Raw genomic sequence first — 72,089 nt, 5'->3', positions numbered from 1 at the left:
AAGCGAGTATATGTATGAGAAGAATACTTGGAAGACTAGAAGCCAGACTTGCTGATTGCTTGGCAAGGTGGAGGTTTCTGGGAACTTTTACTTTTGACTTAAGTACTGAATTTTGCAGTTTACTTTTGGAATAATTTATTTGACTTTTGTAATTAGAAAACCAATAAGACTTTAAAAGTTACATGAAATCATTTAAACTTTTAAGAGTCTTGTAAAGAATTGGCTGCCTTATTCTAAAGAGATTTAAAAACGAAAAACAAAACTGATATACGTTTTATTTTTTTATTTTTTATTTTTTTAAAGATTTATTTATTTAATTCCCCCCCTCCCCCAGTTGTCTGTTCTCTGTGTCTATTTGTTGCGTCTTGTTTCTTTGTCCGCTTCTGTTGTCGTCAGCAGCATGGGAAGTGTGGGCGGCGCCATTCCTGGGCAGGCTGCACTTTCTTTCGCTCTGGGGGCTCTCCTTAGGGGCGCACTCCTTGCTCGTGGGGCTCCCCTACGCGGGGGACACCCCTGCGTGGCACAGCACTCCTTGCAAGCATCAGCACTGCACATGGGCCAGCTCCACACGGGTCAAGGAGGCCCGGGGTTTGAACCGTGGACCTCCCATGTGGTAGACGGACGCCCTAACCACTGGGCCAAGTCCGTTTCCCGTGATATATGTTTTATAGATTGTTTTAGGAATCCTTACATGTAGAGTTTGAAATATAATAGGATGATGATTGAATAAAATTCTAACCTATTTTAAGTTCTGTAGCTATTTTTGCAAATAGCACAAACTCCTGGATTTTATAAATCTGATTCAATTTCATCCCTTTATTAATGACTTCTAATCTTTCAGAAATGTGCATAAGGCCTCATGAAAATGGGGTGAAGCAGCCAGGGCAGTGATTGCATGATCTAGAATCCAGGAGTGAAAGAGAAGGCAGGATTACGCGTGCACAGTGCAAGCAAGCTCGGGTGTGAGCGTGGGGACGATAACGGTGTGGGAACAGAGACAGAAAAGAGGAATTAGAAGAGATGAGGTTTAGAAAAAAGGTGAAGTGCATAATATCTGGCACATTTTTTCTGTCTCTCCCTTTGAATCTCTGCCTTAACATTGACCCAACCTAGCAAGATTAACGTTTGACGATCTTTTTTATCTCAGACATGTTTTCCATCCTTTTTTTCTTCTTTTTGTCACCTTAAAGAAACCCAACTCAGCAATAGCTGCCTTATTAAAATGATGACTTCAGAGATTCAATATGTTTTACTATGTCTTATGAAGTTCAAAGCAAGTTCAGGCTCTGACAGGGCTTAATCAGTACCTAATGTGGTACAGGAACAGCAGTCTGAACTTATTGTCCCAGAACTTGAGCTGGAAATGTTGAGTTTCTTTATTTAATTATTAAGACTGGAGAGGGAAATGGCAAGGCTATTGCTCGTAATAAAATATACAGTTCTGCCATTGGAAGGGAAAAAAGAAGAAGCTGTAGAGAGCATTAAAAATCCTTGCGTCATTTAGCAACATGCTCCATTCTGGCTTGGCTATTACCTCTTGTTTAAAGAAAGCACTTTGTTATATATTAATCGTAACATTAGGCTTAAAAGTTGTCAGTAAAGAAATATTTACACTGTAAACTGCCAACAATTTGAGGGACCAATTACATCTTAAGTATGAATGTCAGTGGTTACCACTTAGAAGTTGGGCTTTTTAAAGGAGTAGTAATGTCAAACCAGACCTTAAGAATGCTGTTGGCAATCTTGTATTAGATTTTTCAGCAGAACACGATTTCAGCCTTAACTGAAACAGGTTAAGATTCTCTGTAGCAGATAAGACACATGCTGTATATAAGAACCTTATATAACTCCCTTTTTATTCTTTTATCCAATGTTTCTCTGTTTGTCAAGGGGTCTTCCAAATATGTAATATATTTTCAAAGTTACATATTTTTAATGCTGCTTAATCAGCTCTTTCTTTTTAAAAGTGTTTTCTTCTGATGATGAAATAATATTAAGTTAAACTATATGAAATTGCCAATATTTGGCCATTCTGACTTGCAAAATGGCAACTTTATATGGTTGGTCCTATTACCTTTCATGATATAATATAAAATATAGTCAAGTAGAAATAAGGAAATGAAGAAACCTACTCCAATACTACCATTGATGTTTTGGTATGTGTCCGTTAGTGTTTTCCCTCCTCTGTGTGCATATGTATATGAATGAATTTGGAATCACACCGAATCTTGAATTTTGTATCAGTCTTTATTATTTAACATGATATTGTGAGTATTTCCCTGTACTACTATATATTTGGAAACATAACTGTCTACATATGTATATATATTATAGTCTGCCATCCAGATGCACCAGAATATTTAACCATCCCTTAAGTGGACACTCAGTATGACTTTCATACAAATAAATGAATCTTGGATGAGTTTCCTTGTATGAAAAAAAAAAAAATTCTGCGTAGGTCTGGACAAAGTTGTGTCCTGTTCAGCTGGAGGTGCCACCAGTTGGGACAAGACAAGTATGGGAGTTACTTGCAGGCTTCTGCTAGAACTCAAATTCTTCCTGTCTTGGCACTACCATTAAAAGAACTGACCTTCTCCCAGAACGTGGCCAATCTCAATTCGATCGCTCATCAAGGACACCTCATAGGCAGAATATAAATATGATGCAAACCTGTTTCAGTCCAATCTCCTCTCTTCACACCTCGTGAGAGTGTCTAGATCCTAGTTGGGTCTTAAGTGACAGAGGGAGCAGGACTCCTCCTTTCCCCAACCTCTCCTCCTCTTCCCAGCACTTCAAACCTTACTCCTCTGCCCCTGGCTAAGAGACTCCTGGCAGTATGTCAGGATGGATGGAGGGAAGCAGATAAGGCTCAAGTGATTGGGCTCCTGTCTACCATATGGGAGGTCCAGGGTTCATTTCCCAGGGCCTCCTGATGAAGACAAGCTGGCCCATGCAGCAGGGTGGCCTGAGTGGAGAGCTGGCCCACGTAGAGTGCTGGCTTGAACAGTGATGGCCTGAGCAGAATGCTAGCCTGCGTGGCAAGCTGGCCTGAGAGGAGAGCTGGTGCAGCAAGATGACACAACAAGAAGAGACACAGAGGAGACACAATAAGAGACACAGCAACCAAGGAGCTGAGGTGGCGCAAGAGAGTGAGCACCTCTCTCCCACTCCGGAAGATCCCAGGATCGGTTCCTGGTACTGCCTAAAGAGAAGACAGGCAGCCACAAAAGAACACACAGCAAATGAATGCAGAGAGCAGACAACAAGACAGGGGGAGAGAAATAAATAAATAAATCTTTAAAAAAAACACGGATGGATTATAAGCAGAAAAAAAGCCAAAGGATCAAGGCCAAGCTCCAAAGTCTGACCACTGGTATTGATGTCTCCAGTGGTGCACTGGGTGAAGAGCAGGAATTATCCAAGACAGAGAACTTAAGTGCCATCTAAAAGCTCCTGATCTAGCTATGGGTGGCATAACAGTTCCTGGCTTGTTGGAGTCAACCAGTGAGGAGCAGAGAAAAAGCTTTGAAACACAGTTTGAACAAAATGTTGAATGAATTCTAAATCTTGAGCTGACTTGAAAAATCACTGTTTTGAGCTGGGAGGAAATGAAATGAATTAGATTAAATTGTCTGCCCTAGCCACAGCAAAGAGCTTAGTGCTGGAAATTAATTTGGTTCTAAAATTTTTAAATGAAGAAAAACTTCAGTGTTGTGACCATGAGTGTCTCACAGACTGAAGGCACTATTAAATTTTTCATTCGTATTTATGCAAAATACCTGGAAACGTTTTCCCCTTCAGCTGGGCATGTTGTTCATGAGGATTCCTTGACCTTTGTCCATTTACTGGCTGGAATGATCACATGAAAGCACGGCCAGCTGAACCTTGGGTACACATACTTCAGTGGTTTTTAAATACAGGGATTGTATCAGGACATTACAAATGATAGATCTTGTTACCACACAGGTATAATTATAATCTTCAGGCCTTCTCAATTGAAGCAGAGGTAGGATAATGAAGTCAGCCTCATTCTACACCTTAATCAAATCCCCAGCCAATACAGAGCTTAGAGATAAACAGAGGGATCTAGAGTAGTGGGACTCAAAATTTGGTCTGGGGACCAACTAGTGGTCCAGGGCGAGATAAGTAGAGAAATTGAGAGTAAGCATTTTAAATTTTTATAAAAAGTTGGCAGTAATTGTATGCCTGTTGATGCTAATATAAAAAAGTGGGTTTCTATTTTGTTTGTATTTCATTTACTCACTGTTCTAGTATTTCACTTTTTTGTATTTTGCAAAAGTATTGGTCTGCAACAATTTGGAAAAAAATAATTGGTCCATCACCACAGACAGTAAAGCACAATTACCCAATTTAATGTCAAACTTTATATTTGATAACTTTGAAACTAAATAAGAAATTAATTATCAATCATCATGCTCATCAGATATAAGACTATTTAATACCACTTCTTTTGCCTGGTTCAGTGGTTTATAGGCTTCCATTAAGTCTATTTAATCAAATACCAATTGTATATTTGTTTCCTGTGATGCTTCATTCTACAGGAAATAAAAATGTTATCAAAAGTCAAGAGGGAAACAGATATGGCTCAAGCAATTGAGCTCCTGTCTACCATATGGAGTATCTCAGGTTCGATTCCCAAGGCCTCCTGGTGAAGGTGAGCTGGCCTGCATGGCACAGAGAGCTGGCTGGCCCATGAGATGTGGAGAGCTGACTGGCCCACATGGCGCAGAAAGCTGGCGCAACAAGGTGACACAACAACAAAAAGAGACACAGTGGAGAGACAGTGAGAGACACAACAAACCAGGGAGCTAAGGTGGCTCAAGAGACTGAGTGCCTCTCTTCCACGTCAGAAGGTCCCAGGTTTGGTTCCCAGTGCCTCCTAAAGAGAAGATGAGAAGAGAAGGCAAGAAGATACAGAAAAATGAACAGTAAATGGACACAGAGAGCAGATGGCGAGCCCAAGCAGTGGGGGTGGGGGGGTTAATAAATAAATAAATAAATCTTTTTTTAAAATGGCAAGAGAGGGAGCTGATGTGGCTCAAGTGGTTGAGTGCCAGGTTCATTTCCCAGTGCCTCCTGAAAAAAAAAAAAAAACAAGTGAAACAAACAACACAAACCAATTCGAGGATATCAATGAGGCTCAGTGGTTGACTGCCAGCCTCCTACACACAAGGTCCCAGATTTAATTCCCAGCCCCTGGTACCTCAAAAAAAAAAAAAGTTAAGAGCAATGACTCTAGTCTAGATGAATGCTACACCATTAAATTGGTATAATGTGGATCAGAAGGCATAACAAAAAAGTAATTTTTTCCTTTGGGTTTGTTCTATCTTTACAGTCCTCTGTAAATTTTTAGCATCCAATACAAACCTCAGAATGTTACTATTGAACATCACAGTTGAAAATGCTTGTTTACAAGTGTTTATCTTACCAAAGAGATAAACATTAAGGTGCTCTGTAATGGGTTTTTGTTTTGAGTTTATCCATTGATTTGTAAAATTCAGAGTGAGCAGATCCCCTGTGTTAGGCTTTTAAATTTGCAAGCAATGGAGTTAAATCAATTCCAATTGTTGGAATGGGACCAACATCCTTAGATGAAAGAAAACATTACCTGATAACTCCTTTTATCATCTTTAAGTTGAAAAAAGCAGCAGCCTCATTCAAATGCCAACTTCCCAAGGAGAAACACACACTTTCTACTTTATCTCCAACATAAGACAGAAGCAAAAAGGGGATTCAGCAAGCAGGAGAATATTACATTGTATCTGAACATCTGATAGCCATACACATCAGAAAGATATCTCAAGTCAAACGGTTTGCCCCTTGTTAATGGATACAACAGTTATTAAATGGACTTATTCCTTTAATCACAAAAACCAAGTCTTTGGTTCCCAAAGCAGTTATATTTTCTGTCTCACATTCTATGTGTTAAATATTTTATTACCTTTTTCCTGATTATAAAAGTAATGCACATACTTTATAGAAATGCATAAAAGAAGACAAAAATCATTTTTAGTCTCACCACATTTAGGGATAAACACCATTAATGTTTGTGTATACTACTTCCCTTTTATTCCGTGGCTATTTATTATTTTTCTGCAGAGATGAGATAATGTATATATAATGCATAACTTATTCTTTTGTTTACTATCATAATCTAAACATTTTCAAAAGTTAATAAAGTTATTTGGGAACATACTTTCCAAATGGCTGCATAATATTATATTGCATTGAGATAGTATTGCATGTGAGCATTCTCCTATTTAACTTTTTATGAAGGTTAAGAATTAAGAAGGTGGTTTCAGAGTCAAACAGACCTGGTTCAAATCCTGGCTGGCTTACCTTAATCACATAACTTAATCTCTCTTAATGGCAATTTCCTCATCTATAAAAATCAGAATAGTAATAGAAGCTACTTCATAGGATTGTTGTGATATTAAACAAGAGGATGCATATAAGTGTTTAGCACAGCATCTGGCAATTCTCAGTAAATGTTAATTATTTTGATGCAGTATGATGAACCTCTTTGTTCATAAAACTTTGGCCTAGTGTATATATATATATATGTATTATGTGTGTGTGTGTGTGTATATATATATATAATATTTATTTCTCTGTGTGTCTCCCGGGGATGTGCCTCCCTGGCACCAAGGGATTACTACCAAGTACCAGCTGATGATATAACTAGAAAATGACCTTGAATAAAAGGGTCAACTCGGACCAGCAGAATACCTCAATCTGCATATAATACCAGGAGTTAAAAATGCTTTTTGACCTGAATAAAAGGGGGAAATGGAAAGGACAAATGAGTTTATATGGCTATGAGTCTCCAAGAAGAGCTGGGAGGTTATCAGAGGGGTTGCCCTTATGCACACCTGAGCAGAGTCCCAGAGACAGATAAAGTAGATACAACCCCAGGTATTGGTTCTTCTGAGGGCTACAGAGACCCACAAGTTCTATGATCATGGCAGATGGAGTTCAGTGCCATGTCAGTTGGCCCTACTTTGGAGTTTGTGTTTCTGTGTGCTGGAGCTGGACTCAGATGTGATCTTTGTTCACGAGCCTCTCCTGTTACTTTTACTGGAACTGTAGTTGGTGCTGGGGTTTAATGTACACCCAGGGGACCTGAATCTCTGGACTGACTATGTGATAGCCAGGCCCTGAGCCTCAACAGACTTGCAACTCCTACACTCTGGTTTATTGGACTTACCCCACTCAGCTAACCTGGAGGTGAGGAGGGTCAACCACCACGCCGGGGGGCCGAGAGTGCTTACAACTGAAAGCAGGAAAATTGCATCCAGCATTCATGTGGAATCTGAGCCCCCTCTTGATATAGATATGGAGTGGACACACCATTCCAAGGTCCACAGGATGGAGGAATAGAGTATGGATTAGAGTGGACTTACTGATATTCTATTCATGAACTATTGTGATTGGTAATCGAGGAGGGTATGGCATTGGTGTGGACAAAGTGGCCATGGTGGCTGCTGGGGGTGGGAGTGGGGGGAGGAGATGAGATGTGGGGGTATTTTTGGGACTTGGAGTTGTCCTGTGTGGTGCTGCAGGGAGTTGCTGGACATTGTATGTCCTCCCATGGCCCACTGGGTGGACTGTGGGAGAGTGTGGGCTATGATGTGGACTGTTGACCATGGGGTGCAGCAGTGCTCAGAGATGTATTCACCAAATGCAATGAATGTCTAATGATGATGGAGGAGATTGTTGTTATGGGGGGAGGAGGAGAGTGGGGGGTATATGGGGACCTCATATTTTTTTAATGTAATATTTTTTAAAAAAGACAAAAAAAAAGAAGAATCCACCACCTAAAAAAAAAAAAAAAAAAACTCTAATCAGAGGATGGAAACCCAATCTGAGTTACACACTAGCATAGTCCAATCAAAAGGGCCCCATACCCACAAGAATGGATTAGTTCAAGAACATAATCTTTTTTTTTTCACCAAATTCACAGCCACAGAATGTAATATAATTCGATGAACAAGGTCTAATTTTTTATGTAATATAAACATATGCCAAGAAAACTAGAAATAGAAATAAAGGAATATATTTTAACAAGTACTTTTAAGTTTTGAGTACAACTAAGAGAGACTATTGGACAGTGACTAGACTTTGTCATGATATGTTAGATTACTGTAAGCAAACTGGAAGACAGTATGAAAAAGTTCATGAATTTAAATGCTTTAAGAATGAAAATGTCTGCTTCCCTTAGAATAACTCATGCATTCCTCAGGTAAATGTGAAAATGGAAAGAGGATGGTTTGGTCTCTTTGGCAAAAGATGTTAAAAATAAAAAAGTAATAAAGCAAACAAACAGATCAATAAAAATGCAAACTGTAGCATTTGATATTATTTATGAATTACAAAAAAGAGATATAGATTATGTTTGTAAACTGGTCTCTTCCTCTGGGTGTTATATCCTTGTGATTGTATTAAATTCAGAGGTTCCACTTTTACTTTATTAAATCAAGATTAGGGCTTAGATTCAACCTCATCATTAGGGTGACTCTGAATTGAGTCCCCACCCCCTTGGTGGGCTATATAAATGGACACTCAATCAAGGAGACAGAGAAGTAGACACACAGAAGTATCAAAAATATCCAAATTCACATACTCCCCCAAATATCTGAATAACTGGTGTATGTTTCCCAGGCTGCTTGAGAAAATACCATAAAATGGGTTGGCTTCAACAAATGAGAATTTACTAACTTACATTTTTTAGGGCAGGATAATGTCCATATCAAGGCATCATTAAGGGTATGCTTTCTCCCCAAGACTATGGCATTCTGGGGCTGAGTGCTGGTGCCCTTGGTCCTTAGCTTGTCATGTGGCAATGCACATGGTGACATATCATGGTCTCTTCCTTCTCTTCCAAGTTCCATTTCAGCTTCTTGCTTCCTCTGGCTTTCTTTCTCTGAATTCTATTCTCTTATAAGGACTCCAGTAACAGGATTAAGACCCATCCTGATTGAGATGGGTCACACCTTAATTGAAGAAACCTCATCAAAATGTCATTCTTATTACTTCCAGGAAGATGGCATCAAAGTAGGTTGGCAGAGCTCAGCTCTCTTAGAAAGAACAATGGAGAATGGGCAAGACCCTACTTGAGGGAGTTGCTTTGGGAATCAGTAGAACAGGAAAGTGCTGCACATCATCCAGGAGGAAGCAGGATGGGGAGACAAAGAGGCCAAAGAAAAGCCATGAGTTACTTGCCCTGTGGCTGAGAACAGCACATATATCCCACTCTCAAGGAAAATAACCTCAGGAAAACCCCTGGCTCACTGCAGCCACCTGAAAGGGAGGGAATACTCCCTGGTAGAAAGAGGGGTCTGGCAGAGGGTGGAAAGTGGTTTATTTTCTGTGAATTTTGCCAGCCGAGCCCCCTTTGAATCTCAGGGGAAATTATAGCCAGCACCAAGGCAACCACAGGGAGAGGAAAGGATGATGTGATCAGGCAGGCTGTTACACCCAGCCGCCCTGGGAAAGAGAGGAACTAGATCAAGAAGGTGGCACCTAACCAGCCCTGGCAAACTATTAGAAACCCAACCTACAATGATTCCCCAAGAATACAAGAACTCTGCAAACCAATCACATTTAAAGAGATTGAAACAGTCATCAAAAATCTCTCAACAAAGAAAAGTTTAGAACCAGATGGTTTCACAGGTGAATTCTACCAACCATTTCAAGGATAATTAACACAATCCTGATTAAATTCCTCTAGAAAATTGAAGTGGAGGGAAAATTATCCAACACACTTTATGAAGCCAGCATCACCCTAATACTGAAGCCAGATAAGATACTACAAGAAAAGAAATTACAGCCCAATCTCTCTAATGAATAGATGGTAAAATTCTCAACAAAATACTTGCAAATTGAGTCCAACAGCATATCAAAAGACTCATACATCATGACCAAGTGGGATTTATTCCTGGTGTGCAGGAGTGGTTCAACATAAGAAAATCAATCAATGTAATACACCACAGTAAAGAAACTGAAGGAAAGAAAACACATGGTTATCTCAGTAGATCCAAAAAAGCACTTGGCAAAATCCAGCATCCATTCTTGATTAAAAAAAAAAAAAAAAGGAAACTTCAAAAGATAGAAATAGAAGCAAAATTCCTCAATATGATAAAGGGCACATGTGAAAAACCCACAGCCAACATTGTACTCAGTGGGGAAAGTTTGAAAGCTTTCCCTCTAAGATTGGGAACAAGACAAGAATGCCTAGTGTCACCACTGTTATTCAATATTGTACTAGAAGTTCTAGCTAGAGCAATTAGACAAGAAAATAATAATAGTTAAAAGGCAAGTAAACTCTCAGTACTCACACATGACATGATCCTATATTTAGAAAATTCTGAAACATCTGACAATGCTACTGGAGTTGATAAATAAGTTTAGCAAAGTGGCAGGATACAAGATCAAGATGCAAAAATCAGTAATGTTTCTGTACACTAATATTGAGCAATCTGAGGAGGAAATTAGGTGGAAAAATTCCATTTTCAATAGCAGCAAAAAGACTCAAATACCTAGGAATCAACTTAACTGAAGATGTACAGGACCTATATTGAGAAAACCACAAAATGATGCTAAAAGAAATCAAAGAAAACCTAAACAAACAGAAAGACATTCTGTGTTCATGTATTGGAAGACTAACTATTGTGACAATGCCAATCCTACCCAAACTGATTTATAGATTCAATGCAATACCAATCAAAATTCCAACAGCCTGCTTGACAGAAATAGAAAAGGCTATTAACAAATTTATTTGGAAGGGGACGTGCACCCAATTAGCTAAAAGCATCGTAAAAATAGAGCAATGTGGGAGGACTTTCACTGCCTGATCTTGAAACATATTACAAAGCTACAGCAGAAAAACAGTATAGTATTGGCTTATAGACACATTGATCAGTGGAACAGAATTGAAAATCCAGAAATAAACCTCTCCTCTATTGCCAACTGTTGGCAAACCCACCAAGTCCACATTACTGGAATAAAACAGTCTCTTCAACAAATGGTGCTGGGAGGACTGGATACCCATAACCAAAAGAAGGAAAGAGGACCCCTATTTCAATCCCTATACAAGAATCAACTCAAAATGGACCAAAGACCTAAATATAAAACCAGACCATAAAACTACCAGTAGGGATGTAGCAAAATATCAGCAAAATATCTTTAATATCTAGTGGTAGGTGGTGGTTTCCTGGATCATACACCCAAAGCATGAGCAACAAAAGAAAGAATAGATAAATGAGACCTCCTCAAAATTAAATACTTTTGCATCTCAAAGAACTCAAAGGCAGCCAACTCAATGGGAGAAAATATTTGGAAATTACATATCTGATAAGGATTTAATATCCATGATATATAAAGAGATCCTACAACTCAACAATAAAAAGAGAAATGACCCAATTAAAAATGGGCAAAAGAATAAATACAAATGATGGAAAAAAATACATGAAAAGGTATTCAACATCACTAGCAGTTAGGGAAATGCAAATCAAAGCTACGAGATATCATTTCACACCTATTAGAAGGGCCACTATTAAAATCACAGAAAACTGCAAGTGTTGAGGAGGATATGGGAGATTAGAACACCTATTCATCACTGGTGGGAATGTAGAATGGTACAGCCACTGTGGAGAACTGTTTGGCAGTTCCTAAGGAAGTTGAATACAGATTTGCCATGTGACCCAACAATATCACTACTAGGTATATACCCAGAAGAACTGAGAGTAGTGACACGAACACATCGATGTTCAAAGTGGTATTATTCATGATTGCCAAAAGATGGAAACAATCCAGGTGTCCATCAACGGATGAATGGATAAATGGTGGTGTATACAAATGATGGAATATTAGGCAGCTGTAGGAAGAAATGAAGTTGTGAAGCATATGACAATATGGGTGAACCTAGAAGACATTATATTTTGTGAAGCAAGCCAGACACAAAAGGACTAATGCTGTATAACTGCACTATTATGAACTAACTATGCTGTGTAAACTCATGGAGTTAATAACTAGAATATAGTCACTAGAAAATAGAATGAGGTTAGAGAATAGAAAGGTGAGGTTTAATCTGTATAGAATTGGCAAGAATGTTGTTTGTAAATCTTTGAAAATCAATAGAAATGGTGAAAACACATCACAGTGTTTCCAACTAGCAGTGCTATTCTATAGGTATGACAGTGGTTGAAAGGGAGTCTCAGGTTATGTAAATTACTAGAAGGAAAGCTAAAAAAATGTAACATGGGACTGTATAGCATAGTGAAACCTCATGTGAAATATTAATATGGGTGATATTGCATATATAAGATTGTTTTACTTTGAAACTGAATAAATGTATATTAATGTTACAAGATGTTAGTATCAAGCAAAAATACACCAAAACAAATTATGGAAAGTAGTATATAGTAATATACTAACCTTCCAGTAAGGATTTTTTAAAAGGGACATATATTAAGGGAAAGAAACTAGATACAAGGTACTAAATATTGCTTGACTCCATCTATACAAAATATAAATACAAATAAATGAGAGAAATAGTAAGCAGCTATGTACGGCAAGGAAAGCATAAAGAAATTGAGAGGTGATGAGTTTTTGGTTTTTGTTGTTTTTTGTTTTTTTTAATATTATTAGTATTGGAATAACAAAAATTCTCTAATAATGATCAAATTGATAAATGCATAACTATGTGATTATACCAAATACCACTGATTGCATATTTTGGATGGATTGTATGCTTTATTAATATATATCAATAAAATTGATTTGTTTTTAAAAAAAGAGGACTACTCAGGAATTGGCATATGATAAACCCAAATTCCTAAATATTCGAGGAAAAAAAAGAATCTTGAGAGGGTCTCAGGCAGGAAAGAGTAGTTTTGTATTACATAAATATTGTAAAAGCATGCCAAAAAAATCATGACTTCATTATTTACTATCTTGTATGATATAATCACATTTTTATAATTTCATTAACAGAAACCACCAACAATTTGGGGAAAAGGCAAACAACTATTCTGCAATCTTTTATTTTTAGGAGTTACTGGAAATTGAAGCCAGGACCTCATGGATGGGAAGCAGGTGCTCAACCACTTAAGCTACATCTATGCCCCTCTGTTATCTTTTTTCTTTGCTTTTTCTAAGGATTTTTTTATTTCTCTCCCCACCACCACCACTTGTGCTCACTGTCTGTTCTCTGTGTCCATTCACTGCACATTCTTCTGTGTCTGCTTCTCTTCTCTTTATTGATCCCGGGACCTTCCAACTTGAGAGGGAGGCACTCAATCTCCCAAGCCACCTCAGCTCCCTGGTTTGCTGTGTCTCTCACTGTTTCTCCTCTGTGTCTTTTTTTGCTGCGTCATCTTGTTGCACCAGCTCTCCACACCGCACAGGCCAGCCAGCTTTCCACGCTGTGCAGGCCAGCTTGCTTTTCACCAGGAGGCGCCAGTAATTGAACCCAGGACCCTCCATATGGGAGACAGGGGCCCAATTGCTTGAGCCACATCTACTTCCCACTGTTATCTTTTAATATCATGGAAATAAGTCCACCTAAGGGTCATCTGATAAGAGAATATAATTTTCTTTGACTTACTATTCACTATTGATTACGATCTGAATGAAGTCTGTGAAGTTAGACATTTAACTTGTAGAAACTGAGAGTAGCAAATGAATTTTGTTCTGAAGAGAAGCTAAGCCTGAAGGTTATAGTTTATTGTCATATAGGACATTAACCAGATTTGCATCTAGTTTAACGGTCTAATTTCAGCATACTTTCATTTTAATTTTCACTTATCATATATATCAGTCTCATACCCTCATATGCACAGGGTCCCTCATTAAAGAGTTAAATAAAAGTCATATTAGTGTGCAAATTATATTTATATTTTAATATTTTACATTTAATGTCTCCATAACGTATAAAAAATAACATCAAAGAACACATGCTTTCAATTTTGAACCTGGTTTGTTAGAAGTGAGTGGGCAGAAGGGACAAAAAAGACACGTGGAACTACCGAGGAGTATGCCTACTACGATTATTCTTTAAGATTTTATCTTAGGGTACTTTAAATAATGGTTTTGTAAGTTAATGTGTATGTGGCCAATTAGTTCAACTTGTTAGTTATTGTGCTAATGAGGCCAAGGCCTCAAATCTAATCCCCAAATAATTAGGCAAGTCTTGCAAACTCACGTAATTTGGGAAAGAATGCTTAATATAATATTGTAGTATTTGCTATTTGACTTTAGTGAATAAATCTTAGTAAAAATTTTTTTGCTAAGTAATTTTACTTAGCAAAATTTTTTTACTAGTAGAAATATGTAGACAATAGCAATAATTTTCAGATTAGAATGAGAATTTTATGTTTACTGAAAAAGAGAACATGGATTCAAAAGAATTGCAAAACATTCCACTTAGGAAATGGTTGAGTATTACAAATTTTATATCTGGAAGTAGGATGCATTATTCTTTTCATTATTTCTCTTATTTTTAAAAATAAACCAAAATGCTGTAAATATACTTTAGGACTTTATCTTTGGTGTACCATAAATAATAACTTTATAAGTTGCTGTGGTGTGTGACCAATTAGTTCAGCTTTTTTCGTTAGTGTGCTAATGAGTCCATGGGCTCCAATCTGATCCCCAAAGGATCACACTAGTCCTACAAATTCATGCTGTGTCATTCTTCACAAGGGGGACTTGGTTAGTAAGACTATGGAAAAAGGAGCACAAATCCATAAGTCACAGAATAACTCTAATTGCAGACCCCAAAGTTATCAGGGTGATAGTGTCAGGTCTCCAGGAACATGTCAAACCTGGAACTGTGTGTAGCCATTGACAACTTTTTTTGTTTAACTAATGGAAAATAAGTATGATGATAAAATTTCATAGAATGCCTTAGTCTTAATAATCTGCTCATCATAACCATCAGTTGTTATGAACTGGGGTTTTATCCCACATTGACCTACCCTTAAGTTTATATTTAACTCACTCTCATTTGACTTACCCAGGGATTGTGGGTTCCTGTCATCAAACATATAAAGGGTGCAGCCCCCTTCTTTTTAGACATTAGGTGGCTTAAAAAAATAATAATAACAGATCATGGAGTGGGTGTAGCTCAGTGTTTGAGGGCCTGCTTTGCATGTATGCTGTCCAGATTCCATCCCTGGTAACTTCTAAAAATATATATTTTTGAATATGCTTCCCACTAACTCTCCAAGAACTGAGTATTCTTGGTTTCTTTACATAGAAGCAAATTGGCTTCTCTGTTTTATCTGATAAAGGAAGAGAGAAGGAGAGAAAGAGAATCTTTTAGTATAATGATAATAATGACTCCTTCCTCCTAACACATATTCGTTTGGCTTTTATTGATTGATTTCCTAAACCAAGTACAGTGGGATTCCATACCAAAAGCAGCAGGTTCCCTAAAATCTGTTTGGTACTCAGTTTTTCACAAAGTTTATTCTCTCTTAAAGAGATATTTTTTTCAAGCACTTTATACACAAAAGTCAAACTATACAGTGGCTTCACCCATTACCAGGTGATCTTCTCACTTATGACATGGGCTTCTGCATGATGCATTCAGAAAAACGCCAATTTTATTCCATTATTTTGTTGTGGAAGATATAATAAATTAATAAATCATCTCATTTTTATATAAAATGTTATATAAAATATACAGTATGTTAGATGGTTATAAGGCTGTAAAGGAACTTGTGCAAGGAATGGACGAGGTGGAAGTATGGGAGCATACTAAGGGTGGTGGCAAATACCTAAGCAGCATACTCTCTCTTCTTCCTCAAGCATTTGCTTAAATATCAACTTTTTAATAAGACTTGCCCTGAGGAGCAGATTTGATATTGAAATGCATCATCCCCCCCATAATGTGTGCTACTTTTTTCTTTTTCCATAAGGTTTAGGGACAAATTTATGTCTTCATTATGTTTGTTTATTTTTATGTTATATTTTGTTTATTTATATTTGTTTGTATTTATATCATGTTTTTTATCTGTCCCTCTTGTTCCATGAGGATAGGGGTTTTTGTCTATTTAATTTACTAGTGTATCCCAAGATACCGTAATATTGGAGGGCGCAGAATAAGTGCTCAATAAATATTTAGGGAATGAATGAAAAGTGTGGTCAGGAATGACCTCTCTGAAAAGTCGACAGTAAGGTAAAGTGTGGAGGAGGTGAGGGAGAGAGCCTTGAAGACGGAAGGAATGGGCAGGTTTAAAAGCCTTGAGGAGAAACATACAGAGAATGTTGATGAAGCAGCCCTGAGCCTTGTGCTGGTACAAACAAGAGGGAGATAAGTAGTAGAGGAGAGGTAAATAAGGCAACAGATCCATAGGACCTTGTGGGACATTATATAGACTCTGGCTTTTACTCAGAGGGTGAGGGGACGCTATCAGAAGTTTTAGAGCAGAATTGTGTCATGACTGTACGTGTTTTAAAAAGATCACTGTCTGGTGGCTCTGTTCAGAAGAGACTATAGTGAGACTTAGGCAGGAGCGGGTAAACCAGTTAGGGAGCTTTTGTAATAATCCAGGAGGGAGGTGAAAACTGCCTGGCCAGGTGGGTGGTAGTATAAAATGGATGGATACTGTATACATTTTGAAGGTAGAGTTGACAGGATTTGCTGACAGATTAGATGTGAGGTATGAGAGAAAGAAAGAAGTTCCAGGTGACCTCAAGCTATTTGGTCTAAGCAAGTAAATGGATATAGATACCACTGACAGATTGAAAGGAGCATGGAGGCATTCTTGAAGGGATGAAAATAAGTGTCGGAAGCCAACACTTTTGGGCTAAATTCCCTTAATACACGCAGAAAGATAAACACACACACACACACATCCTCCATCACCTCTGTTGACTTGTGACTTGCAAAGCTAAGGATTAAATCCCAAACTCCAAAATATAGCCATCCTCTTAGTTGAGGCTGCTTCACAACAGCACAGCTCTTCCTTTTTTCTGGTAAAATTGAATAATCCCAAAAATAATAGACAGAGCTAAAATGATTCCTTCTATTCTTTCTAGCATACTACCTATCACACAAAACTCTAATTTCCATATTCAATCAAATATAAGAAGCCATTGGTTGTAATATGCACCATTACTTTATGTACCGCTGAGTAAGAAAAGCACATCCACTTGAACCATGATCAATGCCTTTTTTATCACTCTGACTTACTTAGACTTAGATTTTTAAAATCCATTCATCATTCTTGTGCACACATAAATATATAGATATTTATATATAAACAAACTAATTTGGTTAAGTTATTCCTTAAACATTTTCTTCTTAAATTATTACTTACATTTTATTCAATATTATAAAGTTTTCATTTCATGCAATTAATTAAAATTAGAACATTAGTAATTAGTGTTAGATTCTGCAAAACATTTTAGAAGACACGGACTAGAGGAGAAGACAAGAGAAAATAGAAAGTAGACCAGAAGTTTAGGCAAAAATAGGAATAGCTTTTTTCCTGCCCACTCCAAATTTTAAATAAGTCTACTATCTACTTCAGGTCAACAGTTAAAACTAATTAAACAAGATTCAATCAATGTGGGTTGTAGACAAACCATATTCAATTATATACATGCCTTGGCACCCTAAAACATTTTCATATTCAGCATCTGACTCTTCTAAAACACATTTCAAATCTGTAGCTATGTAACAAATTATCCCTGAATTTATCAGTTTAAAACAACAAACGTCTGTTATCTTCCAGTTTCTAGGGCTCAGAAATCTAGGAGTGACTTACCGGGTAGTTCTGGCTTAGGAGCTCTCATGAGATTGTAGTCAAATTCTATAAGGGACCGCCGACATCTGAAGGATTGACTGGAGCTGGAGAACATATTCCCAAGGTTCCTCCACAGCTGTTAACAGACCTCAAGTCCTCTCTGGCCATTGGCTGGAAGCTTCGGTTTCTTGCCAGTCAGGCCTTTCCATAGGCCTGCTCAAGAAAGGCAGCTGGACTCTCCCGGAGCTAGTGCTCTAAGATAGAGGAAAGGTAAAGGTATACCCAAGATGAAGGCTTCCCCTTCACTTCTGCAATATATCTATCACAAAGACAAATGCTGCTACAGTGTGAAATGGTACTACACAACATGAGAACTCTAGAAGATGGGTGTCATTGGGGGCTATCTTGGAGGCTGGCTACCACAAAGCCAGTTTGATCAGTTTCTGTGTTTTTCTGCACGATATCTTCCTGTGTGCAAGCAAGAAAATTGATGATGCAGTGTTTCTTAAAACGCTGTTTCACTAATTATTTCCTTGTTTGAGAAAAAGGGGAGAAAGGATTTTCTTCCAAGCTATCACTGACCATTTTGCATTTAACTTTGGCACCATCTTGATGTTACCAAGTGCCCCTGGAAGTTTTTATTTGAGAACTATTTCCTCATTGAATGTTCCTGGTGTTCTATAAATATTTGTTGAACAAATAAACTTTTCATATACTCTAATCCAATTTCCTCATTTCAATATTAGCCCATCATTTCTCAGTCCTTCATAAACCCTGGCTGTCCAAAGTAATCATCTTCCTTACTTACTGAAAGTTGTCTGGATATCACTGGCAAACGAAAATATAGGTAAGATAAAAAGGAAGTGGTCCTTTTTAAGGTTGCAACATAAAGGTCGAGAATGTGTCTGCCCCCATATTGTAATTGAGAGGCTGCAAAGCTCACCTCAGCCCAAAGTCTTCTCTTTGACACTAACCACCCACCACTAACTAGTACATCACCTGAAATTTGGCAAGACCTCTTTTTTTTTCAACTTTTTATTTTGAAATGCTTTCAAACTTACCAGAGCATTACAAACATAATACAATCCCCATACTGGGAAGCGGATGTGGCTCAAGCAATTGGGCTCCCGTCTACCATATAGGAGGTCCAGGATTCAATACCCAGGGCCTCCTGATGAAGGCAAGCTGGCCTGTGTGGGGAGCTGGCCCATGCGGAGTGCTGGCCCACAAGGAGTGCTGCCCAGTGCATGAATGCTACCCCATGCAGGAGTGCTGGCCCAAGCAGAATGCTGACAGAGCAAGATGACACAACAAAAGGAGACACAGAGGAGAGACAATAAGGGATACAGCAGACCAGGGAGCTGAGCTGGTGCAAGAAAATGATCACCTCCCTCCCACTCCGTAAGGTCCTAGGATCAGTTCCTGGAGCCACCTTGTGAGAATACAAGTAGGCACAGAAGAACACACAGTGAATGGACACAGAGAGCAGACAATGGAGGGAGGGGGGAGAAATAAATAAATATATCTTTAAAACACACACACACACACATGCTGAAAACTCCAATATATCTCTCCCTAGCCCTAATACCTGGATACACCACTTTTAATATATTGCCACATTCGTGATTTCTTTTCTTTCTTACTGTCAAGTCCAAGATCTTTTGCCAGAGTGGGGAAGTCAGGGCCTTTAGCAAAGAAAAAGGCATGTGGAAGTTTATGCCTGTTGAGTTTATTCCATGCTCTGTTCCACCTTTCTCTGCTCTCTCCGGGTTCTGCTCCTTTAAGCTTTCTTTGTTCTCTCCACCCCTGTTTACATGGGAGCTGCTTTTAGGTTACTACTATCAGAATACATGATTGGATCCTACAGTGGCATACCTATCATGTTACATATACGAATTAACTGGCACATGTGTTGATCCAGGTCAAGCTCAGTTATGCTGTGTCACTGTGTCCAGGATGTAGCAAATAAGTATCCAGGATGCTTAGGCTGCTTAACTATTGGGCTCTAGTGCCCCCTACACTTCCTTTCTTCCTTCCTCTCTCCCTTCTTTCCTTCCTTGCTTCCATCTATCTATCTTCTGTCATCCATCTATATATCTATCTATCCATCAAAAAAGCCAACCCATTTCTGGTACTTTGAGTCAGCAGCCCTTTGGCAAACTAAAACAACTGCTATGTGCATTTCCTAAGAACAAGGACATTCACTTATGCATCCACCTTAAGTGCCGTTATCAAGTTCAAGAAATTTAACATTGCTATAAAGCTTGCAGTCTATATTCCAGTATTTTTATTTGTCCTACTAATGTCCATTTGAGCCTTTTCTCTTACCTTGCTGGATCATATCCAGGATCATGCACTGCATTTAATTGTCATTTGTCTCTTTAGTTGCTGTATTAGTCTGACAAAGGGGTGCCAATGCAAAGTACCAGAAATCTCTTGGCTTTTATAAAGGGTATTTATTTGTGGTAAAAGCTTATACTCCCAAGGTCATGGAAAGTTCCACTCAAGGCACCATAGGAGGTGCTTTCTCACCAAAGTCAGCGGCCACGTGTTTAAGCAAGGTGGTAGGCGATCACTGCCTGGTCTCTCCTTCACCTTCAGGCTTCCTCTTCCTCTTGAGCTCCTTGGCCCCAGATTCTGGAGGCTTCGTGCTTAAGTGATCCTGTAGTCCTCTCTCTCCTGGTATAAGGTTTGTTTCTTTCTAGACCTTCTGTATCAGCCTTGGCTGTTCTGCTGTCTTCCCAATTTCAAGTGTAAGATATCAAGCAAAATGGCTTATCTTTCCCTGGAGCCTCAACTATTTGAGTCATCTCCTTTCTTTCACATGGCAGGATAAAAAATGACAGCACTCTCTCCTCCTGTGTATCTATCTGTTTGTGAGAGTGTTCATTTATATCGGCAAAGGCATAGAGACTCAACCTGAGTCATGCTCACTGACATAGTCAAATCAAAGGCCCAAAACAGTCCTATCAAATAATCTAATCAAAGCCTTCTCGGTTGAATTTAATGCAATCAAAGGGTCCCACACCCAGAGGAATAGATTAGTTTACAAACATAATCTTTCTCTTTTGAGATTCATAAAATAATCTCCAACTGACACAGATGCGTTCTTTCTTCCTTTCTTTTTAAATTGTGGGAACATATATACAAGCTACTTTCCCATCTCAACCACTCCCAAGCATACCATTCAGAGAGGTTAATCATGTTCACAATGTTGTAGTACCCTCACCACCTTCCATTACTAAAACATTCGCATCTCCTAAAAAGAAACCCTACACCCATTACGCATTATCTCCCCATTCCCTGACCACCCCCCACTCCTGGAAACCTATACTCTAATTTCTGTCTCTGTGAGCTTGCATATTCTCCAAAATTTTCTTAGTATTTACCATGGGGCTCAAATTTAACAACCTAAACCTGTAACAATCTCATGTGCTTTGATACCAATTTACTTCAATAGTACACACAAACTATATTCCTAACTTTATGTAGTTCTTTTCACAAATTATGTATTTATACATTATGAGTTCAAAACCAGTGATTTATCATCACATTTTATGCATTTACCTTTTAGATCCTGTAGGAAGTAAAAAATGTAGTTTGCAAACCAAAATATGATACTATTGGCATTTATATTTACCCATGTAGTTACACTTACCAAAGATCTTTATTTCTTCATGCAGCTTCAATCTATTGTCTATTGTCTTTTCCTTTCAACCAACCTGCAGAACTCTCTTTACTGTCTCTTGTAGGACCAGTGATGAACACCTTCAACTTTTATTTACCTGGGAACCCCAATCTCTCCCTCATTTATGAAAGACAGTTTTGTTGGATATAGAATTCCTGGCTGGAATTTTTTTATTTTTTATTTTTGCTTTCAGCACTTCAAATATATCATCCCACTGCCTCTGATGAGAAATTGGCACTTAATCTTATTGTGAGTCCCTAGTATGTGACATGTTGCTTCTTTCTTGCAGCTTCCAGAATTCTCTATATCTGGCATTCAGCAGTTTGATTATAATATGTCACAGTGTCAGCCTATTTGGGTTTATCCTATTTGGAGTTCATTGAATATCTTGTCTATATATATTCATGTCTTTCATTAGATTTGGGAAGTTTTCAGCCATTATTTCTTTTAATATTTTCTCTGACCCTTTCTCTTCTTTTTCTGGGACTCCCACAGTACTTATATTTGCATGCTTAGTTGTGTCCCATTGTTCATGAGGATCTATTCATTTTTCCTCATTCTTTCTTCTTTCTGTTTTTCAGACTGAATAATTTCAATTATCAAGTTCTCTGTTTCTTTCTCCTACCAGCTCGAATCTGCTGTCTGAGAATTTTTAATTTCTGCTCTGTTCAGTTTCTTTTTATAATTTCCATCTCTCAATTGAGATATTGCTCATCTCTCATTTTCCTGATTTCCTTTAGCTTTTTTGTCCATGTTTTCCTTTAGCTATATGAGCATATTTAGGACCTTTTTTTCTTCCTATAAGTCTTTCTCTGGTGTATTCCAGGTCTTGTCCTCCTCATTCATTGTTTCAAATGTTTTAATATTCTCCTTTGCCTGGTACATCTCTTCCTGTTTCTTTGTATGTTTTGTAACCTTTGGTTGAAACCTGAATATTTTGATATTATAATGTGTTATCACTGAAATTTAGACTCTGAGTAACCTGTTCCCTAAGCTTGTATCCAAATAGTGTATGACAGAGATTTCCTTGACTGTCAGGAACTAAAAAAAAAAAAAAAGAGAAGAAGGAAAAATAAAAAAACTTCCCTTCCTTTTCTTTGCAAATTGACCTGTGTGAGTGCTCTCACTGATGTTGTATCCATGCAATGAATTTATAAAATAGTTCCAAGCCAAAGCATAGGTATCTCCCTTATCCTTTCTGCATGTGCATCTTTTCCTGGCCATGTTCATGTGGCCATAGAAAGTATCTCATTTATATAGCTCCATATATCCCTTCTTCCCTAGCAAACAGTTTCCTCATGGTCCAGGCAATGTACTATATGTCCTATAGTCAGCAATCCCTTGCTCCAGGCAGCACAACATGATCGTTATCCCAGTATTCTGCAGAAGATCTCATAAATTAATTTGTGCCATAGGCCCTTCACTTTACCTACTCATATTTAGGTTCTGTTAACTGTAGGTCTTCTGGCCTCTTTATAGCTTGCATTAACCTTAAAAATAAGAAATAATAATTTTAATTATTGCCCAGAATTGGACGTTGTATTCCAATTTCAAAAGGTAAGCTATAGAAAATAAAATTTTCCACACCGAATGAATGGTCCTTCCAAAGAAAAAAAGACATTCTTGCATGCTTATTGAAAACCCAATATTCAAAGCTCAAGTAGATTAAGTTTTAGGTTTCACAATATTTAAACATAAAAGATTATATTTACTTAGATTTGGCCTGTCTCAACATTTGGTGAAAAAATGTGATAAATTATAATGATGTAGTTCCCAAGTTGTTCTTCTGCTTGGAAGATTTTTTGACATCTAGGTTCAATAACAAATAGATACAGTATGTAGTCCCTTGGGTTTGATATTTAATCTTAATTCTAAACTAGCTTCTTTGGGGGAATAGAAGACATATGACAGATGATAATGGTGTTTCATCTTATAATTGAGCATATGGAGTTCTTTATTCTACTTCTGAACATTTACAGGTTGTGGGTTTCAAGCAAAACCTCCAAGTATTTTATTATGCTTTCATTATTCCAAGTGATACAAAATATTTTTTCTTTTGCTATTGATTTTTATATGGAAGTTTTCCAGATGTTAGATTGAAGATTTTAGTTTAATGTTGCAAACTGACCTTTTCTTTCCAAACACTTGGAATATTGGTTTCAAATCCAGAAAATATGATGCATTATTATTAAATATTTTACTTTTTATATTTCTTGAATAAATTTCTGAGAAAGTACACTTGGTAGTTTGAAATTACTTTGTGTATCCCAAAATGAGAAATATTATGTGTGTAAACTAGTCTATTTCTCTGGGTGTGTGCTTTTCAATTGCATTAAATTCAGTTAAGGGGCCTCTAATTAGATGACCTGATAAGATTGAGTTACGATTTTTGATTGGACTATGTCAGTGAGGCAGGACTCAGGTTGAGTCTCCACCCCCTTGCTGGATCTGATATGAACAGAAACAAGAGAGAGACTCATTTAGACACAGAAAAAGGGAACTGCCATGTTTGATTTTTCCATATGAGAGAAAAGACACCAGTTTTACCCACAGCTGAGTTGCAAGGAAAGAAGCCCTAAGAGACAAGCCCTATGCCAGGTAAGAGAGGTCTTGAGGTTGCTTAAGCACAAAGCCCATAAGAGGCCGGGCCCACTGGGCAGTTCAAGAGTAGATGAGCCTTATGACTGATAACTGCAGGTGAAATTGGGAGAAGCAGAGCAGTTGAGCCTGAGAGAGGAAACCTAGAGGGGAAGGCAGAGACCAGGCAGAGCTAGCCAGCCACCTTGATTTATCATGGGGCAGCTGACTTCGGTGAGAAAACACCTCTTATGGTACCTTGAGTTGGACTTTCCATGGCCTTGGAACTATAGGATTTTATCCCAAATAAATATGCTTTATAAAAGCCAACACATTTCTGGTATTTTGCAGTGGTACCCTTTAGGCAACTAAAATACCTGGCTAAATAAATTAATCTGTGTAAAGTGTAGAGAACAGTGCACAGCCTATAGTAAGTGTTATATAATTTTTAGCTATATATTTATAATGGGCACATGGACATTGCTATAGCTAGACATTTATAATACATACATTGCTATAATACATACATTGAGTGGAGTTACATAAAATTAATGTGAATCTATACCAATTATTTCCTTGAAAAATTAACACAGAAAGATTTTTTTTGAATACCCTAAAACACAAGAATATGCTGTCCCGGGTATTCAGCTAGGATTTTACACTTTAAAAATCTGTGCATATATCCAAATATTTTATTATAAAATTATAAAATTGACATATTGGCAAGCAACCCTGAAGTAAAACATCATTTTCACATGGTGATCATTTTTCAGCTATCATGCATTAGGAAAAGGGCATGGTTTTCCAACTCTTCCTATATAAAAGTCTTTAACAGGTCATGTTCTATTTCTACTTTTTCCTAATGATAATTAAGTTTAAAAAAATCAAGTTCCATGGGGAGCGAATGTAGCTCAAGTGGTTGAGTGCCTGCCTCCCATATACAAGTTCCCTGATTCAATCCCTGCTAGCCCCTAAAAACATACAAAAACCCAGCTCTCATTGGGGAGCAGATGTAGATCAGTGGTTGAGCATCTGTTTCACATATATGAGGTCCTGGTTTCAATCTCCAGTACCTCCAAAAAAAAAAAATTAAATTCCAAATCTGGCTTTTCCTGTTAAAACATACTGTACCATAGACCTCAAAATCTAGGATTTTAGAACAAAGAAACTTACATATTTCTGATCTGAATAATAGAATAGTACGATACATATTTTTCCCCTGCATATTATTTACTATTTTAGAGGCAAAAGGAAGATCTGAAGATTGTATTGGTAAATTCTGGGACTGATATCCTGAATTTATGCAAACCAGACTCTTTATAATCAATCTTAAATCTTTGCAACTGTTACAAATTCAGGCAAAACCAAACATAAATTAGTTACCATATTTCTAATTTCAGATAATTTCCCAAAATTGCAATTTATATTTAATTCATGCTATATAAATAGTGTTTGGAAAGTGTCAAGTATAAAACATTTCAAGGAATTCTGTGCTATACCTTAGCTGGCAACTGAAATCGCAATTTCTAGATTCTGTTTAGATCTGTGCTGTCCAGTAGAAATATAATGAAAGACATAGATGTAATTTTAAACTTTCTGGTAGTCACACTGAAAAGGGTAAAAAGAAAAAAGTAAAATTAATTTTAATAATATATTTTATTTAAACAAGTATCTCCAAAATACTGCCACTTCAATATGTAATCAATTAAAATTATTAATGAGTACCCACTGCCTAGATCTGGGCTGGTAAGTGTCCCCTAACCACTGTGCCTATGGGGCTGTAAAGTTTTCTTTGCCCAGGGGAGGATAAGCCTCCCTCGCCAGACCCAGAAGAGGAAAGAACAAAACTTGCAGAAACTGCAGAGAGAAGACAGAGGGAGGCTGCATTGCAGGGCATTTGGGATGTTCAATCTGTGAAAGATAAGAGAAAATTTGGAGAGATTAGAAAAACAAATCACTACAACCGGACCCCCACCAGAAGACTTAGATGACTTAGATGGGCATTTGCATAAAACATAACATGAGGGCCAAGAGTCTACTACTAATAACTTTAATATCTGCATTCAAGTGGACCTTCTCAATTTACTACTTTTTTTTAAAGATTTATTTATTTCTCTCGCCACTCCCCCACCCCCAGTTGTCTGCTCTCTGTGTCCATTTGCTGTGTGTTCTCCTGTGACTGCTTCTATCCTTATCAGTGGCACCGGGAATCTGTGTTTCTTTTTGTTGCATCATCTTGTTGTGTCAGCTCTCCATGTGTGCAGCTCCTTTCTTGGGCAGGCTGCACTTTCTTTCGCACTGGGCGGCTCTCCTTACGGGGTGCCCTCCTCGTGTGTGGGGCTCCCCTATGCAGGGGACATCTCTGTATGGCACAGCACTCCTTGCGCACATCAGCACTACGCACGGGCCAGTTCCACACGGGTCAAGGAGGCCTGGGATTTGAACCATGGACCTCCCATGTGGTAGGCAAATGCCCTATCCATTGGGCCAAGTCCACTTCCCTCAATTTAATTTCTTTGAATAAAAGAAGACTCAGACTATAACTTTAGTGTCTGTAATCTTGTACTGTCTATATTAAAAATACTGCAAATGCTTTTGATTTTCAAACTTAGTAAATGGCCAGTCTTCTCATTAAGTACTTATTTTCCTACATTTACTCTTCTGCAGGCAGTGAGTATGTGCCATTTTTTAGCAGTTAAAGTGTGGACCTAAATGGCAAATATATACAGATATATATATTTGCATGTAAAAACTATGCATATATCTGTGATACTAAATTTTTCAAGGATATCTTCTCTCCTTTATAAAATTACTTATCTACTTGTAGTTGTACTGTTTAGCCATATATCTGTCTTTATTTCCTTGTATTTTAATACTTTTGCTTAAATTTATAGACGTAGTGCCTTTAAAACTGATCACCAGGGAAAACCTAGAAAAATCATTTAAAGGGCTTTTGTGAAGGAACACTGTAAATTTTTATAACTTATCAAGTATTGAATATTTGTGGACAAATGTTGAATTTTTCTCCTAATTTATTATTGCTGTAACTTATAAAATTAACATATTGTATTTCACATTATAATGAAAATAAATAAATAAAATAAAATTATTAATGGGGTATTTTATATTTGTTATGGTGGTATAGTGGTGGTGACCATCACATGATAAGTTCCAATAGCTCCTGTATGGTGGTGATGGTAGCGTATCATTGCAAATGTAATTAATGCCCCCAAATCATGTACATAATGGTGTTTAAAATGGGAGATGTTTTATATACACATGTTACCATATAACATTTTTTAAAAATTTTAAGACATATAAATATTTAAAACCCAGCACATGTGGCTAGTAGCTACTGTATTGGACAGCGCAGGTCTAGATATTTAATTCAAAGGTCATGAATGTACTGCGTTGGGTGCAGGTGATCCCTGTCCTTTGTTAGTCTCTTCCTGAAATTATTGTAGTTCTTCATTTTTCAGTCCATTAGGATGTTTTCAGCTACTTATATAGAACACTCCAAGTCACCTAGCATGAACAAAAAAGAGATTTATTACTCAAATAATACAGATTGAAAGTAGAGTGGCTTAAGATTTAGTTAATTTAGATGCTTCATGAGCCTAGTTTTCCCTCATATTTCTTCTCTTCATCATCAAGCCACCGTTGCCATCGTTGAAAAATAAAATGGCTGCCACAGTTCCAAGAATCACATCCAAAAAAGGAAAAAGCCTCTTTTTAAGAGATGAGAAAAGTTTCCTGGAAGCCTGACAGACCTTCTAACATGTCTCGATAGTGAGAAACTGATTGCACATGGGCCCATAAACCTATCACTGGAATGATTATAAATGGCTCCTTCTCTAAGTACAAAACCACATGGAAGAGATGGATTGGAATTAAATTTAGGGGCTGTCAACAAGAAAGAAGAGGGAATAAAATTTTAAGTAGTCAACCAAGTGTTTGCCACACGAAATAATTGTGAACAAATTTTCTATTTTTTGGTCTCTAGGATTTTCCCCAAAAGAAAATAGTAAGATATTTTGTCTGTATCAAAGGATTTATCTTTGCTGGAGAAGGGATTTGTCTTGCTAGATAAAGGATTTATCTTTCTCTGAAATGAATCATTTCTGGATATAAAATTTCAAAAGGAAACAAGGGAATTTCGATTTGTTTGATTTCCACATGTCACATTGTATTCTAACTAGTGTAATCATACCTCCCAGTTTTCCCAGTATCAAAAGAATTTATGCATTTTTTCCAGTGTAATTATTAAATAACAATGACTTTCTCTCTCAAAATTCTTTCTCCTAGTATGAAAAAACAATTACAGACAATAGAAATTGCCTTTGAGGGAGCCCTTATTTTGAACTAGCAGACAAACTTCAAAGCAACTATTTAAAAATGTTATGAATCACATTTAAAGAATTGTTCTTTAAATAATAACTCAACAAATAAAGTATCCCAATAAAGAGATAGAAATTATTTAAAACAAATGAAAAAGAACCAAAAGGAAATTCCAGAGTTGAAAAATACAAGACCTAAAATGAAATATTTACTAGAGGGGCTCAACAGTAAGTTGAGCTGGCAGAAGAAAGAATCAATGAACTTGAAAACAGATCATGTCTTCTTCAAATTCAATTTGAAGATTTATACCATCCAAAGAACAGGAAGAAAAGTAAAGAAAAATGAATACAGCTTTAGAAAAATGTGGGTTACCATTGATCACATCAACATATACATAATGGGAGCACTGGAAGGAGAAGGTAAACAGAAAGGGAAAGGAAAAATATTTGAAGAAATAATGGCTAAAAACTTCCCAAATTTGATGAAAAATATTAATTTACACATTCAAGAAGTTCAGTGAATTCTAAGTAAGATCAACCCAAAGACATATATCATATCATAGTCAAAATGTTCAAAGAGAAAATCTTGAAAATTGTGGGAAAAAAAATACAACTCATAACAAACAAGGGAACTCCAATAAGATCAATAGTTCACTTTTCATTATAAATAATGGAGTCCAGAAGGCAGTGACATACTCAAAGTGCTTAAAGAAGAAAATTGTCAACCAAGTATGTTTATCCAGCAAAACAACCTTCCATAAAATAAAAACAAAATGAAGATATTCAGGAAGTAGATTTGGCTCAATGGATAGAGCACCTGCCCACCACATGGGAGGTCCAGGGTTCATACCTGACCCATGTGGTGAGCTGGCCCATGCACAGTGCTCATGTGCACGAGGAATGCTGTGCCATGTGGGGGTGTCCCCATGTAGGGGAGACACCATGCACAAGGAGTGCACCCCATAAGGAGAGCCACCAATGTAAAAAAAGTGCAGCCTGCCCAAGAGTGGCACTGCACACACAGAGAGCTGACACAGCAAGATGACACAACAGAAAGAGACACAGATTCCCAGTGCTGCTGACAAGAATACAAGCAGACACAGAAGAACACACAGAGAGCAGACAACAGGGGGAGGAAGGGAAGAGAAATAAATTTTAAAAAATAATATATCTTAAAAAAAAATAAAGATATTTCCATATAAACAAAGAATATCTTGCTAGTACCAGGAAGTTCTTCAGGTTGAACAGAAAACACATGAAATTGTAATTTGAATCTATATAAAAAAACAGAGTGCTGGTAAAGATAATTATGTGGTAACTACAAAAGACAGTTTAATTTCATATGTCTTCTCCTTTCTTCTCTTAACTGATTTTGGAAACATTAGCATAAATTTATACCTATAGAATTGACTTGGGCATAATGCATACAGAGATATATTTGACAAAACAGCTCAAAGAAGTGGGAATAGAAGAATCTATATTGAAGCAAGAAAGTGATATCAGATGGTAGCATGAATACATAGGAAGAAATGAAGAATAATAGAAATGGTAATGGAAAAGGTTAACATAAAAACGTTAAAATACATTTTTCCCTTTTCTTCAGTTAGTTTCTTCAAAAGACATAAAATTATTTAAAGCAACAATTATAACATGGTATTCTTGGATTTGTATCATTTGTAGGCATAATATATATGACAATAATAGCACAAAAGAGGGGGGAAGGAAGTGATACTGGGGAATATAGATATATATAGATATAGAGCAATTTTTCCATATCTCACTGTAATTAAGTTAGTATAAATTTAATTAGATTCAGATAAATTAAAATGTATATTTTAATCCATAGATTACCCAATAAGAGAAATATCTAAAAGTATAGTTTAAAAAATCAATAAAGGCATTAAAATGGAGCATTAGAGTATATCTACTTAATACTAAAGAAGGCATGGGAAGCGGACTTGGCCCAATGGATAGGGCATCCACCTACCACATGGGAGGTCCACAGTTCAAACCCCAGGACTCCTTGACCCATGTGGAGCTGGCACATGTGCAGTGCTGATGCATGCAAGGAGTGCCGTGCCATGCAAGAGTGTCCCCTGTGTAGGGGAGCCCCATGGGCAAGAAGCGCACCCCGTAAGGAGAGCCGCCCAGTGCAAAAGAAAGTGCAGCCTGCCCAAGAATGGCGCCACACACATGGAAAGCTGACACAGCAAGATGACGCAACAAAAAGAAACACAGATTCCCAGTGCCGCTGATAAGGATAGAAGTAGTCACAGAAGAATATGTAGTGAATGGACAGAGAGCAGACAATTGGGGGGAGAGGGGGAAGGGGAGAGAAATAAATAATAAATCTTTGAAAAAAAACTAAAGAAGGCAGTAAATAAGGATCAGAGGAACAACAAAAACAAAACTTGAGACATATGGAAAACAAATAGCAAAATAATAGACAAATCCAAATGTATCCATGATAGCATTAAATGTGAATAGACCGAATAATCCAATGAAGAGTCAGAAGTTGCCAGGCTGATTTGTCCTGGTTTGGACAAGAAATTATGGTCTACCTAAACATAAGAAGGCTTTTCTTGGTTCTAATTAGATGAATAGGTAAAAATTCAGTCTGGAATATCAATTCTAATAATAGTAAGAATGTCTCAAGGACTTACTCTGAAGCCCAGAGAGGTATATGCTTAATCAAGCACATTAAGAGAATGACCAGGAAGGAGAACATATTTCTATATTATATTTTCTTGTCATTTGATAGTTTGTGCTTTCAATAAATTTCAATAGATAATTTGATCCTTTCAATCTGATGATGCCTACAGAACAAATATTATGTCCAAATTACACATAGGGCAACTAAGGCCCCTGGAGATAAGAGTGTTAGCTATGATCACAACTAATAAGAAATTAATTTACTCTCCTTTCTGTTAGCATATGAAGTATTTATCAAGACTAGATTCAACTATGGAAGAATTAGTCAGAATTAATCATAGTAAACATCTTTAAATGAAAGTTATTTGGTCCCATTAGAGAAAAATGGTGCTCACTGGGACATGGAGACCGACACAATGCAGGCAGGCAGGAAGTTTATTGGGACGCTCTCCCAATGGAGGGGGCCTGAAGATTAGACTTCAGCCCACTCGTGGAAGGTGGTGGATATGGCTTTATACAGTACATCAACAGGCAGGGAAACATTAGTCCGTGGGGAAGGGTTAGAGTATAAGTATAGCCTGTGATTAATAAGGGGCTGTCAAAGTGAATTCTTCTCGTTCATGGCTTGCAGGTAGTGGGCTAGGAGGTAGGGTATTTTTGGAATGTGGGGGTCTGGTGGTCTGGAAGGGATGCGTCTTGGAATGCAGGGGTCTGGAAGGGATGAGGGTCCTTATCTGCTCCATTCCCACTGTGATATGGCTCATTTTGTGTGGAAATATGCTGTCCTCTGCACATACGCATCTTGCTTAATTGATCAGAATGGAGTCACAGCCTTATGACCTGTTAATCATTGCAAACCTTTTAATGGGGAAACTCTAACATTCCTAACTCTTTGATTATATATATCATGAAGGACCTAAGTAGTGAGAATACTGGGCAGACTGGAAGGATGAGGGGATTTGGGACATTGACTCAATCTAGCTACTTCCTGCTGTCATGGGGTGGTAAAGGGGTCCTTTCCATTCTATCCAGTGGGTTCTGATTTCTGGTTTTGAAGAGGTTAGTATTGGCGTTCATGTAGCAAAAAGATGCCATTCACATATTCCTGACTTGTTGATTGTACAATTTAGCCTATGAATCAGACTAGAAGCTGTAAGAGACAAGAACCAAAAAGAAGCAGCAGTACTATCAGTAATGGTGTTATAATGGGCAAAAGAATGATTTTCATGTTTTCCTTTCAAGACTTCAAGGTGTTTTTTGGTTTTTTTTTTTAACCTGCCCAGTTTGGTTAATATAAAACAACAAGTTTCATTTATGTTTGCATGTTTGCATAGGTGCTTAGTACATCCTGTTGGATAGGGACAGGGGTGGGGGTTGGGGCATCTGTTTTCAGGGCAGGGGAGACCAGCTGGCACTGACAGGGGGATTGTTTTGCTAAATGGGGCTAACATTCCCAACTCTTTTTGATATGGCTGGGTACAGAAGGAAAGCAGGGAAGGTGTTGTGGGATTCAGTTATTGTTCCCCTTTTGGCACTGAGATATTGTGGCCTCTGGCTCTGCGGCTGGCACTGTATTTTTGCAGCAGGAGAAGATCATGTACATAATCATGGGTGACATCTTGGACAGCTGAGTTATTGCATGGAAGATGTATGGGCCTGCTGATATGAGGAGAATGAGAGTTATAATTGTGGTAAGGATAGGAATTAACCATGAAATTTAAGGTGGGCTGTGAGGTTATCACCTCCAGGCATCTGAGGAGAAGGAATAATAAGATTATACCTTCAACAATGAACACTAATAGTTGACAGTGAAATTACATGATTTGGTGGGCTTACACTCATAGAGTTTAGGGGGAATAGGAGACTTTAGTTGCTTTTATTTATTCCCCCTTCCAGCTTGCTTGCTGTCTGCTTTCTGTGTCCATTCACTGCACGTTCTTCTGTCTGCTTGTCTCCCTTTGTTGCATCCTCTTGCTGCGCCAGTTCTCTGTGGGCATGGACCGTCAGTTTTCCATGAGCACAGGCCATCAGCTCTCTGCAGGCGCAGGCCAGCCTGCCTCCATAAGGAGGCCCTGGGATGCAAACCCAGGACCTCCCTTATGGTAGACAGGAGCCCAATCAATTGAGCCACAGCCGCTTCCCAACTTTAGATTATTAACTGTGGTTTCATAACACAAATGGATTTATGATTCCCAATCAGCAGGGCTGCACAGACCAGTATGGTGATCAAAATGACCTCATTTTCCCCAGTTTGTATTGTTTGAAGCATAGGCAACAACAAATTATTATTACTTACCCCATTTGGGCTTGGGGCGACTGGTACTTTAACTTGTAATTTAAGCTTGGTCCGTTGTTGAAAGGATCCAGTTACAAGAGTTCTGTTGCAGTGTCTGCAACACTGAAAGCATGCCTTGCCCCTTCTGAGAGTGGGAGGGGACTGATGTAATCCACTTGCTGTCATGCTACTGGAGTGTATGTTCAGCCAATATGTCTCATCCAGTGAGGTAATTGTCACAGTCATTGGAGTGAGCGTGATGGATACTCATGGATAATGTTCATGAGCAGCTGGCGAGTGACAGGCTGATGGAACTGCTGGGCTGGGTGCCACAGGGTCCACGATGTTTGTCTTTTCAGTGGAGCCACTCTGTTGCTTTTGGGCCTCAGTGCTATGCTTCTGGATCTTTGCAAGGGCATCTGCCTTAACAGTCCCAGGAGAGATGTTAGAGGAGGGGTAAGGGACATGATAGACTGTTACCTGTCGTTGCTGGCAGGCGTCCCAGATGTTCTTCCACAACTGTCTCTTCCCCACAGAGGGCAGCCCACAACAGTTCATTGTTCTTGTCTTATACTTTGGCTTCTTCTTGCAATTGTGATTAAAACTCAAGGAGTATTTGTTTAGAATGTTGCCTCTGCCACAAACCCAAGCCAAAGCCAATGTTGGTACTGGGTATATCCAATTTACAGGATAAGTTAAGATCCACCCTTTTTACCGCTTGAGCTTGTATTATTTTTTTAAAAGCAGTCTGCTGGGGGGGGGGGGGGAGGTTCTCGTTTCCATGCACAACTTTTTCTGATTAAAACATATAATAGTTTTAATATCTGAGATAAGTGAGGGATGAAGGGTTTTCAGTATCCCAACAATATTATAAACTATCAATATGAGAAAACACTGTACTTTATCAATTACAACAGAGGGTATGGTTTTTGTTTTACTCAACTAAACACCATTTAAGAATTTGATAGACTGCTAAGACTTTGTAAGCCTGTCTTAATTGTTTGCCTATCCCAGGCTCTTAAGATTAGATACCACTGTCTCTGAAGCTTCTTTTAATTCTGACTGGTTGACATAAGATCATCCATAGGGTTACAGCCACAGGTTTTTCCTGGCAGTCAGAATTTTTGCCTCCAGGCCAGGACTGATGGTTGGGCTATGTACACAGCCTTGGGAAGGCACTGCATAATCCACTGTTAGCTTTTCACATGAAGGTGAATGCAGGCTGGCTTGATTTGCTTAAAGAGATACTAAGGAAAGCTTTAGCAAGTTTTAAAACAAGGTGATAGTGACATAACTGGATATTAATTTTTCAACACACTTGTTGTATTTAGGACCGCTGCAGACAGCAATGGTGTCCCTTTAATTCGTGATAATCTACTGCTCTGCACCACCCCTGGCAGCTCCCACAGACCACTTTTTCTGCAGCCATAGAGCTGCTCTTTAGTGGAGGTGGGGCAAATCAGATGAACGCCAGCTGAAGCATCTGTCCCTTGATTTCTAGGCAGAGAGATTGTTTCTGTCACACAAACCATTTTAAAAATTAATTAAAGCTATTTTTAACAACACTATACTTTATCTAATATTATGCCAAAACATTTTTAGATTTTCAGGAATTTTATGCACTCTTTTAAGTATTCATAAGACTGGCTAAGGAAATTTCCTTTATTGAGTAAAGAGTTAACATCTCAGAAGTGTAAAAGCAGAACTCCTGACACTAGCCAATAGTTCTTTCTTTCTTTTTGAATAAGAGAATAGAAAAATTAGAGAAGGAAGAGGAAAAACACAAATAAATAGTAGTATCCAAGTAATGAGAAAAGACTCCTTCCACAGCTATAAACACCAAGCTAAGGATAAAAGATACTATCATTTTGTAATATAATGTGAATGAGGAACATTTAAAAAGACTTGTGTGTACAGCAGTATGAATTTATTTTGTAGCAAAAGTGTCATTTTCAAAAAGAAACGAACTCGCTCGATTTTGCTTTCCCTGGTTTTTAATGAGTTAAGAAGGACGTTTTTTCCCCCTTTAACGTTGTCAGTCCTCTCACCCAGGCTTGAGGCAAAATATTTATAGATTTATAAAGAAGGCACAATCTTTACGCAGATTTCTGGCAGTTTTATAACGCGAATTATAATGTGAATTTCACTTCGTTTTGCCTTGAACAGCTGAACTGTGTAGTCAAGTCACTCAACCTTTTGGCCTTCGCTTTAATTTTTAAAAATCTATTAATAGCCTGTTTGCTGTATTGGCTTTTAATACTTTATCTAAATGCTAGCCGCCAGGGACGGGCTACCACGGGTAACTGGGTACTTGCTCCAAGGGCCGCAGAGCAGCCAGCCTTTTCCAGCGGGCCAAGCCAGCAGCTCCCAGGCGCAGATCCTAGAAGCCGGGCGGGGTATCTCCAATACCCGAGCCAGAACCAGTCCGGCCCGCCCACAGCCCGGAGGCTCCAATTAGGAGTCTAAAAGCCGGCAGCGTGGTGGGCGGGGTGGGGCCGCAGGTCATGTGATTGGTCAGGTGACCTCCGCTTCCCCTCGGCTGACCTCTGGGTCGCTCTGCTTCCTCCACACGTGGCTATCTCCGCGCCGCTCCCTGCACCTCGCCGCCTGCAGCCATGGCGCCCGGCCAGCTCGGTAAGCGCTTCTCGCGCGGCTTTCGCGGAGCGGAGCCATCGACTCCATGTCCGGTCATTCAGGCAATGGCGGCGGCCGGGCGGGACTTGCGGGGCAGGTTTCTGATAGGGGCTGCGGAGAAGGGCTGCTCCGGGGGCGCAGAAAGTCCGCGCGCCACGCGGCAGCCCTCTGCTTCCACTCCGCCGGCGGCGCGCTGCTGGCTGACCTCAGGGAGTCTCCGTGGCCGCATTATGTGGGCCTCTTAACTGGAGATTCGTGGCCACGCCCCTTTCCCACTCCCCAGTCCCCAGCTCCCTCTCAGACTAGATTTAAAGAACTTAATGGAACTTAATGTAATGTACTGTGAATGATGAGAAAAAAATGTCCTGTTTCAGCCTTGTTTAGTGTCTCAAACAAAACCGACCTCGTGGAATTTGCCAAAAATTTAACATCTGTTGGTTTGAATCTGGTCGCTTCTGGAGGGACTGCAAAAGCTCTGAGGGAGGCAGGTCTGTCTGTCAGGTAAGGTGCAACTTAATTTTTAAGTCAGGCCCCATCAGAAAGTAGTGTAAACATGTTATGGTGAGAATACCGTGTTCAAGGCACTTTGAATGAAGTATGTTACTCTTCCCAGCAATACAGAGACGTAGGTACAATACTTATCTACATAAATGAGGCTCAGAGAGATTTTTTCCACAAGTTTAGAGAGTCAAATAAGTGGTAGACCTCAACTGGAGCCCTGGGTAGTCATGATTTCCGAGCCCTAGTTATTAACTATTGCCTGTAACAAAAGACTTTACCCTGGGTCATATGTCACAGAAGCAAAATTCAAGTTATAATTAATATAATCTGTTTTGACTGGCTACTTAGTTAAACTGCTGACCCAAGAAGATTCAAATCTGCCACTCTTCCCTTAGAATCATTGGTTGTTATATGATAGGTATTACTCTATCATTCATTGCCTCCTTCACAGCTTACTCCTTCCTTGGATGGATACTGGGAAGAAGGAATATGTCAAAGGTAAATCAGGGTACGAAACGTGTCCTCAAGGAACTGATATTCTGGTGGGAAAGGAAGTACGGAAAGGTAGAGAATGAAAGATGACACATAGCTATAATAAATTGCAGTTAGAGTTCAGAGGATGAAGGCACCCAGCCCTAAAGTATATTTTAGAAAAAGGGTAAAAGATCTGTCTGCTTTGGTTGCTTTGTACAACAAAATTTTGCTACTTGCCTTCTGGGTCCACATAGAAATAGATATTACCTTTTTCTCCTGTAATCCTGCCTTATGTGAGCAGTGCAGGGCTTTCCTAAATTTGACAGATTCAGATGAAAAGAATGTCATACATTATTTATGAAGTAAATGCTTTATATTTTCCAAAGTCCTTATGCATAGCATCTCTGATTGGTTCTCATAGGAATCTACTAAGAACCATGAAAGGCAGGTTGGCTGTTCTTCTGAACAGTAGCAGCATGGGATTCTGAAGTCCAGACCTGGGTCATTTCCATTGGGTTACTGGTAGTTGAGGCCTCCTTTAAATTAAGCAAAGTCCTGTTCAGTGGCTTCTTTCCCCCCTCCTTTCTCAAAGTAGAAAGGTGTGAAGAAGCCTCATATTATGTACCATCATCCGGATTAAATACTTAACCCAAGCTGAGAGGGTCTTTCATATATATTACTCATGTAATCCTTACAACACCTTTGGCATAGGTAGTATCTCAGTTCGATAGGTGAAGAAACTGTGGCACAAAGAATTAAATACTTTGCTCAAGATCACACAGCTAGTAAGAGGTAGAGCCAAAATTTTGACTCAGGAAGGTAGCTACTACCATAAATTAGCTGAGATAAACTGATGAGATTTTAATCAGTGAGTACATAGATTTTAAAGCAGCGAGTACACAGACAGTTATTTCTAAAAACCGCAGCTATTATATACAAATTCTTGAAGTATGGAGTAGAAAGTTTTGTAATTACCCAAGATATTTAATTCTGAGAATAAATCTACCTTCTCTTAAATTTTAGAGCTTTTCCTCAGTTGAATAAACTGGATTTTATCTCCTGAACTCCAGGAAAGGGAATTTAGAATTTAAAACTATGATGTTAGGAGTCTGTGTGTTTATATTGGGACTGTGTGTTTTTGGCTAAACACCAGTCATTTATAAATGGCCCTCAGTAGGAGAGTCTGCCCAGGAAATTATGTATCCTGTTGGCATAATTTGCTGCTTTAAAAAAGTATTTATTATTTTCTTATGATATAAATTGTAGAAAATTTGAAAAATGTGGGAAGCTATAAAGAAGGAAGTAAAAATGACTTATAATTTTCTATTTCCTTTCAGTGTTTTAACTTTAGTTTAATGCTTGGAAAGCATTTCTCATGTTTTGGAACGGCTATGGTTTTTTGTGTTTTTTTTTAAATGCTTAAACCTCTGGTTCATCTGAAATTTCTTTTTGTGTGGGGTTAACAAGTTACTCCAACATCATTTTACCAAACAGCTTTTTTCCCCCATTCTTTTGATTTGCCATCTTTGTGTATATTTATCATCAAATTTAATTCTTCTATTTCAGTCTGTTTTTTGTGGTAAGACTATTTTTAATGCTTTTTGTTAGATACTACCAAATTACTTCACAGTTGGATGCATTCCTTAATATTCCTTTAGTATAGTTTTGATTCAGTTTCTGAATTCTTTGAAAATTGTAAAACCAATTGCTTTAGTAATCACTAATTGTTCCTGATATGAAAAATTTGATAAACAACATATTTTACTTAAGTATTGAATCAGGTATAGTGAAAGACTTTAAGAAATGGAAATAATTTTTTGTTCAATTCAGGCTCTGTGAAGTCTCTCAAAATGAGATCAGTAGGTTTAATGTTGGACACAGTGTAAAATGTAAAATGGCAGTTCAACAGAATCTGTAATAATGTTTTTTATTCATTTTCAGAGATGTCTCTGAGCTGACAGGATTTCCTGAAATGTTAGGGGGGCGTGTAAAAACTTTGCATCCTGCAGTCCATGCTGGTAAGTTGTTTTTCCCTTCTCTTTAAAATAGTCAGTGGTTTTCAGGAATATTTTTGTGGATTATTTCATAGTATAAATGAGGGAAAAGATGGGTCATAAGTTTAGAAAAAAATTATCCCTGAAGTTATATTGATTTTGTCATATTTACCACCAAAACTCATACTCAAACCTGTTTAAAATCTGGCTTTATTACACAGTGGGTTCAGATTATATTTCCGTTTGCTATTAGTTCTGACCACTAAAAACATAACTTAGAATGGGATTTTTGCCACAGGAGTTACTCAGAATATTTAGATTTTATAATATCAAAAACTTTTTAGAGCGATTCAAACTTAGAATAAAGTGTAGCGATGGAATTGACATGCAGAAGGATTATTTTCAGTATGCTTTACTTTTGTTTATTAATCTGAGACAACAGTTTGCATGTAAACTAACATGGCTAGAAATAGGTATATCACTGTTTTGCCAGTTATAGTACAGGTTGGCAGAAGAATCGTCAGACAGGCCATTGACTTATGGGAGCGTATGGGCTAAAATGGAATTGGCAGCAGTTTTGTGGAAATTCCTTTTACCTTTTTACATTTGCCTTTCAACAACATTGGACTTCAGAACTGACGCAAAGATTTCTAAATGCACCCTCTAATGGCTTTTTGTTTGATAACTCCTCATCTGTGTGTTTGATTTTCTTAATTAGGCAATTATAATTTGATTAATGGAACTATGTTGGAAAGAAGTACCTTCTGACTTGGTTTTTGAACCTCACACTTGTTTAACTGTGTTAAACTAGGAATCTTGGCTCGTAATATCCCGGAAGATAATGCTGACATGGCCAGGCTTGATTTCAATCTTATAAGGTAAAAAATTCTTGTTCAACTCTTAGTACTTTAAAGACCAAAGACAAAATTTAGGTTGGTACACTCATTGTAAATATTTATTGAGAACCTTCTATGTGACATTGTTAATGTGTATGCATCTTGGTTTTGCTAGGTATGTATTACCAAAATACATGCTTGAGCTGAGAATAATCTTTACTTTTTTTAGGAAGTTAGGATCTTAAAATTTAGTACATATAATCAACTTAGTTATTTGCATAAATACTTCACTGTTTCTTAAAATATATATGTAAGACAGTTTTGTTAAGATAAAATTCATATACTATGCATTTCATCAGTTTAAAGTATATAATTCATTGTTCTTTTATATGTTCACAGAATTGTTCAACCATCATCACAATCAATATTAGAATATTATCTTCACCCCAAAAAGGAAACCACCCATTAGCATTCATTCTCAATTTCCCCCCACATCCTCTAGCCCGAGGCAACCACCAGTCTATTTTCTGTCTCTTTGGATTTTCCTATACTATGTAATTTATATAAATCGAACCTACAATGTGTGGTCCTTTGTGCCTGGCTTCTTGCTTTTTTTTTTTTCCCTTTTAGCCTGCTGATATGATGGAATACATTAATTGATTTTCCAGTGTTGAACCAGGCCTACATATATCCCTCTTGGTCATGGTGTATAATTCTTTTTTATACGTTGTTGAATTTTATTTGCAAATACTTTGTTAAGGATTTTTGCATCGATGCTCATGAGTGATACATTGGTCTAGAGTTTTCCTTTTCCTTTCTTGTGCATGAGCTTTAGTTTCTTTAAATGTCTAATTTAAAAAAAAAATAAACTAAACAATTTAGGGAAAATACTATTGCAACTCTGGAAACTGATGCCCCTCTCCACTCTCTGGGGCTTACTTTTGTTGTTAGCTTGTTTATTTTTTTAGTGACTTGATCAGACATTTTTTGTGTGATGTCTATTTCCCCCACAGTGTCTGAAGCCCTTGGCTTAGCTGCTCAGAAGGCGTAGTTGCCTTTGTACACAACCTTCCATCCACCCCGACAACTGGTTTTAGCAGGGCCCTCTGACTTCTCAGTCTCATTTGCCTAGACATGCAGCTGTTGCCAACTGGTGGTTCCACTCTTCTCTGGTACATAAATTGCTCTCCTTCCAATCCAGTTAAATTGGGGAAGGGATAGTTGTTTTTATTTTTGTTTTTGTTTTTTAAGCATATCTACTTTATTGATACGTATTAATAAACATACAGTTTATTCAAAGTATACAATCAGTTGTATTTGCTATAATCACATAGTTATGCATTTATCATTTCAATTGCTATTAGAGCATTTTCATTATTTCAATAAAACTAATAATAAACAAAAAACAGACAGAATTCCTCACCTCTCCATCTCTCAGTGCTTCCTCCACTGTACATAGCTGCTGTTTCTGGCTATTCTATGTAAAGTGTATAATCAGAGGCTTTTAGTGTAGTCACAATGTTGTACATTCATCATCTTAAAAATTTTAGAACAATTTCATTACTCCAAAAAGAAGGCACTCCAAACCCCTTAGGATTCCTTCCTCAGACCTACATAACAACTAATCTCCTTTCATCTTTAAGAATTGATTTATAGTTACATTTTATATAAATAGAATCATACAATATGTAGTACTCTGTCTGCTCTCCATTTAGTATAATGTTTTTTTGTCTGATACTAACATTTTGTACTATTACATTTATTCAGCTTCAAAGAAAAATGGTCTTATATATACAATTCTAACCATATTCATATTTCACATATTATATTTATGTTTCACATAATATATTTAGTTCATAATAGGACAATCATAACAGCATTTGTCCTTTTGTGTCTGGTTTGCTTCACTCGACATGTCCTCCAGGTTCATCCATGTTGTCATATGTTTCATGACTTCATTTCTTACGGCTATTTAATATTCCATTGTGTGTATACTCCACAATTTTTTTATCCATTCATCAACTGATAGACACCTTGGCTGTTTCCAACTTTTGGCTGTCATGAATGACACTGCTGTGAATATTGCTCTCAGTTCTTCTGCGTATATATACCTAGCAATGGTATTGCCAGGTCCCATGGCAGGTCTATATTCAGTTACCTTAGGAACTGCCAAACAGTCCTCCACAGTGGCTATACCATTCTACATTTCCACCAACAGTGAATAAGCATTTCTATCTCTCTATGTCCTCTCCAACATTTATAGTTTTCTCTCTTTTTAATACCAGCCATTCTAATAGGTGTGGAATGATATTTCATTGTAATTTTGATTTGCATTTCCCTAATAGCTAGTGATGTTGAACATTTTTTCATGTGTTTCTTTGCCATTTGTATTTCTTGTTTGGACAGTTGTCTTTTCAAGTTTTTTGCCCATGTTTTAATTGGGTCATTTTTCTTTTTCTTGTTGAGTTGTATGATCTCCTTATATAACATGGATATTAAACCCTTATCAGATATATGATTGCCAAAGGGTGCCTTTTCACCCTTTGGTACAGATTCCGTTGAGGTACAAAAGTGTTATTCTGAGGAGCTCTCATCTTTTTTTTTCATTTGTTGCTTGTGCTTTGGGTGTAAGGTTTAAGAAACTACCACCTTCCTCCAGCTCTTAAAGATGTTTTCCTACATTTTCTTCTAGGGGTTTTATGGTGGTTGTTTTTATATTTAAATCCTTGGTCCATTTTGAGTTAATTTTTGTGAATGGTGAGATTAGAGGTCTTCTTTCTTTCTTTTGGATATGGCTATCCAGTTCTCCCCACACCATGTGTTGAATCGACTGTTGTGGCCCAGCTGACTTTTTATTTTGTCAAAAATTGCTTGGCTGTAGATGTTAGGGTCAATTTCTGGGTTCTCGAGTCTCTTCCATTTGTCAATCTCTCTGCCCTTGTGCCAGTACCATGCTGTTTTTACCACTGTAGCCAAGTAATATGCTTTAAAGTCAGGAAGTGAGAGTCTTCCAACTTTGTTCTTCTTTATTAAGACATTTTTTTGTTATTCAGGACCCCTTACCAAGGGAAGGGGTAGGTTTTGAAACCATTCTTTTAAGGTTGTTTCACCAAAGATGGAAGGAAGGTTCTTAGCCATCTTTTTCCTTGATTCTTGGTGAACCTGCCTCCTTCTTACTTGCTTACCACCCAAATATTCATCATTTGCAAGAGTGCCCTAAGGCTTGAACTTCACCACATTCTGCTCCAAATAGAATCACTTCTTTTGGGTTAGTGCTTTGAAGTTCTGTTCTCATGGACTGTGTCTCCCCTTGTCAAAATCTCTGAGCCACAGCTCCAGGGGCTAGAAAGATGGAAGGGGTGATAGCCTCTGGTTTGGACTTTTTAACATAATTTTTTAGAATTCTAAAATGATTTTGCCCACAGTTTGGGTTTTGTTGGTCTTGTTAAAAGCTGCTGACTTAATTTTTTCTTTATAGCTGCAAACTACATTAGGTTGAGTTTTTAATGATAGTTAAATTCTTGTTTTAGAGTTGTTGTTTGCAATCTGTATCCATTTGTGAAGACTGTGGCTTGTCCAGATGTAACTGTTGAAGAAGCTATTGAACAAATTGATATTGGTAAGTTGGTAAGAACATTGTAGAAAACTGACAGAGGAGAGAATTAATGAGATTTCATTTTGATATTCATTATTGAGGGAATAGATAATAGCTTCTTCTCCCAGATCATGTTTTGCGATGACCGTAATTCATTAATATTTTGAAGAGAGTCACTTGGGTTATTTTTCTCTTATTTTTTAAGTCAGGAATTAACATGGAAGTATGTGCACTTGAAAGAAGTTAATAAACTGATGAAAATACAAACCATCCTTTGTTCTTTGAAGGTGGGGTGACCTTACTGAGGGCAGCAGCAAAAAACCATAGTCGAGTGACAGTAGTGTGTGACCCAGGGGACTACGCTTTGGTGTCCACGGAGATGCAGAGTTCGAACAGTCAAGACACCTCCTTGGAGACGAGACGGCACTTGGCCTTGAAGGTGGGGACACACTTTTACCGTATTATAAAGTGACATCCATCTAGTGCTTTGTTGCCAACCCAAAATGGTATTCAGTTCTCACTAGATTATATCACTTACCAAAGCTTTGCTTGTTAAAAATGGGATACCAAATACTAGAGAGGTAAAGTATTCTGTTAAAAAGATTGAAAGAGAATTTAAAAAGGAGCACTTCTGTATGCCATTCAAGTGTCATTTCGTGTGGGGTCGGTGGGTGGAGAGAGTGTAATTTGCCAGCATACTAAATCATCTTGTCTAACATGTTCTTTGTAGGCTTTTACTCACACTGCACAGTATGATGAAGCAATTTCAGATTACTTCAGGAAGCAGTACAGTAAGGGAATATCTCAGATGCCCTTGAGATATGGAATGAACCCTCACCAAACTCCTGCCCAGTTATATACCCTGCAGCCCAAGCTTCCTATCACAGGTAAAGTCTGAATACTATGTGACATGGTTTGCTGTGTCTGAGTATGTTCATCTCTTCTGTGTATACTGTGTCCAGTGTGGTTCAGTTTGAGATGCCCGTTGGACTTGTGAGCAGAAATGTCAAGGAGGTTTTTTGGAGTTGTGGAGAGAGGACAAGTTGAAGATACAGATTGGAACACCTTTGGCATACAGTTGGTTTTTGAAGTGTGAGTTTGCACGTGATGAGATGAACTCATTTTTATAGGAGTGTCATCAAAACCAAGCCGGGGCATTTCCAGCATTTAGAGGTACAGTGGAGGAATCAGCATAGGAGGTAGAAGTTTGAAAACCCAGAGACTTCCAAGAAGTTGGAATGCTTCTGAGAACAGAGAATGAGTATTTGATTTGGGAGTGTTATAAGCAGAGTTTCCATGGAATGGTGTGCCTGGAAGCCCAAATTGAAGTAGGTCAAATAGGGTTGTGAGGAGAGGAGATTGATAAAGGTAATTTTTTGAACAGAGACTTCCATGAGTTTGTTAAGAGATGGTTTTTCAGCTTTTTATTCTGTTTTGTTCCTAGGGTCAAAGGTACCAGAGCATGCCCTTCTCTCTGATAGAAGGGAAAGTGGGTATGCAGGAGACGGGAGAGTGGCGGGCATGCAGGCCTTGAAGGCCCATGCCTTTAGAAAGGTGGCTTTGATTAGCGTAAGGATGGCTTATTTCATACACTGGAAAAGGGAACACAGTTTAGTACACAGCTTGGTGCAGTTGATGAGGGAAAGATGAGGGCATTCTTGCCTGCCTCTCTTCTCCCTGTCACCAGTGAGCCAGGGAGGAGAGGGGAACATTATAGGTTTCAGGAGAATTTGAAATCGTTTTTCTCACCCTTTCACATTCAGTGAATCAATAAGTTCTATTACAACTACCACAAATATGTTTTAATCTTTTTTCTTTCCTAACACTACCCAAGCTACTGTGTAAAGTCTCTTAGACTGCTCTAATCTACCTGATCTCTCTCCTTTCTTTTATGTCTCTTCTCTTCTTCACAACAGAGTAATGTATATAAAATGTAAATCAGATGCTGTTACACCTTGCTTAAAACTGTTCATTGGCTTTCATTTCCATTTAAACTCCTTGCCTTGCTGTGTGAGCTCAATGTTACCTGACTACAGTCCATTCCCTCCACAACTCTCCCTTCACCCAGGACTTTCCAGCACCTTCCTTTTCAGGCAAGCCAAGCATCTTCCTCTTTAAGGCTTTGTGCCAGTTTTCTTCGTTACCCAAAATTCCTCCCTTAGGTCTGCACAGTGCTGTTTTCTTGCCATTCAGATCTCACCCTCTATGCCACCTCCTCAGAAAAGCCATTCCTGACTTCTAGACCAAAGTAGCTGCCCTCACCTTTGTATTACATCACCCTGTTTTTCTGAATATATATGTATTTTGTCTTTTCCCATTAGGGTGTCAGCTCTTACGAGCAGAGGCCCTGCCTGCCTTTGTTCATTGCTTTATCCCCAGTGCTTTGAACAGTGCTTGGCATAGTCCCCAAACAGCAGTTGATAGAATAATGAAATATCCGACATTCTGCATTAATTTCAATTTCGACTTCTAAGACTTGTTTAAACAGATTTATCTACTATTTTACTTCAGATATTGTACCTTACAGTTTATATTCCGCATTTAGATTCTGAGACAGAAAAGTTCCTATAGACTTTCAGCTTCCCTGCTTTTCACTTTCAAGAGTACTTTCTTTAGTACTACATAAGAGTTTTTATTTATTGTTCCTTATTTTAGTGTATATGTCTCTTTCATTTGGATTTTAAAGTTCTGTTTGTGGTGAAACATGGCAGAGGAGACCCTGGGCACATAGATAGGGTTCTCCTGTAAGAGATTTGTAGGGCTTTTCCAAAACAGCTGCCATGTGCTTCCTTTTTTTTAAATATATTTTTTATTTCTTTTTAAAAAATACTTAGATTATGTAAAATGCTGCATAAAAAAATATAAGGGATTCCCATATGCCCGGCTCCCCACACCTTCCACTTTTCCTCACACTAACAGCTTCCTTCACCAGTGTGGCACGTTTATTACAATGCCATGGGCTTCTTTTTACAGCGAAAGGAACATTTTGATATTTGAAAAACTGGTACTCTTAACTCGAAGGTGTTTAAAAGCCAAAATTTTCTTCCATTTAGCCTCAGCTATGATGAGAGAGTGGTGGTGAAGTTGTAAATATGCTGGCTCATTTTAGTTTTGCTTGAGGCACCGAAAATGACAAGCAAGGGGTTAAACATTTAAAACTTTTGCATTTTAGTGTCTTGTAGGTTATTTTACTTTTATACTTTACTATTGACTATTTTGTTTTGTTTTTGTTTTTGTTTTTTTGGAGAGAAAAAGCAGTATTTATCTTAAAGAGAAGGAAAGATTACTATCCTTTATTTTAAGATTTCAAATTACCTTTAATTCATTTTTTTATTAATGCTTGAAAATGATTATGAGTGCCTTGGAATAAATTTGTTTAATCTTAGCTCTGTGTTTAAAGGGATTTCTGGCTGATCATTAATATTGATATAATTTCTCTTATTTCTGAATTCTCTGTTATTGGTTTATTTCTGGATTGGCTAGATTTGGTCTCCGAGTTGTGCTTGTGTACATGTGTTTGTATGCAGGTACACTTTTTTTTTTTTTTTAAAGACTGGCTCAGGCTTGGCTGATTTATTCATTTTTCTTTTCAAGTTCTTGCATGTTTCTGTCTCTGTTTGCCTCTTAAATATATTTTGCTAAAAGATTAGTATAGTCTTAATACATATTTTTATCTTTTAAGAAATATGTATATATATATGCATGACATGCCTTGCTAATGTGTGTATATGTTTTTATATGTAGTTCTAAATGGAGCCCCTGGATTTATAAACTTGTGTGATGCTTTGAATGCCTGGCAGTTGGTAAAGGAACTCAGAGAAGCGTTAGGCATCCCAGCTGCTGCCTCTTTCAAACATGTCAGCCCAGCAGGTAAGGCATTGTGCTCTGGAATGCTCTGAAACTTGAAAATTCATTTCTTTTTAACTTTTTTGAAAAACAGCAAGAACTAGGAATAATATAGACATTCTGAAGCCATTTTTCTGACATCTGTTTATAACAGTCACAGTATATGACATGGTAAAGTCTGAGAATGTGATAACCTACATATGTATGTACGTGTGTGTTTGTATAAAATTGTGAAACATTGGGACATAGGATTGCCAGGGAGTAGTTGGCATCAGAAACATGAAGGTTTAGGAAGTAAAAGAGAGTTTAATGCAGTAAGACTGGAGTGTAAATATAGTTGAAAATGTAAATGAGCAGTTGTAAAGTTCTTTTGACATGTTTTCTGTAACTTTTTGTAGCCATTGATACTCTTCTATATTCACTTTGTTAACTCAGCAATTCAGTGATCTACTGACAGTCCAATATGTCATCGGTCTTCAGCTATTTATTGGCTATTAAGTTGATGTAAATAGTGAAGAAATAAATGGTGTGAAATACCAAGCAGGACAGAGAGTTGGTAATGAAGTAAACTAACTTCATGCACACACGCCTGGTGCTGTCAGGCTTCATACAGTGGCTCTGGTTGTTTTCAGAGGCAAGAGTGAAGCTGACTCCTCCTCACTCTCCCTTGCACCTGTTTTTGATGCTTAATTAAAGGCCAAGAAGATTTTTTTTTTAATTTGGCATGGGTGCTAGAAATTATATTACATAGATTACATGGTTTTTTTGTTTTAATTTTTTAAATTAAAGTTAATAGATCACAAGGAATAGACTACATGTTAAGAAAAATATTGCCTTGACTTGGGACTTGACAGTAGTAACGTGAGGTTTTTTTTATTATTATTACTATTAATTATTTTATGGCTTTCTCCGCCAGGCGCTGCTGTTGGAATTCCACTCAGTGAAGATGAGGCCAAAGTATGCATGGTCCATGATCTCTATAAAACCCTTACACCCATATCAACTGCATATGCAAGAGCAAGAGGTCAGATGACTAATGGGTTTTTTTTTTTTTTTTGGAGAGAAAAAGCAATATTTTATCTTAAAGAGAATAAAAGTTTAATATCCTTTATTTTATTATAAGATTTCAAATTTCCTTTAATTCATTTTTTTAATTAATGCCTGAGAATTATTAAGGCTACCTGCAATAAAATTTTTATAGAAGTATGTGTTAGTATCTTAATCTAATAAATGAAAGTATAATTAGAATTGGGGTGTGTAGTTCCAGATTAGGTTTTTGGAATGCATTTGTATTAATATATGACTAAAATTGTATGGTCATTCTAATGATACACAATTTGGCTAGAGTTATATTTTATATATTCCAAAAACATCTAATTATTGTAACAATTTGGGAGATTACTGAGAGCATGATGTCATAGGTTACCTTCTAGATAGGGGTCAGCAAACTGCAGTCCATGGGCTAAAGCCAGACTACTCTCTGTTTTTATAAATATATAGCTTGATTGGAACATGACCACATGCTTTGATTTACATATTGTCAGTGGCTATTTTGAAACCACAGCTGCAGAGTCGAGTGGTTGTGATAGATCATATAACCCTCAAAGCCACCAAAACATGTACTCTTGGGCCCTTTGTGTAAAAATGTTTGCTAACCCTTGCTCAAGAAGGTAAAACTAAACTATATTTTTTTTACTCACTATTTCATTTAAATTACTTACTGATCTGTTGGTTTAAATCTTATATAGACAATAAGGTTAGATTTAGAGAAGTGGATTTTAAATGATCCCATTGGGATTTTTAAAGCATCTTTTCCTATGTGAGGATTATTTATGATAAATACCACGTTTTAATTTTTACTTACAGGGGCTGATAGAATGTCTTCATTTGGTGATTTTGTTGCATTATCTGATGTTTGTGATGTCCCTACTGCCAAAATTATCTCCAGAGAGGTTGGTGGACTTGCAGTATATTTTGAGCCACACATAATTGAGTAAAACTCCATCTTAATTTGTTCCTATTTCAGCATCCATTGAAGTTCTAATCCACTATATTTATATTTGTATCACCTGCGTATTAAATTTATCAGTTTTGAATGTTCATATTTTATGTAGAACATAAATTCTTGACTGAATGATTATAATTGTGAGGTTTAATAAGTTGATGTTTCAAACGGGTATTTGGCTATTGTGATAAATTAAAGTTTTATTTCTATATTCTTTAATTCTTTTAAGTTGTAGTTATATTTATGCCAAAGTTACTGTTTCCTAAGCAGAGAATGCTGTCTTGAATGGTGATACAATAATGAAACTTAGTAAACCTTCATAGGTCTGTAATGGAAGAGACTATATGATGCAAAAAATATAAACTACACTGAAAAACAAGCCCCACCAGTTGAACACCAAATAAGTATTACAAAAAGGCAGGAGTGCATGTAGGGAGGGAGAACAAAAAGAAAAGGGAGGAAAGGTAACTTTTTGGAGGAAAACGGAGATGAGGGATGAAGGATGAAGGATAAAGGGGTGGTGTGTGGCTTGACTGTATTTAGTTGCTTTAGGGAGTCTTCCCATGACCACTACCGTCCCCAACCACAGTGGAACTGACATGCTGAGTTACAGGTTATAGCATGGCTTTTGAGTATGAGGCACTAGAAAGAGAATCGTAGGAAAAAGTTCTTCTTGAGGAACATGTTAAAAGTAAGCATTTGTGTTATACTCTTATTAGTTTAGTAAAACAAGTAATTTGAAAGAAGTAAAATATGGTTGGCTCTTGAGAACTATAGAAAGCTGTATTTTTATTAGCATTACGTGTGGGAGATAGAAACCAGGAAATGCTATTATTCAAAAGCAGACAATTGCTAGAGATTTCAGAGATGTTCTGTGATTTTTTTAAAAAACAGAAATTAATTAATTTTTATTATATTTACAGGTATCTGATGGTATTGTTGCCCCAGGGTACGAAGAAGAAGCCTTGAAAATCCTTTCTAAAAAGAAAAATGGAAATTACTGTGTTCTCCAGGTTTGTCCAATTCTTTTCTTTTTTTTTTTTTGAGGTACTGGGACCTTGAATGCAGGAGGCCAGTGCTTAAACACTGAGCCACATCAGTTCCTCTGAGTTGGCTCTCTCGTATCTTTGCTCGTTGTTTGCTTGGTATTTTTTTGCTGGTTGTCTGTTTGATTTTCTTTAGGAGGCACCAGAAACGGAACCCACGACAATCCCACGTGGGAGGCAGGTGCTCAGCTGCTTGAGCCATGTCTGCTCTCAATCCAATTCATTTTTTTAATATTTATTTTTATTAATTTCTCCCCCCCCCCTTGCTGTTTGCACTTGCTTTCTGCTCTCTGTGTTGTGTCTCTTTGTTGCGTCATCTTGTTGTGCCAGCCTGTCCTTCTCTGTCTTGCTCGTCTTCTTTAGGAGGCACCGGGAATGGAACCCAGTACCTCCCATGTGGTGGGCAGGCACCCAACTGCTTGAGCCATATCTGCTTCCCTCCAATTCATTTTTTTTTTTAAGATTTATTTTATTTATTTATCCCCTGCCTTGCTGCTTGCTTGCTATCTGCTTTCTGTGTCGATTCGCTGTGCATCTTTCTGTGTCTACTTGTCTCCCATTGTTGCGTCCAGTTCATTTTTGAAGAACTTATTTGCTCTTTCGTTCTCTCTTTTCTCCCATGTGTAAATAAATCTTTCCCTTTATGCTACAGCCTTCTACTTTATTCCTCGTTACTGCAGTTTCTTAATCCTGCTTTTTTAAACTATTAATTTTTGGGTTAAAGATGAGGATAGCTTCCCTACCTGATTTTTTAAAAATTACTGTGTTTAAAGGAATATATTTATATGATTTCACTCTCAAAAGTTATTAATATTTACGTGATTAAAATAGTCTCTCCATCCTTCCCTTCTGCCACCCTATTACATTTTTATAATTTAAATTTAAAATACTACTTCCTTATCTTCCCTTTGCATATCCAGCAAATATTTGTATTTGCATTTTTTTCTTTCTTTATCTATGTAAATGTACCCCTTTTCACAGTCTTGGGTGTTTGCCCTATAATATGTGAGTCTTAACTTATCCAGGCATTTGCCAATCTTTACTATATTCCATGCCTCTCCCACCCCCTTATACACAGTGAATTATTAGACAAAAATTTCTAGGGTGAAATTCCTCTGTCACAGGATATGTGTATTGGTCATTTTGACGAATACTGCTCCTCTTAAAGGTTTTACTACAGATGGAATGTCCAGTGGGGCTTGTAGGAGTACTTATTTCCCCAGCACCTTTGTCACCACTTCATATGTGGGAGGCAGGTGTTCAACCATTGAACTCCAGCCACTCCCCAAGGATTATGTTTTTTGTTGTTGCTTTAGGAGGTACCAGAGATTGAACTGGGACCTTGTACATGGGAAGCAGTCTCAGACCACCGAGCTATACCCACTCCCCCATATTGTTTTAATTGTTGTAGCTTTAATATCTAGTAGGGAAATGCTTCCCTCTTCCACAACTCTTACTTTTTCAGAATTTTTATTGCTATTCATGGTGACTTTTGACAAATTATTTTTGTTTTTGAAAGAACTTCTAATTATTGCCAAAAAAATAAATAAAGCAAGATTTTTTAAAAAGCACAACACTTAAACATAAAACGTATCGAAGAAAAACTTAGCTTTCTTATGGTGATCTTGGAGAATTGACATTTGTATGATATTCCTTACTCTGGGTCTGGTATAAATGAAAATTTATAGTTATTTAGCAGCTGAAGTTATTTCTAGTAATCCGTACTTCCAGATATCTTAAAACACCATGTCTTAGCAAGAGTATTCTAGAACTGATTTCTGAGGGCTTTTTGCCTGTTTATTAGCAAATCTGTTTTATCTGCTACAGTGATTTCAGCATGTGGATGAAATAGGTTTCCTACACCAAAACAATGAGTGGTTTTACGTGAGGGTAAAATGAAAATTTCTTTCATTATCTATCAATGTCTGGATTGTCTATATGCCATAGTAACATCATGTATGTGTATAAATATGCTTAGTTGAGTATATGGCACATTCATGTATGTGTGTGTATATATATATATATATAAATAAATGCTCTATACTTCAAATTAGACATTAAACTATATTGAACTTTTGCTGTTAGGGAAAAATGACCATTTTTTAGGATACTGGTTTGATTGATTATAGCAACATTTATGTTCTCTCAGAGATGTGGCATAGGCAGCCTTGATGTTTATAAATGAATGTTTAAGAAGTGGGAACATCTGTTATGCCAGCAAAAGTCTTCTTTCTGCTTCAATCCTCACATGAAATTATTCAAGTAAAATGCTCCTGAATTTCTGGTGATGGCATGGTTCTATTGTATAGGCAGTTAATCCCACAGAAACAGAAAAATCTTCCAAAGAAGAGAAAACTGTGATTTAGTATGACTGTGGAAAGATAACAGGATTTGAACTTTAAAATATACACTACAATTGTACATTGGTAAAGCAAATGTTTTTGGCATTAAAAGTAAGATTCTTAATGCTGTGTTTTTATTAATATAAGGTATTGATACAAAAACTCTGGAAAGCCAACCCCATGGAAAGGAAGTAATTAAGGCTATATCCTTGATCATAAGATAATAATAATTGTCAGGTTTTCAAGGAAGGAAGAAAATATGTCATTAAATTTACATGCTTTTATTTTCTTTTAATGCCATCTGACAGCAAGTCACCATGTAGTTAGTTGACACTGTATTCTTTTTTCAATTCAGGTTGTGCTGTTTTTAAAAGTATTAAGTACTTAAGGCCATTAGCAGTTTATGTATAGCATCATAGAGAATGTGTTCCAAAACCTGAGCTCATCTTCAAGACCTCTTCAGCTAGCAGTATAATTTAGAGGTTATCAAAAGAATACCGGGGCTTCATCAACATTTTCTTTGAGAGTTTGCCTCTGTACCACATAGTTACAGCCACGAAAGTACTTGTTCCTCTACCTCGTTGGTGAAGTCCTTTTGGCATTAGTTAACAGGAGAGCACATTCCCAATTTTAGGAATTTTATAATAGAAAAGGACCGTTTTAAATTTCAGGAAAATGCAGATTAAGCAGAGTTAATACATATGAGGCCTTGCTTTTAAGTTCAGATAACAGTGTTTTCTAAGCCAAAGTTCCTCCAAAGAATAAATGAAGAACTGACAAGTTTAGAAAAATATCTAGGGACAGAGCAGTTTTATGCAATTATTCTCCACATTTTTTTTTTTAAGATTTATTTATTTATTTAATTCCCCCCCTCCCCTGGTTGTCTGTTCTCTGTGTCTATTTGCTGCATCTTGTTTCTTTGTCCGCTTCTGTTGTCGTTAGCGGCACGGGAAGTGTGGGCGGTGCCATTCCTGGGCAGGCTGCACTTTCTTTCGCGCTGGGCGGCTCTCCTTACGGGTGCACTCCTTGCGCGTGGGGCTCCCCTACACGGGGGACACCCCTGCATGGCAGGGCATTCCTTGCCCGCATCAGCACTGCGCATGGGCCAGCTCCACACGGGTCAAGGAGGCCCGGGGTTTGAACCGCGGACCTCCCATGTGGTAAACGGACGCCCTAACCACTGGGCCAAGTCCGTTTCCTTATTCTCCACATTTTGTACCTCTCTTGATTATCTTTCAGTTCAAAACTTGGGAGACGAAAACAGCAATAAATGACATTTATTCTCTTGCAAATAGCAATGATGGACTACAAGCCTTGTTTTCCTTCTTTTCACTCTTTCATCTGAATGTTAGGTATTTCATAAAAGATTTATAGAAGGACAGGGAAATTACAATTTAATTTTCATCCTCTTGCCTGTTTATTAGCAAATCTCTTTTATCCACTGAGCTTCCAAAAAGACTATATAGATAGAGTTTGGTTAACCTAACCAGAAATATACTCATTAAAATCATTGTTAATATATTAGGCATAGTTGTAAAACCTATACAACTATAGGATTGTAAAACATATAAAAAATTTTGGAGTAAAATACTGGTGCCTGCCTGTTCTTTTTTACTCACGCTGAAATAAATGTACAGGTGTTTTAAATTAGAGAAATAGAAATGCATGTAGCCTTGCTTATAATGATATGTTTTCTACATAAATGAAAAGTTTGGTGGATTTGCAGGTATTTAACTTTTTAAATTTGTATCTTAGATGGACCAGTCTTACAAACCAGATGAATATGAAGTTCGAACTCTCTTTGGTCTTCATTTAAGCCAGAAGAGAAATAATGGTGTCATCGATAGATCATTATTTAGCAGTGTTGTTACCAAGAATAAAGATGTAAGTTTGAAAATTTCTAATCTGAATGCTAGTAATTTTAGTAGGGCGTTTTCAATAATTTTAAGCATATATGTGTATTAAGACTCATATTTAGTACTGGTTGATGTGCAAATTGGCTAGCTCATCTTTGCATTGTCCATAAACCTGGGGGCTTAAAAAATGAATAAAAGATGTATGCGTCTCTGCATATATGCACACATAGAGGTATGTATCTTCAGTTATACTTAAATAGGCTCAGACCCTCTATAATTCTATTCTACAAATTGGCTTCTACATGCATTAAGCTACAAATATGTTTTTATATAAGTAAATACAGAGCCACATCTTCATCTGAAAGGCCACATGGCAAATCGAGTCTTCATGTACTGTGATGAATATTTCAGTTGTTTGCATTTTCAGTGCTATGATCAATGATTTTGTATATGCTGTTATTATCTCTTAGGAAAGACATACTCCTGGGATAATAAAGGTGATATTTATTGGATTTATATGCATTATCTCATTTGGTCCTATAAGGGGTGACTACTATTAACTTAGTTTTAAAGATCTGTTATAAAAATTGTGTGGTAGGAGACAGTTAAGAAATTTGCCTAAGGAAATGGATGAGCTGGGATTTGTTTTTAAATGTCTTAATTGGTTAATTAGGCCTTGTTTGTTTTGTTTTTTTTAAGATTATTTACCACACCACCCCCCCCCCCCATTATTTGCACTCACTGTGTGTTCTCTTTGTCTGCTCATCTTTTCTTTAGGAGGCACCAGACCTCCGAACCTGGGACCTCCCATGTGGGAGAGAGGCTTTCAGTCCCTTCAGCCACCTCAGCTCCCTGCTTTATTAGGTCTTTCATTGTCTTTCCTCTTTGTGTTTCCTTATTGCATCTTCTTGTTGAATCATCTCACCACGCCTGCCCGTTGTGCCAGCTTGCTGTCTTGCTCATCCTCTCCAGGAGGCACCAGAACTGTACCCAGGACCTCCCACGTGGTAGGTGGGAGCTCAATTGCTTGAGCTACATCTGCTTCCCAGGAACTTCATTTTTGAAAGATATTTTTACTGGGTCTTAGTTGGCCTGTAAATTTTTTTTTTCAGTGCTTTGAAGGTGTTAATCTCTTGTCTTCATGTGTTGTCTCCTGGTATACCTGATAATTTTTTATAGACCCCTGGACATTTTGTATTTTAAAACTATGGAAATATTTTAGAGTCTGGGTAGTAGTATTTTCCTCTGGAGGGAGTTGACTTAGGTTCTGGCAGGCAGATAAGATGGAGGCAGATCATCTCTATCCTGTCAGGAATTGACCAGGGTGGGCTTTGGTCCTGGTGAGGGCTGGTCTGTTGCTTCATGCCTACTTTGCTGTGAACCTGAGTGTCTACTGTTATCATCTTCCCTGGTGTACTCAGAATTCTTTGTTTCTTAGTCTTGTAAGAATGCTCAAAGCTGTGGTCAGCTTCTTTGCCTCTTAGTTTATTGCATGCAACTTGGAAAATGCCTTGAGGGGAAAAGCATAGTGGTCAGGCTGACTTCCTGCATTCTGTATTCCTGCTATCTTGACCCTCAGGTACTTGATGACTTATTAGCTTTTCTGTCTGTTCCTGGCAAATATATCAGAAGTGAAAAATGAGCTGCTATTTGTTCCCAGGTTTGATTCCTGAAACTATGAAGCTAAAAGTTTTAAAATCTTTATCGGAATAGTTCTTTTAATAAGCAGGTGGTAATTAAAACCTAGGTTTTTTTTTTTTTTTAATGTCCTAGTTTTTTATCTTTGAAAATAAATGGTAATGAAACATATATGTACTGTAAGTAGAAATAGCTTTCAGCCTTTTGGAAACAATGCCTGTGTTCAAAGATGTGAAATTACTGGAATTTCCATATGGTAACAGTTCTTTGTAGCAGTGTTAAGTAGTTCACAGTAGTTCACAGTAAAATGAGGCTCTTTTATTACTTTATTAATCTGGTTGGTTATTGTATTCTAGGGAATTGACCTAGTTCATGGTCCCCATGTTGACAATTACACCTAGTTACAGAGAATGTTTTTTCTTTTCTAATAAGTTTTTAAGTATTGAACTGATCAATAATTTAGTACTCTCTGGTAGGTTTTGTGCCTTTGGGCATGCAAGCTTGGATATTTTTATGGAAGAAAAGAGAATGTTGTCTTAATTGTTATTTTTTATCTGAAGTCTTCTCTACTTTGCTTAATATATAATCTTTGTAGAAATTTGGGAAATTATGAATGAAAATGATAATTCTGTCCACCTTTATAGTCACTCTTCCCCCTTTGTATTTTGTTATTTTTTTAAAATTTATTGAAGTATATCATCATATGTAAACATACATAAACAACTGTATAATAATAGTTGTGAATTTACAAAACAAGCATATATAACATCATACAGGACTCTTATACCTCAGCCTACCACCAATATGTTGTTAAACATTTTTAACTAATGATTAAAGAGTATTGTCAAAATATTACTACTAACCAAAGTATTTTTCCAGCCCACCCTATAATTATCTTTATATCATTTACATACATAAACAGTAGGTGTATAGTAAAAGTTGTGAACTTAAAAAGCAAACATGCATAACATCATACAGGAATCCCGTACATCAACCCTCCACCAACACCTTGCTTTGTCCTAAGATGTTTGTTACAAATTGTGGAAGAATATTTTCAAATCTTACTACTAATTATAGTCCTTATCTTACATTTGGTGTATTTTTCCCACAACCCACCGTATTATTTTTTTTCCTTTTTTATTATTTTTTTTAAAGCTACATAGATCACACGAAATGTTACAGTAAAAAATATAAGAGGTTCCCATATACCCCACTCCCCACCCCACCCCCACAACCTCTTTCATCAGTGTGTCACTACTATTTTTTAAATGTATTTTTATGACAGAAGTTGTAAACTTATAAAACAATCATGCACATGTGCAGAATTCCCAAACAACACTTTATCAACATACCACACTGGTGAAACATTTGTTACAGATAAGATAATATCATCTGTTACCACCATGTCTGTAGTGTACCTTTGTTGCTATCTTAGCATCTGGCTTACTATAGTATTTATTCTGGGTGTAGTTTTTCTCTTTAGATTAGGGCTTCCTGCCCTTTTTCCCTTGCTGGTCATGCAGTAGAGCTAAGGATGTAGTTGGTGCTGTAAGCTTTGGAGGCTCAAGCTGCCCTCATTACCCCAGGACCAATGAAGCTTCTCCCAACTTTCTCCTTTGCTGGGGGTGGGGACAGAGTCACAGCTGTGTGGAATAATCCAAACTGTGCAGGCCTAGACTGTAGTTGCCCAGAGAGACTGATGAAGTTCACTCCCCTTTCTCCCCTGCCTAGGGTGGGAATGGAGCTACAGATATGGGCAGCAGTCTATGCAGTGCTGGTCCAAGGTGACTGCAGTTGCCCCAGTAGACTTCCAATTATTCAGTCTGTGCCAGCCAAATGTACCTATAGTTACGTGGATAGGCTGGTGCAGGGCCTGCCAGCCTCCTCCCTGCCAGAGATGGAGCTGAAGCCTAGGCCAGGGTTGTAGGCTGATCTGTGTGAAAGAAACTGGTTCCTACTGTCACTGTGATTTCGGTCAGCCAGGCTTCCTGTCCTGCCGGGGCAGGGGGAGTCAAAATGGCAGCCACCAGCCTCTTTCTGATTTGAACAGGTTCAAAGTTTATCTCTTCTTTGGGTTATATTTTAGCCAGCCTAATTTACTAATCAGTAGTTGATATTGGTGGCCATCTGTCTCTTCCTCCTGTGTTTCTGGGGAATGGAACTTCCAATTCCAACCACAGAATAGCTCCTGGGGCGGCTTGCGCTGCCAAAGTAGGATGATCGCCACCCTCTGCCACTTGGCCAGTAATTTTCTGGGGAGGCTGGTATAGGTCCTCCCAGCTTTCTCCCCGGGGTGAGGCTGGGGCTTAGGCTAGAGCTGCAATCTGACCTGGATAGAAAGAAGCTGGTCTTTACCAGCACTGGGATTTTCAGTCCGCCCCGCTTCCCCTTGTGCCAGGTGCAGAGTTAAGATGACGGCTACCAGCCTCTTTCTGACTTGGACAGGCTCAAACTTTAACTGTTCTCAGGATTATACTTTAACCCACCGAATTTATTTATCAGTAGCTGAAGTTGGTGCCCAGCCATCTCTTCCAATTTTTGGGATATAGAGCTTTCAATTCCAGCCATGGAACCACCTCCTGAAGCGGCTTGTGCCTACAGCAGAGGATGGGCACCAGCCTCTTTGGTGTAGAGTGCTCTACTTAGGAATCTTTTCTGCATATGGGCAGGCTCCTCCTTCTCTTACTTCAAGGATGTTGCAGGATGCTCTTTCTGTGTTTACTAACTTCCCTGTAGCAGAAGCTGACTCTAGGAGCTCCTTACTCTGCTCCTGTCTTGCTGGTTGTCCCCTGCTTTTTAAAAACACCTTTTTGTTAACTTCCCAGTCTCAAAATCATCAGATTATACTATTAGATCTGAAATGGCTTCAGTCCTAAGGGAGTGAAATAGATTAATACTGAACATGCTTTAATTATTTGCTCTTCTTCTGTTTTTCCTGAACAATACTTTTAATTTGTTTTAACTGTTTATGTCATGTTTATAAGCCTGGATCCCACTGCTCCCCACTCCCCTATTTCTCATGTTTGTTGATTCTAAACTATGGTACCAGGATTACATTTGAAACAGGTAGACATCATCTGGAAGCTGGTATTACCCTTTCTGGCAACAAAGGAGTAAAGCAAATTTGTTGACTTACAGCAGAGATAGGAAAAGATATACTACATTAATAGGACCTTAGAATAATACATTCTTTTAAAAATTTAACACTATATCGTATCTTGAAATAATTGTCGATTCATATGTACCTATAAGAAAAAAAAACAGATCCAATGTTGCAAGAGGTATGCCATCACAACTAGAATATTGATAATGATAGTCAAGATAGAGAACATTCCTTCACCACAAGCTTCCCTCGTTCTGATCCCTTACTTCCCTTCCCTTCCTCTCCCCTCCATAGCCCTTGGCAACCACTAACCTGTTCTCAATTTCCACAGTTTTCTCATTTCAAGGATGTTCTCTAAATGGAATTACATACTATGTAATCTTATGGGACTGGCTTTTGTGTTTAGCATAATGCTCTGGAGATTCATCTGGGTTGTCCCATGTTCATCTTTCTTTGTTGAGTAGTAGTCCATAGTATGAATGTACCAGTTTAACCATTTGCTCATTGAAGGACATCTGGGGTGCCTCCAAAGGTTTTGACTTTTATGAATAAAGCTGCTGAAAACATTGATGTTCAGGTTTTTATGTGAACATAAATTTTTGGGTTTTTTTAAAAGATTTATTTATTTCTATCACCTAGTTGTTTTTGCGCTTGCTGTTTTCTGTGTCCATTTGCTATGTGTTCTTCTGTGTCTGCTTGTCTTCTCTGTAGGCAGTACCGGAAACCAATCCTGGGATAATCCAGTGTAGGAGAGAGGTGCTCAATCTCTTGCGCCATCTCAGCTCCCTGGTCTACTGCATTCCTTATTGTCTCTCTTTGTTGCGTTATCTTGCTGCTCCAGCGTGGGTCAGCACTTGGTGCAGGCCAGCACCCCACATGGACCAGCTTGCCTTCACGAGGAGGCCCTGGGAATTGAACCCTGGACCTCCCATATGGTAGATGGGAGCCCAATTGCTTGAGCCTCATCCGTGTCCCAAGCATAAGTTTTTATTTCTCTGGGGTAAAGCCCAAGATTGCCCTTACTGAGTCATACGATAATTGCATGGTTTTTTTGTTGTTGTTGTTGTTGCTTTTAAAGATTTATTTACTTTTATTATTTAATTCCCCCCCTCCCCCGGTTGTCTGTTCTCTGTTGTCTATTTGCTGCGTCTTGTTTCTTTGTCCGCTTCTGTTGTCGTCAGCGGCACGGGAAGTGTGGGCGGCACCATTCCTGGGCAGGCTGCACTTTCTTTCGCACAGGGCAGCTCTCCTTACGGGGCGCACTCCTTGCGTGTGGGGCTCCCCTACGCAGGGACTCCTGTGTGGCAGGGCACTCCTTGCGCGCATCAGCACTGCGCATGGGCCAGCTGCACACGGGTCAAGGAGGCCCGGGGTTTGAACCGCGGACCTCCCATTGGTAGACAGACGCCCTAACCACTGGGCCAAGTCCGTTTCCCTGTTTTTGTTTTTAAGACACTGCCAAACTGTTTTCCAGAATGGCATTAGCATTTTACATTACATTGTATTTTATAGCATGGACCTATAATTTTCTATCATTTGAGGGATATAACCACATAACAGGTCTATCACATTAAATGACATATAAAATGCTTAAAGGTAAACATATTTTTAAAAGCCTGATGAGATTGACCATTGTGTTTTTGTTTCAGTTGCCTGAATCTGCTGTCCAAGACCTCATCGTGGCCACCATTGCTGTCAAATACACCCAGTCTAATTCAGTGTGCTATGCCAAGAACGGTCAGGTAACCAAGCTGTGATGGTCACATCACGGAGACTTGTTTTACAAAATGATATTCAAAAATCCGTCTGCCTCAGATACTGGGCAGCTTGAGAGGGAGAGTTTGTGAAATTTTTCTCATCTGGGTTTATCAATATTTACTTAGCAATTTGGTGAACTGTTAAAGCTAATGATGATTACTAAGTAGCTTTGGAACTAAGTACTAAAATTAGTCATATTGCTTCTTGCCTAGAAGGAGTTGGTACATTTTGGATTAGAAGGGCTCTAATAGTTGGTACAAAATTGGTTTATACATACACACATACACACCCCAATTGGTAGGCTTTCCAGAGAAGAAGGAGCAAGGAATGGTACTGTCACCCAACAGGCTATATTTTTGCAGGGTTTTTCATGTATATTTCTCATGTTATCAAGAAAATCCATTGGGCAGAATGATTGCTACACTAGGCATTAACAGATCTTTTAAAAGTCAGATTTATTGATTAGTTTTTATATACAGTAAAATTCCCCCTTTTAAACTATACAGTTCACCCAGTTTTGGCAGATTATTCAGTTATGCGACCACCACTGCAATCGATATATTGAACATTTCTTGTCATATGATGTTAAGCAGAGTCTTTAACTTACTACCCTGCCTCTGCTGTACTTGGGCAGTCCTGGAGCCCCTTTCTTTCCAAAGTGTCTGCAGAGTTCCAGTTGTTCCTTGAGGAACTCTGCACTTGCATTTGTCAGTGTGGCCTATAAGTAGGGTTTGGGAGTGGATACTAATTAACATGTGAACTGGAAGATCCTTCCAAATTGAGAATTTTAATGAGAACCAGCGGATAAGAGATTGCCAGTCTCTGCAGTAACAGTATCCTGGAAGAGAATGGTTTGGTACCGCTAGAGGTGTCAGTTCCAGGGAGGCCATGTGGAATGACCGCCTCGCTGTCAGCACCCAGGGGAAGCACCCTGCCATGTGTTTGTGGCTACTTTATCCTCTTCTAATTATGGGCATGGGTACAGGCAGCAGCGCCCAGATAGTGATAGAAACTTTAGGCCAACAGCTGAGGATATTAGAGACTAAAACCAGAAAGCACTCTTGTGCAATTGAGGTCACTGGTACTTTGAACACAGACTTCCATATAACCATAGTGGTCTCCATGGTCTTTTTTCCCCAAGACTGTAATGTAATTGTATTGAGTTCTGGGAACTTTCAGAATGTTGATAGCCCTTTTTCAGATACCACCGAGGAGGTGACATAGATAGTTAGTAGTCATAAAACTCTTATCCACACCTTTTGGTGACTTCACAATTACTTATTTTTCTCCTATTTTGGCTTACTATTTTCTTCCACAAAACTAATAGATTTGAGGGGAATATGCACAAAAGATCCTGTGAGAAAAGTATGATGGAAGAGGTGTCTTTTTTTGTTTTTGAGGTATCTATTTTAATGTCTTACATCATTCAGGTTATTGGCATTGGAGCAGGACAGCAGTCTCGGATACACTGTACACGCCTGGCAGGGGATAAGGCCAACTTCTGGTGGCTTAGACATCATCCACGGGTACTTTCAATGAAGTTTAAAGCAGGAGTGAAGAGAGCAGAAATTTCTAACGCAATTGATCAGTATGTTACTGGAACCATTGGCGAGGTATAAAGCTTGTCATTGGATTATGGCAGAGTGTATTCATATGTAACAGACTTTAACTTCATCGTTTCAGAGAGAAGATGGTATTTTTCTTGAAATTCTTTATTGCCTAAAATCGTTAATATAGCCTCGTTACTGATCTCCCATTTTCTTCTGTCTCATTTACCTTTTCTCATAGTTCTTTATCCCTTTCTGGAACCAAAAACTTTTCTTCTCTGTTTTTAAAAATTATAACCAACTATTGGCTTAGTTTTGAATGTTTGTATGTCCCTTTTTGATTATAATAAGCTTTCAAAAATAGCAGGTACAGTTTTCCAGCCATATTGAGGTATCTTTCACAGTGCCCAGCATCGTGCTTGCTACACGATAGGCATGTGTTAAACATCAAGTACAAAGTAGCTGAGAGCAGGTAATTTGTGGCTTGTTTCTCTTCCCACCACATTTAAAGTGCCTTTAAAACATCTTTTCTTTTTCACTTTGAATACTTATATGTTTCTGTTTGATATTGCCCAGAAAAATTGTGTTAATAGTTATGGAAGAGTCTTACATAACAAGAGTAAAGACTGTTCTTACAGCCAAAGCATTTAAGAACATACCTAAGACTAATAGTGGGAAACAGACTTTGGCCCAGTGGTTAGGGCGTCCGTCTACCATATGGGAGGTCCGCGGTTCAAACCCCGGGCCTCCTCGACCCGTGTGGAGCTGGCCATGCGCAGTGCTGATGCGCGCAAGGAGTGCCGTGCCACGCAAGGGTGTCCCCCGCGTGGGGAAGCCCCACGCGCAAGGAGTGCGCCCGTGAGGAAAGCCGCCCAGCGTGAAAAGAAAGTGCAGCCTGCCCAGGAATGGCGCCGCCCACACTTCCTGTGCCGCTGACGACAACAGAAGCGGACAAAGAAACAAAAGCAGACAAAGAAACAAGACGCAACAAATAGACACCAAGAACAGACAACCAGGGGAGGGGGGGAAATTAAATAAATAAATAAATCTTTAAAAAAAAAAAAAAAAGACTAATAGTTATATAAATGTAGTTCTGGAAGTTCCATTGTTTTCTCTTTCCTAGATTGGGCATGGAGGAGTGCTTTAAAAACCATTTGGAATGATTTTTCCATTTGCTTACTCTGATGCAAGGTTATCAAGTTGTAGATTTAGCTCAAGGATTAAATAAAATATATTTGAAATAAAATGACTTAGAAAGTAAAAAATGTATAATCTTTATTTGGTAAACTTTGAATCACTTTTTCTCAATGAAAATGTTTAAAGATATCAAAGACAGAGATTCTAGAATAATAAATTTGGATGAAAATGAAAAGTCATTATTTATAATTAAGAAATCATAGACATAACACAGTGAACCTCAGTTAAACTATGCACTAATTAATAGTACAATTATAAAAATGTGCTTTCATCAGTTGGAAAAATGTGTCACAGCAGAACAAGTTGTTAATAATAGGGCGGTATATAGGAATCCTTTATTATATGCCCTGTTATTCTGTAAACTCACAACTTCTCTTAAAGAAAAAATGCCAGGAAAAATGCTAAAGATGGTATTAGACTAAACTTCTCTCTCTTCCCCCCCTCAATAGGATGAAGATTTGATAAAATGGAAGGCACTTTTTGAGGAAGTTCCTGAATTATTAAGTGAAGCAGAGAAAAAGGAATGGGTTGGCAAACTTAGTGACGTTTCAATCAGCTCTGATGCCTTTTTTCCTTTCAGAGATAATGTAGACAGAGCTAAAAGGGTAAGTTTGAAATAAATGTGCAGTTTGCATGGACTTGATCTTTATATAGAAACTTATTTTAGAATTCCTGCTTCTGATTTTTAAGTTTCTATAAGTTAAATCAAAGTTGTGGCAAAGTGATAGAGACCAGTCAAATCTAGAGAAGTCGTTTGATGTCTCTCTTTGATGTATCGAAACCCAAATCCTGTTATCCTACCTTGTTCAGTTAGTGAATCAGTCTGGCATGTGAATCATTGTCAGCTTATGCTTTTTATAGGAGAATGTGTATTTTTTTGGCATGTTTTTCCATATTATGTTTTGAAAGTCTGTATCCCTTTTCCTCCCAGAGTGGTGTGGCGTACATTGCTGCTCCTTCCGGTTCAGCTGCTGACAAGGTTGTGATTGAGGCTTGCGATGAGCTGGGAATAATCCTCGTTCATACCAGTCTTCGGCTCTTTCATCACTGATTTTTTTGTCACATTATTTTATGGCATGCTTATGTGTAGGTGAACAATTGTGTGAAATTTTGAAACTGCCTTTTGAAAAGAAATAAAACTTTAAATCTTAATCTTGGATCTATAGTCTTTAGTAGTTACAATTAAAATGTTTTAAAGAAACAGGCTCTTTAGACCTGACAAGCATTACACACAGATTGTTTGTGTGTGAAGAACACAGGAGCATCCCCACTTCCTTCCCCAAACATTACCTATGTGAAACATCTGAAAATCAGCAAGTAAACCAAAGAAGCCTTTGTGCAGCCACAGTAGATGGCACAAGCATCTTAAAGCTATGCTAGTTTCTTCAGAGGGGATTACTGTCATGCAGTTTCTTTTTATCAGAGTTCTAAAAACCTTGGTTGTTTACTTTCTAAACAACAGCAGATTGTAACCTGTGGACTTGAACCTTCTGCTGGTCCTACATGTGGATAATGCTGGTACATTCTTTTTTTAAAGATTTATTTATTTCTCCCTTCCCCTTCCCTCACCCTGCTGTTTTTGCTGTCTGTATCCATTTGCTGTGTGATCTTCTGTATCTATTGCTCTTTTGTTTTTTTCTCATTTTTCTCTTCTAGGATTCACCAGGATTCGATCCTCCCTGTTTAGCTGTGCCACCTCAGTTCCTGGTTTCTGCTGCACTTCACCTTGACCCTCCCCTTCGTCTCTCTTTTGTTGCATAGTCATCTTGCTGCATGACTCACTTACATGGGCACTGGCTCACTGCGTGGGCACTCAGCTTGCCATGCAGGCACACTTTCTCTTCTTTCTCACCCACAGATCGAACCCGGATCTTCTCATATGGTAGGCGGAAGCCCTATCACTTGAGCCACATCCGCTTCCCTCTAATACATTTCTTTTTCCTTTATATTAGGTGAACTGTTTCACATTACTTCAGTAGCCCTGGATTTCCCCTCAGGAGCTGCATAAAATATAATCAGTTTAGTGCCCAGAAATGCCCAGTGATGATGTTGAAGTAAATTCTAGATATTTTAACTGTAAGTATTTTAGTCAATTAAAAAGTAACTCATTTCTTTAAGGATAGTTTTTTGTTTTTTTGTTTTTTTTAAAACTAACTTCTTTAGCCTTTCCCTCTTCCAGCTTAGCAATGTGAGCCAAGGATTTTGGACCCAAGATATTTCCTCCCCAGTAACAGCAGATCTCATCATAATTACTATAATTGGTTCTATAGCTTCCACCAGCTTAGCCTAGTGCTCCTGTGTCTTTTTTTTTCCCTTTTGTAATATACTTTAAAAAAAAAAAAAGATAATGAGATTAAATGCTCCTGTGTCTTCTGGGTTGACCTGTGTGAAAGTGACAGAGGTACAGGTTTTCCTGTGGACGAACCATCCCAGCCTGGCCTTTCCCTTGGTGATGCAGTAGGGGACCCCATTTTATGACACAAGGTGGGCAGGAAGACAACCAGCTTGATGGGGTCCATGTCATGTGCAGTCACCACCTGCTTGGCCTTGGTTTCCAGCAAGGTGGTGACGTGTTCACCCCTGCTTGAAGCACAGCCCACGTCTTAGTGGGGGCATCCCCTTTGCCTGCAGCTTTCTTCTCAGCCCAGGCCAACAGCCTCTGTTACTTCTCTTCTACTTCTTCTCTTGCTTTGTCTCTGGTCTGTACTTGTGGGACAGCTTGAGCAGTTGAGTGGCTACTTGGTGGTCCAGGGCCTGGGTGAACTGGTTGATGGTGGGGGAGCATTTTTATCCATTTGTAGAGGATGGCCCTTTGCCGCTGCAGCTGGACATAGCAGGGCTGTTTGGCAAAGCGGGTGAGGTCCCTTTTGGGCTGGATGCCCTGTCCACTGCCAGCATTCTTGGGCCCTTTCTCAAATAGGACTTAGAATATTCTTGGCCTCCTGCTTCTTCACAAAAGCAGGGGCTGGGCCACCTTTACACTTTGGCCTTCTTTTGGCTTGCTTCCTGATGCCCACATGCCAGGTCCCACAGAGGTCCCCTGACACCAGGCCCCAACAAAGATGGCAGCAGATGGAGCCTAGACCTGGAGCCTAATACTTTCATTTTTTAGAAAAAATAAGTATTTCTATCCTTTATATATAGCCATATTTATAAGCTGAGAAGGCCTAGAAGCAATAACACCTCAATAGCATACCTAGTGTCTAGATCTTAGTATCTAATACCATTTTTCAGAGAAAGGAACCAGGCCTTTGGAGAAATGACTGGGGAAGGAAATACACAGACCTGGAGTTCTTTTTTGTAATGTTTATTTTATACATTTAATAATTGAAAATATAAATAAAAACTAAGAAAACAGTTGAATAAAAACATTTCTGAAATGTACTGGATACTTATAAAAATTTTTTGAATCATGCTATATGTTACATAATATATTTGGTTCGTAGTAATGCTATCACAGTATTTGTCCTTTTGTGTCTGATTTGCTTCGCTCAACCTATTGTCCTCCAAGTTCATCCATGTTGTCATGTGGTTTATGACTTCGTTTCTTCTTACAGCTGCGTATTCCATTGTGTGAATACACCACAGTCTGTTTATCCATTCATCTGTTGATGGACACCTGTGTTGTTTCCAGCTTTTGGCAATTGTGAATAATATCACTATGAACATCAGTATACAGATGTCTGTTCATGTCAGTACTCTCAGTTCCTCTGGGTATATACCCAGTAGTGGTATTGCAGGGTTACATGGCAGCTCTATAGTCAACTTCATTAGGAAATGCCAAACAGTCCTCCACAGTGGCTGTACCATTCTGCATTCCCACCAACAGTGAATAAGTGTTCCTATCTGTCCATGTCCTCTCCAATACTTGTAGTTCTCTGTCTTTTTAATAGTGGCCATTCTGAAAAGTGAAATGGTATCTCATTGTAGTTTTGATTTGCATTTCCCCAGTCATTACTGATGTTGAGCATTTCTCCATGTGTTTTTTTTTTTTGTTTGTTTTGTTTTTTGTGTGTTTTTTTTTTGCCATTTGTATTTCTTTGGACAAATGTCTGTTCAAGTTTTTGCCCATTTTTTAATTGGGTCTTTTGTCTTATTGCTGAGTTGTAACATCTCTTTATATATCCTGAATTATTAAACCCTTATCAGATACGTGATTTCCAAATATTTTCTCCCATTGAGTGGACTGCCTTTTCACCCTTTTGACAAAGTCCTCTGAGGTACAAAAGTGTTTAATTTTGAGAAGGTCCCATTTATCTATTTTTTTGTTGTTGCTCGTGCTTTGGGTATAAGGTCCAAGAAACCACTACCTTCTATAAGGTCTTGAAGATGTTTCCCTACATTTTGTTCTAGTAGTTTTATGGTCCCAACTTTTATATTTAGGTCTTTGATCCATTTTGAGTTGATTTGTTTGTAGGGAGTGAGATAGGGGTCCTCTGTATGTTTTGGTTATGGATATCCAGTTGTCCCAGCACCATTTGTTAAAAGAGACTGTTTCGTCCCATTAACATTAACTTGGTAAGTTTGCTAAACACCGTTGACTGTATAGATGAGGGTTTATTTCTGGGTTCTCAATTCTCTTCTACTGATGAATATGTCTATGCCAGTTCCATGCTATTTTGACCACTGTAGCTTTGTAATATATTTTCAAGGTCAGGCAATGAAATTCCTCCCATGTTGGCTCTTCTTTAGACTGCTTTGGCTACTTGGGTGAACTTTCCCTTCCAAAAGAATTTGGTAATTACCTTTTCTAATTCTGTAAAGTAAGCCGTTGAGATTTTGTTTGGTTTTGCATTGGATCTGTAAATCAGTTTGGGTAAGATTGACATCTTCATGATATTTATTCTTCCAATCCATTAACACGGAATGTCTTTCCAGGTATTTAGGTCTTTTAAAATTTTTTTTAGCATTGTTTTGTAGTTTTCTGCATGTATGTTCTGTACTTTTATTAAACTAATTCCTAGGTATTTGAGTCTTTTGTTGCTATTGAAAATGGATTTTTTTTCCTGATTTCCTCCTCAGATTGTTTTGTACTAATGTACAAAAACATTATTGATTTTTGCATGTTGATCTTGTATCCTGCCACTTTGCTGAACTCATTTATTAGCTCAAGTAGCTTTGCCTTGAATACTTCAGGATATTTAAAGTACAGAATCATGTCATCTGCAAACAATGAGAGTTTTTTCCTCTTTTCTTATTCTAATGCCTTCAATTTCTTTTTTTCTTTTTTTTTTTTTCTTGTCTGATTTCCCTAGCTAGAAGTTCTAGTACAACATGGAATAGCAATGGTGACCAGTGGGCATCCTTGTCTTGTTCCCAATCTTAGAGGGAAAGCTTTTAGCCTTTCCCCACTGAGTATGATGTTGGCTGTGGGCTTTCATATATGCATTTTATCAGACTGAGGAATTTTCCTTCTATTCCTATCTTTTGAAGTGTTTATCAAAAAAGGATGTTGGATTTTGTAGAAATGCCTTTTCTGCATCAATTGAGATTATCGTGCTTTTTTTTTCCTTCAGTTTATTAATGTGTTGTATTATGTAGATTGATTTTCTTATGTTGAACCAGCCTTACATACCAGGAATAAATCCCAATTGGTCATGATGTATAAGTTTTTTGATATGCTGTTGAATTTGATTTGCAAGTATTCTGTTGAGAATTTTTCCATCTATGTTCATTGGAGAGATTGGCATCAGGGTGATGTTGGCTTCATAAAATGTGTTGGGTTATTTTCTCTTCTCTTCCATTTTTTGGAAGAGTTTAAATAAGATTGGTGTTAAATTCTTTTGAAATGGTTGGTAGAATTCACCTGTGAAGCCATCTGGTCCTGGACTTTTCTTCCTGGGAGATTTTTGATGACATAAATTCAGTCTCCTTAAATGTGATTGGTTGGTTAAGTTCCTGTATTTCTTGTAGCATCAGTGTAAGTTGATTGTACATTTCTAGGAATTTGTCCATTTCATCTAGGTTGTCTAGTTTATTGACACAGTTTCTTACAATATCCTCTTATGATCCTTTTTCTGTGGGGTCAGTTGTACCTTCCACCTTTTCATTTCTGATTGTATTTATTTGCATCTTCTCTCTTTTTTTCTTTGTTAGTCTACCTAGGGTTTGTCAATTTCTCTAAGAACCAGCTTTTGGTGTTGATTTTCTCTTGTTTTTTTCTTCTCAATTTCATTTATTTCTGCTCTTATCTTTATTATATTTCTTTCCTTCTGCTTGCTTTGGGATTAGGTCTGCTGTTCTAAATCTTTGAGTTTAGTTCTTCTTTTTTTAATATAAGCATCTAGGGCTATAAACTTCCCTCTCAAGACTGCCTTCTCTGTATCCCATAAATTTTGATATGTTATGTTCTCTTTTCCATTTATCTCAATATATTTATTGATTTTACTGCAATTTCTTCTTTGACCCACTGATTACTTACGAGTCCATTGTTCAGCCTCCACATATTTGCAGAATTACTTTTTTTCCTGTCTATTATTGACTTCCAGTTTCATTCCATTATGATCTGAGAAAGTGTTTTGAATAATTTCTATCTTTTTATATTTATTTAGACATTGTGCCCTAACATGTGGTCTATCCTGGATAAAGATCAGTGGGCACTTGAAAAAAATGTATAACCCACTGAGTTTGGATGCAGTGTTCTGTAATATGTCTATTAGGTCTAACTTGTTTATCATGTTTTTCAAGTTCTGTTTTCTTATTGATTTTCTGTCTAGTTCTAATAATATGAGTGGGGTGTTGAAGTCGCCAACGATTATTGTAGAGATGTTTGTTCCCTTCAGTTTTCTCAGAGTTTGTCTCATGTATTTTGGGGCACCCTGGTTAGGTGCATAGATATTTATGACTTATGTCTTCCTGGTGGATTGCCCCTTTTATTAATATATAATGGCCTTCTGTATCTCTTGTAACTTTTTTGCATTTAAAGACTGTTTTGTCTGATATTAGTAAAGCTACCCATGCTCTTTTCTGGTTACTATTCATGTGAAGTATCTTTTTCCAAGCTTTCACTTTCAGCCAGTTTGTGTCCCTGGGTCTAAGGTGAGTTTCTTATAAGCAGCACATGGATGGCTCATGTTTTTTTATCCATTCTGTCAGCCTATATCTTTTGAGTAAGGAGTTTAATCCATTTGCATTCAATGATTTTACTGTAAATGCACTATGCATTTCCTCCATTTTATTCTTTGGTTTTCAGTGTCTTATTTTTGTCTGTCTTTTTATTCTCTTGGTATTCCTTTCTGCTATTCTTTCTTCTTTAATCTTCTCCAAGCCTTTTTCTCCTTTCTTTTTCTTTCAGGTTCTAAGGCTTCCTTTAATATTTCCTGCAAGGTGGATTCTTTCTTGCAAACTCTCTTAGTTTCTGTTTGTTTGTGAATATTTTATACTCACCTTCATATTTGAAGGACAGTTTTGCTAGATAAGGAATTCTTGGATGGTAGTTTTTCTATTTCAGTATCCTGATTGTATCATACTACTGTCTTCTTGCCTCCATGGTTTCTGAAGAGAAATCTGCACTAAGTCTTACTGGACTTCCCTTGTACATGATGGTTTGCTTCTCCCTTGCTGCTCTGAGAATTTTCTCTTTATCTTTGACAGTTGACATTCTTAGTAGTATGTGTCTTGGAGTAGGTCTATTCAGATTTTTTTCTGATTGGGGTTTGATGTGCTTCTTGGACATGTAAGTTCATTTCTTTCATGAGAGTTGGGAAATTTTCAGCTATGATTTCCTCAAATGCTCTTTCTGCCCTTTTCCCTTCTCCTTTTGGAACTCCCATGACATGTATGTTGTTGCATGTTTTGTTATCATTCAACTCTCTGAGTCCCTTCTCAATTTTTCCATTCTTTCCTCTCTTGAATTTCAGCTCTTCTGTCTTCTGTATCACTTATTCTTTCTTCTATCATTTGAGTCTGTTGTATTTCTCTCATGTTTTTGATCTCACCTTTTGTGTCTTTCATCCCCATGAGCTCTGTTATTTTTCTGTTCAGGATTTCAAATTCTTCTTTGTGTTTGCTCAGTGTCTTCTTGATGTCATTTATGTCTTTGACCATATTTTCTTTCAACTCAGTATGATTTTGGAAATTTTTGCACATCTCACTGATTAGTTCTCTCAAATTCTGCATCTCTTCTGGGGTTTTGATACATTTGTTTTCTTGGACCATGCCTTCTATTAGTATGACATAAAACTTTTTATTGATATTTAGGCATATTATTAGGATGTGGTTTACTCAGATGCTCAATTTCTTTCTCTTTTGTAGGGCTTTAGTGGCAAGAGGTTGTGTGTTACCACTGTTCTTTGATTCTTGGCTTGACCTGGATTGTTAGGATTGTCCTGCTGGTTGCTCACAACTGGGCACTGGACCCAGTAATTGGTTGTAGAGTCACTTCCTAGGGCCTTGAGGAGGCAGGCTATGGA

General features: G+C 37.9%; 1 protein-coding gene and 1 pseudogene across 4 annotated transcripts; one reads left to right on the top strand and one right to left on the bottom strand.

Annotated features, from left to right (window-relative positions):
• Positions 1-35,812: 35,812 nt before the first annotated feature.
• Positions 35,813-64,830, top strand: ATIC (5-aminoimidazole-4-carboxamide ribonucleotide formyltransferase/IMP cyclohydrolase). Of its 4 annotated transcripts, none has more exons than XM_004483163.5 (16): positions 35,813-35,940; positions 36,315-36,441; positions 38,857-38,933; positions 39,721-39,787; positions 43,276-43,364; positions 43,628-43,779; positions 44,071-44,227; positions 47,085-47,210; positions 48,103-48,210; positions 49,053-49,138; positions 50,115-50,204; positions 54,335-54,463; positions 60,826-60,918; positions 62,365-62,547; positions 64,128-64,283; positions 64,610-64,830. In XM_004483163.5, exons 1-16 carry the CDS (start codon positions 35,922-35,924, stop codon positions 64,727-64,729), a joined length of 1,779 nt encoding a protein of 592 aa, XP_004483220.1. In that variant the 5' UTR covers positions 35,813-35,921; the 3' UTR covers positions 64,730-64,830. The 4 variants fall into 4 exon arrangements, with proteins under 4 accessions (XP_004483220.1, XP_071072238.1, XP_058156159.1 ...); XM_071216137.1 differs by having other exon boundaries at positions 35,936-36,002; XM_058300176.2 differs by lacking the exon at positions 35,813-35,940 and having other exon boundaries at positions 36,193-36,441.
• A 1,176-nt stretch (positions 64,831-66,006) lies between these two features.
• LOC101432175 (large ribosomal subunit protein eL8 pseudogene) lies at positions 66,007-71,278 on the bottom strand (annotated as a pseudogene).
• Positions 71,279-72,089: the final 811 nt, after the last annotated feature.

The sequence above is a fragment of the Dasypus novemcinctus genome, chromosome 7 (genome assembly GCF_030445035.2).
Source record: "Dasypus novemcinctus isolate mDasNov1 chromosome 7, mDasNov1.1.hap2, whole genome shotgun sequence".
Lineage (NCBI taxonomy): Eukaryota > Metazoa > Chordata > Mammalia > Cingulata > Dasypodidae > Dasypus > Dasypus novemcinctus.
The sequence above is the reverse complement of the archived record's forward strand: the minus strand, read 5'-3'. Positions and strand labels throughout refer to the sequence as shown.

Coding starts and splice junctions, on each gene's coding strand:
- ATIC (XM_058300176.2), top strand. CDS start 36,287: ATGATGAGAAAAAAATGTCCTGTTTCAGCCTTGTTTAGTGTCTCAAAC. Junction 38,934..39,720: donor GCATCCTGCAGTCCATGCTG/GTAAGTTGTTTT, acceptor GTGTTAAACTAG/GAATCTTGGCTCGTAATATC. Junction 64,284..64,609: donor ATGTAGACAGAGCTAAAAGG/GTAAGTTTGAAA, acceptor TTTTCCTCCCAG/AGTGGTGTGGCGTACATTGC.